This window comes from Chelonoidis abingdonii, chromosome 6 (genome assembly GCF_003597395.2).
Source record: "Chelonoidis abingdonii isolate Lonesome George chromosome 6, CheloAbing_2.0, whole genome shotgun sequence".
NCBI classification, from domain to species: domain Eukaryota; kingdom Metazoa; phylum Chordata; order Testudines; family Testudinidae; genus Chelonoidis; species Chelonoidis abingdonii.
The window spans coordinates 25,288,074-25,360,162 of NC_133774.1; the positions used below are offsets into that span (position 1 = coordinate 25,288,074).

General features: G+C 43.0%; 1 protein-coding gene across 2 annotated transcripts; it reads right to left on the reverse strand.

The window, feature by feature from the left end:
• Positions 1-12,387: 12,387 nt before the first annotated feature.
• Positions 12,388-36,245, reverse strand: C1QTNF3 (C1q and TNF related 3). 2 transcript variants are annotated; one of them, XM_032763210.1, is made up of 6 exons: positions 36,028-36,245; positions 29,742-29,853; positions 23,973-24,127; positions 19,971-20,100; positions 18,081-18,180; positions 12,388-14,888 (listed from the first exon to the last, which is right to left on the reverse strand). In XM_032763210.1, the coding sequence occupies exons 1-6, from the start codon at positions 36,109-36,111 to the stop codon at positions 14,729-14,731; spliced, it is 741 nt and encodes a 246-aa protein (XP_032619101.1). In that variant the 5' UTR covers positions 36,112-36,245; the 3' UTR covers positions 12,388-14,728. The 2 variants fall into 2 exon arrangements, with proteins under 2 accessions (XP_032619101.1, XP_032619100.1); XM_032763209.1 differs by having other exon boundaries at positions 35,818-36,245.
• Positions 36,246-72,089: the final 35,844 nt, after the last annotated feature.

The following is a 72,089-nucleotide window of genomic DNA, read 5'->3' on the forward strand; positions in this document are numbered from 1 at the left end:
TGTAACTTCAGTAACAAGTGATAAAAAAAAAAAGTTTAAGAATGGTAGTTTCTATTCTAATTGCTTGTGTTAAGCCTCATCATATGTCTTGCCATGAACTGGAGCGCCAGGAAGCGAGCAGGGTCAGACGAAGCTGAGTGCTTGTGAATTAGACAGGGCGCGCACTTTCATTTAGTGCAACTTTGGCAGTCGCCAGGGTGGCCAGGCATTATGGGGGGGTGGGGGAGGGCGGCATTTTGCGGGGGGGGCGGCAGGCAGCTCCGTGGAGCTGCTGCAGTTGTGCCTGCGGAGAGCCCGCTGGTCTCGTGGCTTCTGTGGACCTGCTGCAGGCATTTCTGCGGACGGTCCGCTGGTCCTGCAGCTCAAGTGGACCTGCCGCAGGCACGCCTGTGGCAGCTCCACCACAGCCGCAGACCAGTGGACTCCACAGGAATGCCTGCGGCAGCTCCACCAAAGCCGCGAGACCCGCGCGCGGGGCGGCGAAATGGCCCAGCGCCTAGGGCACCAGAAACCCTGGCGCCGGTCCTGGAAATTAGTAAGAGTGCTGTGCATTCTCTCCTAACAAACCCAATACCTGAGTGCTTATTAAACAGAGCATGATTTTTGTCCAGAAATTTCTGGACATCACAAATGATTTTGCAGTGAAGTTCAATTCTGTGTCTGTGGAGCTATAAATTATCACTTTTTTCAGGCAAAAAATTCAATTTTAAACAAAACAAAAACACTGAATGAAAAGAATTTGAAATATAAAAGTTAATTAAATAAGATACTGAAATTCCATCAGTGGGCAGTAACAGACTTGACACTTAAGTGAAACACTTTGTCCTGTTATTAGTAACAGTTATTATTATCTATGAGCTTTAGTCATGAATCAGGGCCCCATTGTGCTAGGCACTGTAAAACAGAACAAAAAGATGGTCCCATTCCCATGGAGTTTATAATCTAAATATAAAACATGAGTCAGACTAATTCAGGCAGACAAGAGACTACAAGATATCAGTGAGACAAGACCAGGATAGTTAGCGGTCTCTGCATGCCAACAGCCTAACCATTGTCACATTTTTGTAGGCATCACAGAAAAGGGAAGTTCTGAGGAGGAATCTGCAGGTGGATAATGAGGTAGCTTTGTGCATGTTTACAGGGAATTCTGCCCAAGCATGAGGGGCAGTATGGGAGAAAGCACAAAAAAGCTTGTTTGAAAATGTAGCAAGTGGGGAGTGGACAGCTGGTGTCTGTGGACCAATCAGAAGTGAGCATCATCTGTGAGGGAAATTTGATAGGGAGGGTGAGGGTTGACTGTGGAGAGCCTTGAAAGTAAATACAAGCGCTTATGTTTGACACAATAGAGAAGTGGAAGCCAATGGAGGGATTCAAAGAGTGGTGTAGTCAAAGTGGCACCGGAGGGATGTGATCTTTGCTGCAGCATTCTGAATTCATACGAGTGGGGCAGGATTGCATTTGCAAGGCCAGAGAGAAGGATGTTGCAGTAATCTAGCTGAGAGATGATGACAGCTTGAGCAACAGTGATAGCTGTGTGGATGGATATCCCATTGGGCCATGTTCATCCCTCCCCAGAACGCCCTGTACTATAGCACTGTCTTGGCAGTGTATGGAATATCTTTGCAGCTTGTTGCATTGTGCGCACTATAGCCGCTGGCCATAACTAATAACCTTCACTATACAAAGGGACTCAGATGAATCACATCTTAACAATGACTAACATTCTTCAAAAAATTAATAGAAGAGATCTGTCAAGAATTCACATCCAATACAGTATAATTTTATGTTCTATATACATGTAAACCCAATCCATTTGGTCTCTACCCTTTATGTGTCTTATTTATTTAGAGTTCCTAGTGGCAGACACTGTCTCTTACTAAGTGTTTATACAGTACCCAGCACAATGGGGCCTCATTCTTGACATACAAAATGCTGTTTAATACAAACAATAATAATACTTTTGTAATACCAAGACTGCCCTGGTTAATGGCCTGCTTTGTGCCTCTGACCATAGCTCCATTTCTTTTATTCCGTACGGCTTTCAGTGCTATCAGCCACTGGACTCCTCTCCAGTATCTTATGCAAGAAGTGGGTTTCCCAAACACGCTGTTCTGAATTGAATTCTAGTTCAGGATTTCTCAACCCGTGGGTCACATGACCCAAAATTGGCTTGCCGGAATGTTTGAAAGGGTCATGTGGCAACTCCTGTGGCTCATCTCCCTGCTCCAGGCACTGCAAACTCTGGGGTCCCAGCACCACTCAGGCTTGGCCCAGCCTCATGATGATGGGAGTCCAGGTATGCCAAATTTGAGTGAGTGGCACTGCAACCTCATGAGCCAGGTGACACAAATTTGGTCTAGTCAGGGGCACGTGGCCAAACCTGAGTGACTCTGAAACCCCAGGGGATGCAACTCCTGGAGCAGAGAGCCAAGCCCAGCCAGACCCACAACACAGGAGCCACCATTGTAGGGTGAATGCTGGGCAGGACCCAACCCCCTTTGAGGAGCAGGACCCGACCAAAATCACCCAAGGGTCTCTACCCCCAGGCTATTTACTGGATCACAACAGGCCATAAACATTTACAAATGAGTCCTCAGCCCAAAAAGGGTTGAGAACCACTGTCCTAGTTTATATCTTTCCAATTGGTCATTTTTTGATTTCATTAAGTTAATCAAACCACAGAGACAGGGCTGCAGATGTGAACCCTGACTTCATGCTATCGATGAAGTATCTAAAATAAAAGCTTGATTTCAATAAACCCTCTTTATTTTTCAAGTAGATGCCTGATTAGCTCAATCGCACGTGCACTAACCGTGTCTATAGCGCTATGTAGCCAATGACAAGGTGTGTGATAGGGAGGACAATATGTGTTTTGTTTTTAAATTCAAATAGAGCTAGCTTGTTTTCCTTATTGTCTCTCTCTCTTAGAGGCTTATTCTGTTTGAGTGTTTGTTTCCATAGTTACCCATCACATTTGAAACATTTGTACTTTTACTCTGTTTCAATGTTTGATTTTCAATTTCATCTACCTCTTCTCACACTAAGACTCTTGAAGTTTGTACCTGATAGAAGCAGGAAAATGATACTGCAGCAATTTTTATTCTACTGCCTCCTAAAATTTCATCCAAGTAGGCTTAGTTTGTTAAATTTCAGGTACTGCCATAATAATAGACTGTTTCTAGATCTTGCTGTAGTCTAATCACAGCAGCCCCCAGCTAATGGTTTCCATCTAGCTTCTAGTAGGCAGGTGACCTCATTAGAAAGCCCATCCAGCATCCCAAGTGGCACTCTTTCTGGTCCAGTGCATAACTAGAGGATTTCAGTTTCCAGAGATGTCAGACTGACACCTTTTATGAACACTGAATCCACTTTGAAAAAAGTGCCATTTGAAAGACAAACACCATGTCTTAAGAAAAGACATTTGAGGCAAAGGAGGAGGAAAGATGGAGGAAAGTCTAAGGTTATGTCTACACAGCAATTAAACACCCACAGCTGGCTCATGTCAACTGACTTGGGCTCACAGGATTCGGGCTGTGGTACCATAAAACTGTGGTGTAGATATTGGGACTTGAGTTGGAGCCTTGGTTCTGGGACCCTCCCCCGTTGCCTGGTGTCAGAGACTGGGCTCCAACATGAACCTGAATGTCTACACTTCAGTTTTATACCCTCGCAGGCCCATGAGCCCAGGTCGCTGACATGGGCCAGACTGAGGATCGTGGTGTGAATCCAGCACACTCTCTGGCAGAAGCAAAAATGTCCAGTAGAAGACTGATTATGAAAACAAGGAACCTGTGACTCGTCTAGTGGCGTATACTTGAAATAAGAACAATGCAATGCTCATAAGTAGATGGAGACTGTCATTTAATGTGCTTTCAACCAATCCCTTCATTAAATATTCTCTTCGTTAAATTTATGGCCTCAAAGGGCATGCTGGTTTAAAGTTCAGTCAGTGCAATCCAATGGCCGTATGTTAACTTGTAGAACATATACACCTTATGGACTCCAATTAGTATCACTCACTGCATTCAAAGAACAGTAAGGCTGCAAAGGGAAGCACTCAAAAGTCAGGAAATTAAGTTAAGATTATAGGTGCAACTGAATTCTGCCCTCTTTTGCATTCACTTTATTCATGGATAGTCTTATTACATAGTCACATGCTGTTCCTGAGTAATGCAATATTATATAGTGCATTTCTTTTAATAAAGCCTTAGATGTAGATTTATAGTATCTTGTAACAATGGACACGAGTGTGGGTGTATGAGATAGACTGGCACACACTATTTCTCAAATTATCCAAGGTATTATTGCACATTTTATTCCAATTAGATACATTCACATATAATAGGGTACTCTTTCTTTATACAAGATGATTAAGATAATTGTACTAGTTCAGTTTATCTTTGTTTTGTTACATTCAGGTATAAGTGAAAACGTGAAAGGAATAGTAAAAACTGCTACTTTCTGTTGGAATATCTTAAAACTTGTACCTGGAATAGTGTTACAAGTCTATGAAAATCTGAGTGATGGTCCTGTCATAGGAGATAGCGTTCGTTAATTCAGATAGAGTTGCATCAACCACCAACAGCAATCAAGAATCTCATGAGGTTTTCAATGGTTCTTTTGCATTCGGTTTCGTGTGTTTATTACAGATTTCACACTTGGATGCTTTACTGTTGATGACAACTTTTATGCCATGTCAGAATAGGGGGTGTTGGGTTCTGTCCTTACCCTTCTTAACACCTAGATTGGCACTGTAGATTTTAGTTAGCATTTCCAGCCTCATGCTGTGCCCTTTGTACAGAGTCCCACTGGCTGAAGCAGTTTGATCTCTGTAATCTCAATATGATTTTAAGATTAGAAGAGGGGCTTAATTTGTGCCAGGGCTTGCCAGAGCTGAGCCCTGGCACCTCTAGGCTTAGCAGTTCATAGCCCTGGCACCTCTGGGCTTTCCGTCTCAGGTATGAAAATAAAAAAAATTGCTTTAGCCCCAGTACTTCTTTCATTACAAATAAAGCACTGCTTGAAGATGTATTCTCGGTGTTTCCCTCTTTCTCTCTCACACACAGGCTCTCACAGATGCATTCACTGTGAATGTATTTCTTTCCCTCTCCCCCACACCACACACACACACACAAAAGTGAGTGATTTTAGCCCTTGTTGTTAATCAAAATGTTTGGAGTTACAGCCCTGGGGACTGAAGTCCACTATTTATCCAGAGGTAGTAGCTGTATAAGCTTCCCCACACAGACCTCTTATGCCTCAAACCTGATCAGAAGGCAGTACAGGTAGAGGTAGGTGAGTTATCCAGTCCATTCAATCCTTGGGGTGAAGTCCTGGAGCACGGAAGTCAATAAGAGTTTTGCTATTTACTTCAATAGTGTCAGGTATGTTGCTGGCTGACCAGGTTCCAGCTCAGGCCAATGTCCCCACGCCCCACTTGAATGCTGACAAGTACATCACTGGAATCAATCTGACTCATCTGTGTTAGTATTGTTAAAACAGGTATTAGAATATGAGAATGTTAAGTGTTAAGACATTATTGAATGCTTGTGAGCTGTAGCTCACCTATATTTGTATTCTGTAGTGTAAGGCAATATTTGAGCATTTGCACTGTAGACCTTTGTAACTGAACCTCATCTGCCGGGAGAGAGACATTAACTAGTGGGACATGCTGATCTCCAATAGAAGACGTTATGTGGTGACTGACAAGGAAGGCCCATCGACACCAGATGGACTAGAGTGGAATATTAAAGAAGACAAAAGACCTTGTTCTTTACTCTCCCCCACGCCCCAGGAAGATGAGTCTCACAAATGAATTCCTCCCACTGGCTGAGTTTACACCTCAAATCAGAATGTGGGGGAAGGGAATAAAAACCCCTAACAAGAAGGAACTTGTGCCTTTCTGCTGCTTGGACTCTGGGGGGTTAGGATTACTAGGCATAAGCAAAAAAGCCCCGTGCTTGGCCTGTGTTAGCCCCAAATGTCATGTAGAGGTTGCTTATTATAGAAGCTTCTGTTACCTTTTGGAACTTAAGTTTGGAACTAATTTGTGTGTATATGTATTTGCCGGCTCTAACTTTGTAAATAACTCTCTTTTCCTTTTTCCTACAGAATAAACCTTTAATTAGTTTATAATAGGATTGGCTACAAGTGTTGTCTTTGGTGTGAGATCTAAAGTGCAATTGACTTGTGGAAAGTGACTAGTCTGTTGGAACGGGAGTAACTAGAATATTGCCGTGACCAGGGGAGCTGGAGCAATTTGTATAGTAGGGGGATGTTGAGAGCCACTGAACCACACTGTAAACCCTGTATATGATGGAAACCACTTCAAGGCAGGGGGTGCTGCAGCACTCCCCAGCACCCCTAGTTCCAGCACATCTGGCAGTGATTCGTGCTATAAGGGACTATCTATCACAAAGACAAGCTCACCTGGGTGGCAAAACAGACCAGAGTACCTAAGAGGACTGTCTGTGACTCCATATTACGGATGTTGTACTGCCTGAGGAGTTTACACTTGATAATTGGTTGGTGAAATGTAAGCGTGGAACTCACAACTAATTATGCCTTACCAGTCTGCTCTGAGGTTAGTACACATGCTTTTGAGCCACTGCAAGACAGTTTGACGCCTAGATTTTACCCCAGGTTATTCTGGTGAGAAGGAAAGAAAAAATATGCAAATTCCTTCTAGCTGTGATGGTGTTTTGTGGTCCCCTAGGAGCTGAACCAAGATTAGTATTATTATTTTTGCTTTTTTTCTGTCCTTGATGAAAGCTTTATTCTGACTCCTTCACATAGGTAAAGGAGACTGCGGAGTTTGTCTCTGAACAGTGACCTCATGTGGCCATTCAGCAGAAGAGTAATATTTTCCTGCTGTTTCTTCTATAATCCCTATTGCTGGTCCTGGAATGCTAGACTATCACCAGAAAGCAGTTCTCACTAGGACTCGTGCTTTGCTACTTAGTCTGAGGTAACTGTTCCACGAGTGCAACTGGACAATATTACTTGCTTCACAACAGATTTCTGTCACAGCAAGTCAGCCATTCACCAGAAACTCAGATGTAGTGGTGGCATATTTAATTCAGAACTAATTCATATTATTGTTGATTCTGCAGATCATTGGTGAATTTCAGAGCAAACACTGCCCTTTCTGAGAAGTGGTGTCTAATCTGAGAAGGAAGAAAATATTGATCTGAACTGGGACATTCGCTGAAAGACTTTATTCAAAACCGTGACATTTCTAGTCTTTAGTGTACAGTACAGTAGCTTGAAAAATGAACAATAAAATCCCCCCAATTTTATTGTTCATCCAGTAGTTAAAACTAAAGATCAATGCTTTTCACATGGCAGAATGGTATAAGCTCTGAATTTTCACCTCCTGGACTGATGACCTAATCCTGCAAAGTGTGGATCATTCTCAGTTCTCCTGGACTTCCATGGAGATTGACCGCGTCCAACACAGTACAGGAGAGGGCCTGGAGTAGATTCCATTCTAAAGTTGAAAAATGAAGTCCTCAGAAGTCTAGAATGTTAAATTCAAGGCTTGGGGGAAGGGATATTTCAGTGGTTTGAGCATTGGCCTGCTAAACTCAGGATTGTGAGCTCAGTCCTTGAGGGGGGCCACTTAGGGATCTGGGGCAAAATCAGTACTTGGTCCTACTAGTGAAGGCAAGGAGCAGGACTCAATGACCTTTCAGGGTCCCTTCCAGTTCTAGGAGATAGGTATATCTCCATATATTAAGGTTGCAATGGGAACCTTAACTCTACTATTTCATTCACAAGCATTACAATACAGACTTTAATTCCATCATAACATATTATTTTTTCTGTCAGACCTCTACCTCCTTCACTGTGCAAGCTGTATGGAGCATATTGAATGAGACCTCTGTTCAATGTTTATTTTCTGTCCTCACTGTCCAGTACATGGTTCCTTAGCTCATTCACTGACAGCCATCAACCCACTGCAACAAGTGAGGCAGGTGTTCTCTGGGAAAAATAGCATGTGGTTATGTACCATAAAGATTGTATTGTCATGCATATTTTCAAGGAGACAGCATTAAAGTAGTGTGGGCAGCTTTAACCATGGCCTTTCCAGACTTCTGAGAACTTCATTTTGTAACCTTAGCATTCTTTTGACATAGCATGTTATATGGCATTTCTTAGTTCTTTTTAATTTATTATTTTGTAATAAAAAGGGAAATGGTAAAGCAATTCCATCTTGTGGAATTACTTGCTAGCCAACAGAAGAAAGCTCTATTCAGCTCAGTATGGTCTGCCTCATTCAATGTGCACTTTAACTGGTCAGCTTTCAGTATCAAAGTTTCCCTGCTTTGTTTCAAATGCAACTTCACAATACTTACCCCAGTCCATTATCACTGTCACAATCTTATTTACTCTGATCCAGCTACTTGGTACCACTCAAATAGTGCCAAGAAGTTGCAATCTACTGTGTCTGGCCACTCAAATCAGGAGTCAACAGGGAGGAGTATTCAGATGGCATAAAGCCAGGTTAGTTATCGCTTGCACTCTTCCCAACTCAGCATACGGGGGATATTGAGTGGATAGATGGTTGGGTCAGGTGTGGAGCATAGCTGTGTTCTGCTGAGTCTCAGCTGCCATGTGGCTCATTTGGGATCCTCCTCATGGAGCGTAAGGTAGCAACCCCATTGATGCTCTAACTCACACTAGAGCCAGGTAGATTGGACCAAAGAATGAGGAACTATAAACTGCTCAGTGCAAGGGAGAATCTGGCCCTACATTATCTGAGCAGAATCCAAGGTTGTTTCAGAGAGCAATGCTAAAGCCAAATAAATAAAAATAAAGTGAATGTGATGCACGCTATGTAGAATTCCTTATGTGATGTAGCTAGTTATTATAGGTTTGTCTGTCTTTCTTGTCTTGGTATCCCAGTATTACAGCCCAGCATGGAGCACTTTGACAGAATGCTATCAGCTGAAACTGAGTTGCAGATTTCCTTCTACAACAAATTTTAAAATCTGACCTGATGCATTGTCTGTTTTTTGTTCCTCTTGGTTTCTGAAGCAGAACTAACTGCACAACCATGTATTGATTCACAACAATAAAAACACAACCTTTTCACACTCATTCAATGACCAACTGCCTCTTCTCCCATCCCGCCCACTCCCCTTCACAAAAAATCTGTCCCTGTATGAACCTCTTGATTCCAGCACAAAACATCATTTTGAAATAAAAGCATTCTCTTTTTAGGAGATTTGGAAAATAAGTGAGTAGAATTGAAAGCTCTCATGTGAAAATTCAAGGAAGATGAACATGGGGAAAAATTACATACACAATACTGCATCAATTTGATTTTAAATCTGTTTTACCTGAAGCTATGTAATAAACTGGAGAAAATTTGTTTTTTTACGAAATCCCACAGCTTTTCAAATATTTCTGTAGGATCTATGAAGTGCTGAATTTAAAAAAATTTCCAATGCAATAACCTCACAATTCTGGTTGATGCATATTAGCTCTTTGGTCCCAATTCAAACTGAACTGATCTTTTTAAACAACACTTAAGATTGTTTCATACTGTTTTCTTGAAAGTGTTACTACAAGGCATAGTTAAGGTTGTTTGGGTGCCTTAACTATGCATTTCCACATCCTAAGTTGTTTGGATATGTTGTAAGTTTAACATTAACTCTGAACTTACTGTGTTTATAAGTGCTTGTTTTGGCAATAATTATTCTATCCTTGTACTTTTTGTGTGTGTAAATCACTGATATGTACTCTCAATCTTAACTCCATTTTCGTATGTATTTTGTCTTAGAATTTCCTTGTGTTTTTTTAATTACAATGTTCATACATGAACAGTAAACAAGAAACCCAAAGAGGAAGTTACTATATGGTATTTCCAATGATCTGAAGACATGTAGCATTCACTGTTTCTTTTTTTTCAATTTTATTTTAACATTTAGGGCCAAATTCACCTGTGTGCCATTCTGGACCTGCACAAAGCAGTAAGAGCATACTGGTCAGTTACACAGAATTTACAGCTGCTTTGTCTTGCCAGCAGGGCCAGCGCTTCCATTTAGGCGGCCTAGGCAATTGCCTAGGGCGCCAGGATTATTGGTGGGCGGCATTTTGCCAGAGGGGGAGGCAGGCGGCTCTGGTGGAGCTGCCGCAGTCGTGCCTGCGGAGGTTCCGCTGGTCCGCGGCTCCGGTGGAGCCGCCGCAGTCTAGCCTGCAGAGGGTTGGCTGCTCCTGCGTCTCCGGTGGACCTCCCGCAGGCACCACTGCGGCAGCTCCACCAGAGCCGCGGACCAGCGGACCCTCCGCAGGCACGACTGCGGCAGCTCCACCAGAGCCGCGGGACCAGGGAATGGGGCGGCGAATTTGCCGTGCGCCTAGGGCGCTAAAACCCCTAGCGCCGGTCCTGCTTGCCAGAGCAGCATAAGGTATGCACAACCCAGTTTTTTCCTCTCACTTGCTTCCCCCTACATTTTCCTGCACACACAATACAATTTGCCTCTCCCACCAGTCCTCTGTATTCCTTTGCACACTCCTCTGATCCAAATTCCCCCTCCTGCCATCTCTGTAGAGTAGATTTGGCACAGTGGTTAAATGTTGAAAAGATACATTTAAGATTAATATCCATTTTTGCAAATTGAAAGTTTCTCCACAAGCAGGAGGGAGTATACATAATCTCCTTCAAGACTCACCAAAAAATTGCCCTTCTTCAAAACAGTCACCTTCACTCAATTGTTCTTATTGAGACTAAGTCTAAAAGCTGCCTCACTTCAAATCTCTCATTGTTCTCTGTGGGAGTGAGGCCACAGGGTGCTCTTAGCAAAGATGGCCACTTTCTATCAATGTGTATCCGCCAATCCCCTCCTCTGTCCCCTCCCCTGCCCCTGCAACCTAGAAGCAAAAAAACTCACTGTGAGGAGTAAATTAATGGAGGTGATGCCCATTTTTTGAAAGGGCAGCCTGAGGGCTAAGTTCCATTGAGGACAATGGAAGCTGGCAGCCATTTTGAAAGAGAGGACAGTTCTTCATGAGTTTCTCAGAAGGACCATATTATTCTTCAGCTTCTGCTGAAGAAGAATTTTAGGTATGAACAATAACGGGAAGAATTACCTTTCATGATATTTAGGTAAAAATCTACCCATTGTACTAGGTTTACTCAAGATTCAACTCTGCCAATTTTTGTGTGGATAGATAATGCCTGAGCTAAGATCATGTTGGAGGAGGGTGGGAATTTTACGCCAATTGCTAAATTTAAGGATCTGATTTAAAATTAATGTATAAATTAACAATTTACTTTTAAATGGTCAAAAAATCCACTCAACAGTGAAGAAATATATGCTGTAATTTTGGCGAGGATACAGCTGAGGAAATTAGTCTTTCATTAATGACTTGGATAATGGAGTGGATAGTATATTTATAAAATTTGCAGATGACACCAAGCTGGAAGGCGATGCAAGCACTGAATATCATTTGGAAAAGCTGACTAGGTGGTAATACTGAGCAAAAGGGCCTGGGGGTTATACTGAATCACACATTGACTATGAGCCAACAATGTGATGCAGTTGTTGAAAAGATTAATATCATTCTGGGAGTATTAACTGAAGTGTCATATGTAAGACATGGGAGGTAACTGTCCTGTTCTACTTGGCACTGATGGGGAATCAGCTGGAGTATTGTATCCAGTTTTGTGCATCACACTTTAAGAAAGGTGTGGGCAAAATAGAGTGAGTCCACAGGAGTGCAACCAAAATGATCAAAGTTTTAGAAAACTTGTCCTATGAGAAATGGTTAAAAAAAATGGATGTTTACTTTAGAGAAAAGAAGACTGACAGAGGCCTGATAACAGATAACACTAATGAGAGCGATCAGTTAAGGTGAGTTAAACTATTTCCCCATATTTAGTCCCCCTTTCCCCCATACTGTTCCTCACACCTTCCTGTCAACTGCTGCAAATGGACCATTTTGATTACCACTACAAAAAGTTTTTCTCTCTCCTGCTGGTAATAGCTCACCTTGTTACAGTGTGTATGGTAATACCCATTGTTTCATGTTCTCTGCATATATAGATATATCTTCCATCTGAATTTTCCACTGCACGCATCCAATGAAGTGGGCTGTAGCCCACAAAAGCTTATGCTCAAATAAATGTATTAGTGTCTAAGGTGCCACAAGTATTCCTGTTCTTTTTGATGTAAATAAGTATCACACCCATAGTTTTAAACCTGTTGTGCATTCACTTTGCACAGGTGTATACAACTGTACAGAATGCAGGGTAATGGAGAATCAGGCATTGGGTATTTAAATTTGTCTTGACCCTTAACACTGCCTTTGTGCAGTCCACAAGTTAAATGAATGCTTAGGAGAATGTACTGAGAATATATGTTATCTCCTAAAGGTTAATGTACTTAGGCTGTTTTCATGTAACATAGTAAATATAGATATAAATAATCTATTATAATTTTGTGACTATTAGTCTTTATTAGGTAAATGTGTGTATAACAAAGTAAGCAAATGTTCTTAACACAACCAGAAATGGAATTTTCAGCAAACACAAAGGATTTTCATCCCTGGAGAGTTAATGGATGTAGCCATATGTCACATGTGCCTAATATGCTTATTTCAAAAGAATAAGATTAATATGGTTTTGTGGTATGATTTTTTTAAATTTTAAGGCATGCCAAAATATTACCAAAATACTATCTTAAAATAATATAGTTTTAGATTCTGAAAACTCTTCTTGGTACAACACTGCACTAAATACACAGACAAAACCTAAAGTTATTAGATGATAATTAATTAAAATCCATATTTTATCACTGATGCACAAAAATAAAAATCATGACGATCTTATTGTTCAAGTATCAAAATATTTTCCCATTTTAAAAAGGCAGTTTATATAGACTAGGAATGAGTACAAGGATATTTAAATATAGAAGTCAGATTTTAAATTCATTAATCTATTGTAGTGGTATTGGCAATCACTATCCTATTCTAAGAAATATTGCTAGGATTCAGAATTTACACTCATGCTAATCCCACCTGCTTGCTATATTTTAGTGGCGCCTTACATCTATTGCAAATCACCAGTTAAGATGCTTACCCTTTCATCAATGTGGGAGAAGAGCTGGAAAATGCAGAAAAACTATGTATTCAGACATCATTATTATGTTAGCCCGTTTGGAACTGCTAGTAAGTTTTAAAATAAAAGTTAAAGGTAACACAGGATTTCAGGTAATGCAAACTTGAAGAACGGAGGACAAATGTTAATGTTTATGAAGACTGTGGAATAACAAAAATGGCCAGAGTCAGGCTTAGTGTGGCCAGGTCTACTAAACCAGCTAAAGTTTCAATTTATCAGCTAAATACTATACTAGTGTAGCTACTTGTTTGCCATACCACAATGTCTTTCCTGAAATACTGGATCCTTGAGGCATAACTTCCAGAAAAGACTGTGAGGAAAATGGTAAGTAAACTTGAGGGTATTAAAATGTACATCCTTTTAAGAGCTCCATGAGATACCTGCTTCTCCAGCTCATGGTGCATTCCAGACATCTCTGGCAATATGCCCCGTCCTGAAATCTAGTACCCTGCTCTACCAGGTTTCACAGATTAGAAGGCCAGAAAGGACCATTATGATCATTTAGGGGTTCTCAGTCTTTTTCTCTCTGAAGGTCTCCCCAGCATGCTACAAAAACTCCACAGCCCACCTGTGCCACAATAGCTGTTTTTCTGCATATAAAAGCCAGGGCTGGCATTAGGGGGTATCAAGCAGGGCACCTGCCCGAGGCCCCACACCACAGCGGACCCCCTGAAGCTAAGTTGCTCAGGCTTTTGCTTCAGCCCTGGATGGTGAGTCTTAGGGCCTTGGGCTTCAGCCCTGCACAGCACAGCTTCAGCTTTCTGTCCTGGGCTCCAATGAGTCTAATGCTGGCCCTGCTTGGCAGATGCCCAGAAACCTGCTCGTGGCCACGCAGGGGGCCCTGACTGGACCCCTGGTTGAGAACTGCTGATCTAGTCTTACCTCCTGCATAACATAGGCCAAAGAACCTCTGCCTTGAGCTGCTCTTAAGCTAAGAAATCCGACCATTGCATTTTTTTCCTGAAGCAGGTAAATTCATACTAGAAAACTATACTAAAGTCACCAAGATCATCTTAAAAAGGTTCAAGAGGGTGGGGCAATCACCTGAATCCCTAAATACCCTTTTTTTTCACATTTTTTCTATTTGTAAAAGTTTTTCTATAGCCTGTTCCTCTAAATCCCCTATCACCTGAAGCTGAGCCAACTCAGTTATTCACAGCCAGTTTCCATGGAGGACTGAATAAATGAATGAATAAAGGACTACGAAGTAAGGATTGTACAGTTCCAGACATACTAACTAAATCTATCTATACACCAAATGTGGGTCAAACTGCCCAAACTACTTTCTAAATCATTTCTGTAAAACCTTTTCTCCCTTTTTTCCACTTTTTTTTTAATTGGGGGAGGGGTTGTTTTTTGGCTCCCCCAACAGAAACATGTAATGGTCCATTAAGTGCAACTCAGGTGACAATGTACCTTCAGAGAAATAGCATCTATGTCATTTACCCAATGCGTTCAGCACCTCTGAGACATGAATACTAACACAATGCATCAGGATAAGCTTTCCTGATCCTACCATGTTGAAATGTTATGCCACAGACCAGGAAAAAAACCAAAACAACTTGAAAAAAAAGCTGCCTAAAAGTGCACTTTTTTTATTTTTTACTTTGTTTCAAAAAGAAGAAACCCAGCAAAGGTGGAGAAACGCTGATGATCTCCATGGAGTGCTCCGTTCCCCATTCGCAGCCAAACTTCATCTCCCTTGGCAAGTTTTAGCACTGCACTGTTTCCTGATGTGTCAGCTTTTCCTTTTGATTCATAGCTAAAAATGAATATTTTACGAAGAGTTAAGCTTTTCTTTTGTCAACAATGGTCAAGTAAGTCACCTAAAAGAAAATGCTAAGCCTAAAAAACACATTGTTTTGCTCAGTGTATTATGTTTTAAACTGTAAATCAAGGCAGGGTTGACAGGCAGGTACTGGAGTCAGACAGAAGACGTTTATTCAATTGTCTCGCAGTTGGCTATGTAAATTAAGCACTGTAGGCCAACACCATGAAAGCCAAATCTACGCACAGAGTAAACAGGGAAAAGGGGAGGTACTGGCATTTGTTTTGGGGGGAAGGGGGAGAAATGAACCTTGAAGAATATAAATAGAATGCAGTGTGACATTTTGGCACCCATTCACTGAGGAAAGTCTGGAAAGAGAAGAGAAGGTTAATGAGTGCTTGGATCCTGGTTTGACTGAAAACCAGCTAGTTCTGCAAAAGACTAATCCAGGGGTAGGCAACCTATGGCACGCGTGCCAAAGGCGGCACACAAACTGATTTTCAGTGGCACTTACACAGCCAGGGTCCTGGCCACCGGTCCGTGGGGCTCTGCATTTTAATTTAATTTTAAATGAAGCCTCTTAAACATTTTAAAAACCTTATTTACTTTACATACAACAATAGTTTAGTTATATATTATAGAAAGAGACTGAAAAACATTCAAATGTATTACTGGCACGTGAAACCTTAAATTAGAGTGAATAAATGAAGACTCGGCACACCACTTCTGAAAGGTTGCCAACCCCTGGACTAATCTTGGAGGAAAATTACTTCATTACATTGGACAGGTAGCTAGTGGTATGTGACGATCCAGGTTTACATTTTACGTTTTTGTTTTGTAGGTAACCATCTCTGTTTGTATTATCTTCACTCACTCTTGCTTAAATCTTAGCCTTTGATAATAAACTTATGACAATAAAGAATTTATTGCTTTCACTATAAGTATGTCTCAGTGCTGTTATGTTATACTGAAGCAGATCCTCAGTTGAATTAAACTGGTGGGTGCACTGTTCCTTTGGGGACAGCTTACCTGGTAATTTCTGTGAGTGTCCTGTGGTTAAAGGGGTGGCTACAAGGGAAAGAGGGCTTAAGGATTGAGGTGCACTTATTGTTAACCTGCAAGATAATGTAAGGGCTGGCAGAGCCCCAAGGAGATTGTTTGGGTGGCTAACAATCTGGCAGTATCTGGGAGCTGACATTCAGTTCAGCACAAGGAAATCTTCTCACTGGAGGTAGAGGGGTAATAAGATGACTCACAACCCTCGGTACCTTTGGGAAGCATCACAAATGGATCCCCAGATTTCTCACATATCCAGCTATCTACAAATTCTGAACCATATGATGAACAAGTGACTGAGCTCAAAGTCTGTTCTTTTGGATTTAGCCAAGGGCTTACGATTCCTGATCGCATGAGTCAAATAAAAACTTCAAAACCTGATTAGCTGAGATAAATTCTCTGCAATGTGTGACAGGACACGATTAACAGCACCTGGTCACTGAGGTTGGTGCAGAGTCAATTAATCAGTTTCAGCTGAGGATTACTGACCCTGGCGTGGCAATAGTTGGGTTAATGAGGCAACTGACTCAGTAATTGGGAGGATATAAGGAGGAGGAAGCTCAGAGGGTGAGGCTGGGCTAAAGAGAAAAAGCTGCATGGAAGTCTCCTTCTGCTATAAATCTGCAGTATGCTCTGTTATACTTTGCAAGGGAAGAACAAATACACAGATACTGAAAGGGTAACAAGCTGATGTGTGTTTGTGGTTAAGAGCCCAAGAAAGAGGCCAGGCAATGTGGCACACCAGTGACCGAGCCACCGTGTGACACAATGACATTATGTACAGCACTTAGCCTTCTTTCTAATCCATAGCACTGCAGCTGAAACTTCATCTGTCTTTAGTATGACTTGCTTTATTGTAACATTCAGTAAGGCTGTCATTTAGATGGCCTGTACTATACATGCATCAGAATCAACTGGGGATGAATATTGTTATTTTAATCTATCACCGTATGTTACCATTAGGTCAAAACCCCAGATCAAAACTGTGACCATTTGGAGAATCTATGTACAATGTATAAATTCTGGCTGTGGAATTCACGATTTGCAGACAGGGACTGTAGCAGTCTCTGCCAGACCAGGGACAACAGTCAGACATTAAATCTTCGGGGTTGCCTATTCTGGTGGAAATGCCTTGAACAAAGGGCTTGGCTGAAGCAGGAAAGTATCCCTCAGCAGAATAAAGAAACCAGGTGTTTGTAGGTGACATATAAACATGAGGACTCAGAGAGAGACATATAGAAAGCTTTGGGCAGGAGAGAGGAGCATGCTTTTGTACCAGGGGTATGCTGTTTAAATAAGAGTCCAGACAAAGTGAGAGAAAACTAACTGACCCATATTGAGGAAAAGGATCCTGAGGAGAATCCGTGAGCTTCTGAAGAAGGATCCTAGTACAGCAAAGGACTCCACTAAGGCCAAAGAACTCTCCACAATTGGTGAGGCCTCCTCTGAGGCAGGGAGATGAGTACAGATGTGCTTGGCTTCCCCCATCCCCCATACTGCTAAGTAAAGAGTATTGGTGTTTAGAATCCTGTGTAAAGTCTGTGTGTGTGTGTTTGCTTTTGCTATCGTGTGCCCCTGAAGAGTTAAACTGTAAACCCAACGCACCCACATGGCTGCCCTTCTGAAAGTGGGTGTGCTACATGAAGCCTGAGGGGTCACCACTGGTCCCAAGAGTTAGGCAGCTGGACTTTGGGGATTCTGCTCTCAGAGGGGGTGCTAAACAGAGGAACTGCACCCCAAGAATTAGGCTAGATTCCCCCAGGAAGGGGCACTGTCTGGACTCTGTTCAGACTCAAGAGGCTTAAAGCACTAGGGGCCCAGTGAGGTAGACCCCAAACAGCAGCCTGGGGAGTTTCCAGCCAAAGAGGAACTCTACCAGGGCTCTGTGTATGTGACAAAATCACTAGCTCCTTCCCCAATGGTGGGGAAATTCTAACCAAGACTGAATTTTAGTCTCAGGCACATCTCTAGTAATGACACACAACTATGAATCTAGGAAGGCAAACGTTCTACAGGCTGTTTTTTTCTGACGTGTTTCATACTATCACATTCCCTCCAAAATGTGTAGTAAGAACCAACATCCATGCAAATCTGTCTAGCATGGTGAAGAGCACACATCTCTCAACTTACCTATATAAACTGAAAACTGTATTTCCATTGTGCATGAGGTACACGTACACTTCCTCCACATCCTCATGTTTCATCATGCTGAAGGTGAAGAAATACACCCCTGAAAAAGATATCATGCGCAACATGCATGTGTGTTTTACATAGGTAGGTGCTAGGGTACATTCCGCAGAAGGGTTTGTTGGTTAAAAACAGGAGGAGATTTTGCCAAACCCAGGCCTCAGTGAAGTCACTGGGAGTTTTCCCTTTGACTTTAGCCAGACCTAGATTTGATTCTGTCACCTGATTCTCCACTGAGCACAGGATCACTGAAGTCAAGTTCCAAATAAATACATTTACTTAAAAATGGCAGAGCCTTCCCTCCCAGACTGAGAAGGAAATGACTAAAACATCCAATCCAATGACCTCCCCCATTCCCTTCTCTTTCCTGCTTCCTTTCTCCTATCAACTCATTGCTTTCCCCTCTTAATACAGTCTCCACAACATACGTTTTAAAAAATGTAGACACACGGCACTAATCACCCTGATCACTTTGTTTGTACACTGCGTCCCTTTCGCTCACCCTTTGTCTTCTTTAGATGTTAGCTCTTCAGGGCCAGGATTGTATCTTTTTCTGTGTTGGAAAGTATCTAGTTATATTGTGGGTGTTATTTTGATATAAATAACAAAACACAATAATAAACGACATGGCCTGGAAAATAAAGTACTGTATGTGGCACTTTAGAGACTATGGTCCCAATCCTGCTGTGAGTTCTGTTTGGGCAGAGCTCTCAGCCTGGGCAGACATTGCTGCAGAATCCTGGGCCTGACATGGAAAAGTTAGCCATGATTTCCATGTATCAGTGTAGGTGGTAAATTCCATGTCTATACTGTCCTGCAGAGTGAATTTTGTTTTCACTCGGTAATCTGAAGGAAGTGGCAAAATGACCCAAAGTAATTTCAAATTCTTCATCATACCTTCATCAGAAATAATTCCTGACTCACTATCATCAGTTAATATTCATTCCCATATTCTTGTGATTTGCACATGTGATCTCCTTCCACTTGCAAGGGAGGCAGATATCTATAGGAACCCACTATGACTGACATCACTGTATGGTTGTAGATAAGAAGTTAAGGATTAAGGATCTGATCCTGTAAACAGTTAAGTTGGTGCATAACTTCACTCACATGATTAGCTCCATTAACCTCTAGGGGACACTGTTATGTGTAAAGTTACACATGTGCATAAGTGTCTGTAGGATCAGAACAAAAACAGGTCCAGAGGGCTTGATTCTCATGTACGCTACAGCCACTTTTTGCAGCTCTGGCTGTGTAAAGGAGTTTACAGTGAGTGGAAATGTGATTTGCGCCCACTTTAAAGTATAGTTAAAGCAGTACAACTTGTGTATGTAGACCAGGCCACAGTGCAAATGAGAACCAGGCACAGAGAGCAAATGATGTACTTATTCTTAAAAATTGTCCCTCTAGAGCAGGGGTGACACACCTTGCCAGGACAGTGTGCTAGAATTTGTACTGCCACCTCCCATGCTCTACTTGTTCTGTAGATAAAAGGACATCACCAGTCTCTACAGCGATAAATTTTCCCCCGTGTATAAACTCCAAAGTTATGTTTTAAAAACTCACCTCAGAGATTTGAACCACAATGAAGACAGATAATAGTTGCTCCTATTTGAAAAATTACTACTTAAAGTTCCCTCAACTTTGTCTTGAACTCCTAACTTCCCCAAACTGAGGCAAAGCCAAGAGTACTTGAAGTTAAATTCTAGTCCCAGTGAAGTCAATAGCTAAACTTCCTTTAATTTTAATGGGACCAGATCTTTCTTTTAATCAACATCTGACTGACACTTTTTCAGACAGAAATTTATACTAGTTTGCTTTATAAATACTCACCTTTCACTGGGGCACCAAATCTACCAGTCATAACATCAAAGAAGTTTCCAATATTGGTTTCAACACTACTGAAGATTATCCCACTGTTCTGATTGCTGAAATGGGTTGCCATAGAAGCCATGAATGCAATCTATAAAAATATACATCTGATTTAACCAGTGGTTAATGGGCAGGAAAAGGATGAATATAAAAACACGATCTACAGGCTTTTTTCTGACATGTGCAGTATATTTATTTTCCTCACAGAGATGTTCTTTTAGGGTCTAATCCAACTGCCGTTAAACCCCAGTAACAAAACTCCTATTGAATCAAATTGCAGGAGGACTAGGCTCCTTAACTTCAATGGAACTATTCATGTGTTCAATGGAACTATTCATATATATTAACTATATAAAGTTAAGCACATCATATGGGTAAATGTTCGCAGGTTAGGGCCTTAGTTTTCGATTTCACTTTTACTTTAAAAGCTTAGAGTGATATGATAGAAAAGTTATAATGTAATGTATGGTATTTTAGCTTAAACATGATAACATTGGCTTGCGTAGGTACCTCAAACCCATTTAATTCAGTTACTGCTTTTAACTCAATGTTAGCTGTAAATAAGGCTCAGTAAACTCCAAATATGTTATTGTGTCTTTCCAGCTACCAATCAGAAATGACTTAAGCAATTCTGAGGCCATGTGATTAGGGCCTCTCAAGCTGCACTGTCCAAGGTTCAACATTCTTCATCCTCTACCACCTGCTCCAGCTTCCTTTGCCATGCTAGCTCAGGCTGCTTGGATGAACATCATGGGATGAAACTAAAAAAAGGGGAAATTTAGATTGAGAAACTTCTTGACAGAGAGATATATTAGGATGTGGAAGAATGTTTTAAGGGAAGTGGTGGATGTCCCCTCATTTGGGACATTTCAAACTACGCTGGACAAGATACTAGAAAATGACTATTTTGCCTAGGCAGGGAAATGGGCCATCTCTTAGTTTCCGTGATCTCAAGGCAGCTTGGGACATGGACAGGGAATAGGACTGAGGTCAGGAGACCTGGGTCCTAGAAGGCCACAAACTTGCTAGGCAAAACACTTAACTTTTATGAAGTGCTTTGAGACATATAGATAAGTGCTAAGTATTTATTATTAGCATTAAGTCTCATAGGAAAGGCTGTTTTCATGAGAACATCTGAATTAGAACCAGAAAAAAGACCCCTTCAGAATCAAAATCACAGAGTAGGTTCAGCTCCAGTGACTGAAATCCTAAGCCCCCACCAGAAATTCAAAGAGGTTCAGTTTGGGCTGATTTCTCTTTTCCCGCACGCATTTGATAGACAGGAAAGCTGGTAAAAGTGAACTCAGTTAAGTTAATGTGTTGATGTGAAGTAGTTACAGAGTGATATTTTATGCAATGGATTAATTTTTGTCCAAATGCCATTTGAAATTCTAATCAGCTCTAATCTGTTCTTCTGGAGCTAACTAGAAAAGTAAAGAATAATGCCTTTCATCCACCTTGTCTCGTTTCAACATAGTAGATCAGAAATAGATTCATTCTCTTTTTAAATAGTCCTGGTTTTAAAAGCTTTATACATGGGAACATTTTCCCTTTCTCTCCCTACCCCTCCAACATTCCAAAGCATAATCTAGTTTTAGAAACTATAGGCTATATTGGGCTGATGCTTTTTAAGCAAAACAATTTGTTACAAGCAATGGGGAAATTCTGCTTAAAAACTGATGGCATGATATTTAGTTATTCAGCAATGTTTTCAATTACCACCAGAACATATACATTGGCAACAGTTCTGATAGCTAACTTCAAAGTTAGAAAATTACCCAGAAGGAAAATAATTGTTAGAAGGATGTTTTTCAAATAATTCTACCATAAAATCCCTCCCAGCTAATGATCTTTATAAGCATTCTCCAGCTATTTTGCTGTATTATAAATGCCAATTAGTTTTGGAAACATTTTCAAGCTGCATTTTATTCAGTATAAGAACTCTATCTTGATGCAACATTATGACTGAGAATTTAATTACAGGAAATTAAAAAGTTATTGCCATCACACTGCACATATGTAGCAATTTGTACTGGTGTATTTGCTGTTCATTTTCATTTCTTTTATGCATATGCAAAAACGTAACTGAGTTATGGTTGTTGTGGAACCATAACTTTGAATTAAAGATGGGCCCAGATTACAAAGTTTGGGTCTGTAAACTCAAACTACTTTTCCCCCCCCCAAAAGTTAAGGAATGTTTGCGTCTAGGTTCTTTTTGTATATTCTACTTAGTCCCTTCAATGGTGCACCAGGCTTGTGCTGGCCATGCTGCAGGAAACAGTGTTGGTGATACTGGATCATATAGATGATGGATGCTCTTAAGGCACTTAGGCCCAGATTTTTAAAGAAATTTTGGCATTGGTCCTCTGAGCACTGCAAGGCTGAGGTGATTTAGACGGCTATGGCCAATTTTCAAAAATGACTTAAGTACTTATGCCCCCAAGGCCCATTGACTTTCAGCAAGACTTAGGGCTTGTTTAGACGGTCAGTTAGTGTGCAGCAAGCTGAGGAGTAAATCTACAGTGACTAGCATGCCATCCACTATGTGTGTGGACTCTGCTACTGCACTCTAAAAGTTTCCTAGTGCACTTTGATCTACTCCAGGAGTCCACACAGTTAGTGCAGGGCATGGTGGTCCGTTGTTTACCCCTCAACTTGTCACGTGCCACTTCTTTATATACACAAGCCCTCAAGCTCCTAACAGGGGTGGCTCTAGACATTTCGTCGCCCCAAGCAGGGCGGCAAACCGCGGGGGGCTCTGCCGGTTGCCGGGAGGGCGGCAGGTGGCTCTGATGGACCTCCCGCAGGCGTGCCTGCGGAGGGTCCGCTGGTCCCGTGGTCCGCTGGTCCCGCAGCTTTGGTGGACCTCCCGCAGGCATGCTGCGGGACCAGTGGACCCTCCACAGGTGTGCCTGCGGGAGGTCCACCGGAGCCGCCTACTGCCCTCCCGGCAACCGGCAGAGCGCCCCCTGCAGTGTGCCGCCCCAAGCATGCGCTTGGCGTGCTGGGGCCTGGAGCCGCCCCTGGCTCCTAAGGCACTTTTGAAAATTAACTTAGCCCTTTAAGGGCATGGCAACACTGGAAACTTCAAAGCACTGTCGTGGGAATGCTCCCTAGGCAGCGCTTTGAAGCGCGAGTGTGGTCCCAACGCTCCTGATAATCCACCTCCACGAGGGGATTAGCTGCGAGTGCTGGGAGTGTGGCTCCCAGCGCTCGGAGCTTATTTACACTAGCGCTTTAAAATGGTCAGACTTGCTGTGCTCAGGGGGTTGATTTTTCACCCCCCTGAGTCAGCAAGTTACAGCGCTTTAAAATGTAAATGTAGACAAGCCCTAAGTCACGTAGGCCAAATTTTAGGACTAGTTAGGTGCCTAAAGATGCCGATAGGTGCTTAGTGGGATTTTCAGAAGCGCCTAGATGCTTTTGATAATCCCATTAGAGTCATAACTGCATCTTTAGGCCTTTAAATATCTGTCCCTTATGCCTTGAAACACTGACTGGATTAGCCACCTAAATAACTGTAAAAGTCTGGACCCTGGTGCCTCTTGTTTTGATTGCTTTTTTTTAATATGAACCAGAAAGTGCACCAATATGTATTTGTTGCATGTTAATAAAAATGTGATTGTGTCATTTACTGTTCTTTTAGCATGTGCACATTACCTGAAAACTGGCAATAAACAGGTATTCCAGTTGGAGGGGTTTATCGTCTGTCCAAAAGGCATATCTCTGTTTACTTTTTACAATAAAGATAGATCACGACCTGGCAACACTTTTTCAGGATGACTCTGGCAATACTTGCAGGACAGGTTTCTTAATAATGAGAAATAGCGTGTATATCACACCATACTTCTTGTTGTTCAGTTACAAGTGGGCTTGATCTATAAATGTACTGTGGTCATTGGGTGCTGTCTTTGAGAGGGGAACGAAAGCTATGCTGTAAAACACATGCTAAAGACTTTGTACCTGAAGCTCCGGTGGAATCCCAGGGTAACCCTTCTCTCCTTTTGGTCCGTGATGGCCACGGTCTCCCCTTGGTCCCAAATCCCCTTTGTCTCCTTTGTCACCTTTGGCTCCTTCATTGCCAGGTGCTCCATTATTTCCATTGTTCCCATGATTTCCTTTAAACAATCAAAGCTTTCTGGTCAGTTCAAATAATCTCTCGGTCTCTCAAATCATATCTGTGACAAGGTGCTTCCCTTCCCACCCCTGCTCTATAACAAAACCTCTTTTCAGCATAATGAGACCCACGTTTAGATACCAAGGAATAAAAAATGGCTATGGGGCTAACCTGCCGGATTTAAGAGATTTTAGGATTTTGGCGGAGGACTTGAAAAAAGGAAGTGCAAATACCTTTAAGGAATAAGGATCATGTGACCTAGGTGCTGGTGTATGAAATGGAGACTTCTCAGGCCATTGCTTGATTTTAGTGTTAGCTCCTAATAGTAGAGGACCTGAGGACTGCTAGGGAACAGAGTGTTGCAGGGCTGTTAAAAGTAAAGGTGGTTTGGTAGCTGAGTCCACTGAACAGTTTGGATTTGTTTGGATTTTCCCTTTGAATAAAGGCTCACTGTTTGAACGACTGTGTTCTTCCTCAAAGTAACCCCGAAAAACAGCTTAATAGCCTTCTAATGCATCTGCACAATCAAAAGTGATTTGGGCAAAGAATTAGACAGTCTTCGGGGAGTTTTTCACAGGCCAGCTAATGCAGCCAATTCTGTCTATGTTTCAGTCTATGGTTGACTAATTAGGTTTGAAAATGCTGCTTACGTTACTTTAGGTAAGTGTAGGAAAAGGCCAAGGATCCAAGATGAAACTCCGCTGATTTAATTTAAAAATGATAACAGTCCCCGTTACATACACAGTAACTGCTATTTGTAATAATATCCTACACTTCCCAATATTTACTTGAGAAATTGCTGGTTTACTGAGCAACCATCTATGGCAACTGACAAGAAAGCAAGACAAAAGCACCGTATCTGTGGATGAACGCTTTCCACAAAGCAATCACTCTATATCTGACCTCGCCATCCTCATCCTAAAAGGAAACCTGCTCTCACAATTGTGACATGGGTAATCTAACCTAATGGTCAGAGCAGGAGTCAGGCCAGATCACACACCAGGAAGTCAGAGTCCAAGACAGGCCAGATAGCAAAACCGACAGTCAGGAGGCAGGCTACCAGGAAGTCAGTGGCAGGCAGTGGGAGCAGGTATTGCTGGGGAAGCAGATGTAGGCAGGGGAAACCTAGGTTCATGGAGAACTTCCTGTTCCTATCATTGGCTTAAATAGAATAGCAACAAAAAGAAAGTCAAGGAAACTGTGGGCTCCTTACTGAATGAGGGAGGCAACCTAGCTTTTTCCACATCCTATGTCACTAATGTACTCAATGCTTTCTTTGCCTCTGTGTTCACGAACTGGTCAGCTCTCAGACTACTGCACTGGGCAACACAACATGGGGAGGAGGTGACCAACCCTCTGTGGAGAAAGAAGTGGTTCAGGACTATTTAGAAAAGCTGGAGGAGCACAAGTCCATGGGGCCAGATGTGCTGCATCCAAGGGTGCTAAGGGAGTTGGTGGATGTGATTGCGGAGCCGTTGACCATTATCTTTGAAACTCATGGTGATCAAGAGAGGTCCCGGATGCCTGGAAAAAGGCTAATGTAGTGCCCATCTTTAAAAAAGGGAAGGAGGAGGAGCCAGGGAACTACAGGCCCATCAGCCTCACCTCAGTCCCTGGAAAAATCATGGAGCAGGTCCTCAAGGAATCAATTCCGAAGCACTTAGAGCAAAGGAAAGTGATCAGGAATAGTCAACATGGATTCATCAAGGGCAAGTCATGCCTGATTAACCTAATTGCCTACTATGACAAGACAACTGGCTCTGTGGATGAGGGAAAAGCAGTGGACATGTTATTACTTGACTTTAGCAAAGCTTTTGATACAGTCTCCCACAGTATTCTTGCCAGCAAGTTAAAGCAGTATGGATTGGATGAAAGGACTATAAGGGGAATAGAAAACTGGCTAGATCATCAGGCTCAACGGGTAGTGATCAATGGCTCCATATCTAGTTGGCAGCTGGTTTCAAGTGGAGTGCCCCAAGGATTGGTTCTGGGGCTGGTTTTGTTCAATATCTTCATTAATGATCTGGAGGATGGCGTGCACTGCATCCTCAGCAAGTTTGCAGATGACACTAAACTGGAGTGGTAGATACGCTGGAGGGTAGGGATAGGATACAGAGGGGCCTAGACAAATTAGAAGATTGGGCCAAAAGAAATGTGATAAGGTACAACAAGGACACGTGCAAAGTTCTGCACTTAGAACAGAAGAATCCTATGCACTGTTACAGATTAGGGACTGAATGGCTAGGCAGCAGTTCTGCAGAAAAGGACCTAGGGGTTATAGCGGACGAGAAGCTGGATATGAATCAGCGTGCCCTTGTTGCCAAGAAGGCTAACAGCATTTTGGGCTATATAAGTAGGAGCACTGCCAGCAGATCGAGGGACATGATCACTCCCCTTCCAACTCTGATAGTCTATGATTCTATGAACCAGTCAAGACCTACATGTGTTCCACTAATCAGATCCCAGGACTGGAGTCCTCTGTCAGAGTTCAGCTTCTATTCCGGCACCTGTTAGCACATCGCTAGCTGGCAGGTTGGAACTTACTAGCTTCTGAGAACCCTGTAGACCAGCATTCATGATCCCCGCACACCACCTTCAAATGATGAGCCTGGGAGCTTAAATTCATAATTGTGCTAGCTACTAAAAATCATGGGCTGAATTTATGGTTTATTACAATAATCTATAACTGATTAAACCACCACCCCTTTTCCCTCTCCTCCTCCTCCCCCCAACCCCCAACTACTTAGGCTAAACAATCTGTTCCACCTTGTATTTAGCTGTGACACTCTGAGTCCCTTTCCCAGACCTGAAGAAGAGCTCTGTGTGCCTCTAGAGCTTGTCTCTCACCAACATAAGTTGGTCCTGTAAAAGATATTACATCACCCACCTTGTCTCCCTTATAGTCTGGGATGAACATGGCTACAACAACACTGCATATAGCATTACCCTTTAACATCAGTAAGATACTTATATGGCCCCACTGCTGTAGTACAAAGGTCCCCAAACAGTGGGATGTACCCCCTTAGGGGGGAATGGAGGAATGTTCGGGGTGTACGGTAGCTCCCACATCAGCTCCCACAAGGGGCGGAGGCACTCCCTCCCCACAGCTCTGCTCTGGTCCCACCCCCAGCCACATCCCTGGCTCCCAGCCTTGCACCTGGCCCTGGCCCCAGCCCCATCCCAGCCTCTAGGCTTGGCCACTGGCTGCAGCTCTGTTCCCAGACAGGGACTGAGGCTGGGGGTGAGGCCAGGAGCGGAGCTGCACAAGGCTATGGGCCTGGCTGCTGGACCCCACCACAGCCCAGCTGCAGCTCTGCTCCCACACTCATCCCCAGCGTCGGCCCTTGGCTATGGCCCCACTCCTGGCCCCAGACCTACCCCCAGCTGCGGTCCCAGCCTCAGTCCCCTTAACCCTGTCTGTGTTTTCCCAGGCTCCCACAAGCTGCTGTCTCACTCTCGGCCCTGGCTGGGAGGTGCAAGACCCTCAAAAGTTTGGACACCACTGCTGTACTATCTGAGTGAATCACAATCTTTAGTATAATTATCCTCATGACACCTCTGTGAGGCAGGGAAATATTAGTATCCCCATTCTACATCTGGAGAACTAAAACACAGAATAGCTAAGTGATGTGCCCAAGGTCACAAAGGAAGCCTGATGGAACAGAGACTGGAACCTAGCTCTCCCAGGTCCCACTATAACACCCGAACAACCGGACTGTTCTTTTCCAATGAATGTAACTAATTTATGCATCTTATAATAAAATCTCTGTGCTTGTAGTTCTGTGATAACAGTGGATAAGGCTGTGTGAAACACCAGCACAGATACAGTGACTCCAGGTAGGATCATATAGGATGTATTGTAAGTCAACACTAAGTCTGACCCTATAGAGCAGGGGTCAGCAACCTTTCAGAAGTGATGTGCCGAGTCTTCATTTATTCACTCTGATTTAAGGTTTCACTTGCCATTAATACATTTTAACATTTTTAGAAGGTCTCTTTCTATAAGTCTATAATTTATAACTAAACTATTGTTGTATGTAAAGTAAATAAGGTTTTTAAAATGTTTAAGAAGCTTCATTTAAAATTAAATTAAAATGCAGAGCCCCACGGACCAGCGGCCAGGACCCGGGCAGTGTGAGTGCCACTGAAAATCAGCTCGCATGCCGCCTTCGGCACGCGTGCCATAGGTTGCCTATACCCTGCTATAGAGTCTTCTTTTAGCTATATAGGTCCAACCCCCACAGGAGCCAAATAGATTCTGTGCTAATATCATGCAAGGACACTGATCTAGCTGGTGTGATTATAAATCAGCACTGAAATTGGCCAAGCTATAGTTTCACATTGGATGAGAGCATAAATAGGTCCATATTGCAAAATACAATCCTACGTATTTGCAGTATACTGACTGACTCTTGGGGTTAGTGGGGCGGGGGAGAGGGGTATAATGCAAAACATTGTACCATCTTCTAAGCTGCCAAATATTTATGACTTTACTTTCCCTAAATACAAAGTTATGTTTTTGTGTGAACAGCCTCACCATGACAGTTCCCCTATGTCTGTAGAGTTATACAGTATTTATGTAGAGTAAAGGTTGATGGATGATTCACATAATAAATCTTATTTAGAACAGGCTAATGCCAACAAATTTCAAAGTAACATGTTATTTTTTACATTTTTGCCAGCCAAAGCTGCTTATTTAAACACTTTATACAACACACACCTCACCGTTACTGGAAACTGCTACCACCAGAATATCAACAGTCTGTTTAAAGAAATATTTAATAGGGATACCCGAACCAGAGTTACTGTCAGCAATGTGTAGAAAGAGAAAGAAAGAATGAAAGTAGTGAATGAGTAAGTAAAAAGAAAGAAGCCAGGCTATTGAGGCAGGCTACCCAGACTGTAACACAATCCTATACGTACCACAATTGTGTTATAAATCATCTTAATGAAGATAATTGCTAAAGCAAACCTAAACCCACTGTCTGATCACCTTTTCCCCTTCCATATATCTCCCTCTCTTTTCATACCCACACACATACAAACACTGGACCAAATTCTGCTCATTCCTAGAGTGCTGTGTTTTTCTATGCCCAAGAGAATTCATACGCTGGCTGTCAAACTGGTTTTTATTTGACATTAAAAAAGACAAGAAAGAAAGAACAAAAGTGAGTTTTCCAGGGGGGAATAGAGTGTAAGTGTGTCTCCTCTGTAAATGTTTGCAGCACATCTGGGGAAGAAATGGCTCCTGTCCTGGAAATTTACAAATCATCATTTGCAAAACAAAGAAAACAAAAGCAATATCCACCATAGGGCACATCCCCTTAATTTCAGTGGAAGTGTCACTCAGATAACAAAGAGCAGAATTTGGCCTAAGAGCAATAAGAAACACATCACTTTCATTAATGATGGATCCACTAATTTTATTAGCAATTGGTTTTGATTAGATTGGAACCTAAAACCTGACTCTAAATCCCCACGCAGTTTATGGGAAAGTTTGGATCTGGATCCAAATCCATATCCAAGCTCAGCTGCTTGCTTGGGCCAATCTCTGGTTTTCACACTCACAGTCTGCAGTCAGACTGATCAGAAATCCATCGGAGTGACACTTTTACCTGGCATCCCAGCAGGCCCTGGAGGTCCCGGTGGCCCTTGATAGCCTCGAAATCCAAACTCTCCACGGCAGCAGCTACTGCAGTCTGGATGTTGAGGTCCACTTGGAGGGGGCTGAGTGCAAAAACATAGGTTTTAAATTAACCATTTATAGAATGTATTTGCTATACATATATCTGCATCCTAGTAGCAGGGTCTCCACTATAGCCCCCTGCTTGTACATGCTCATAAGCTTTCTGAACATTTCTCCTTTGAGACGGAAATCTTCCATGCCTGGTCTCTCTCTAAAGAGGTTGGTTTTGAATTTTTTTCAGTTGTTCTTGAGTTATAACATCATTTTTCTATCAGTTTCCCCACTTGAAAAAATATTCTTAAATAAATAAGATCAAGTAACTAAAAAGTGGTAGAACTTTTAAACTTGGTCTCCAATCATGTATTTTGCTGTATGCAGGCAAACTACAATTTCTGCATGAATGCTCAGACTTACGTGGCTCTTGGTGCAGGCATGCTAGCCTGCATGCAAAGAACTGCAGAATCAGGGCCCTAGCCTTCAGTGGGGAGAACTGACTCTGCTAAATCTGAAGCAATATGAGGCTGGATTTTCAAAACTGTGTGCACATGTGCAAACTCGAATTCCTGCATGAAAAGTGGATGTGCCTGCATAAATAAGGGGTTGCAAGTATGTGAGTCAGGCATTTGCAAGAGTACGCAGGCTCATCTGAAAATCTAAACCTCAAATGGAAAAACACATTTGGGGCATTTTATTATGGTGTGTGTGTGTGTGTGAGATGATGGAAATCTTGCACTCATCATATGAATAACATATTGTGTGATGATGTATCAGTAAAGAAATACTTAGCATGAATTATATGTAGCAACATTTATTATATAAGAAAGTCTGATAACATTGTATATTTTTATAGTGCTTTTCATCCCAAAGGAATTTCAATTTATTTTATGCATACACAAGTGGCTTCACATTCACAGACGTAGATTTCGTAACTGCAAAGGGTTCTCATATAAATATTCATATTGATTCAGTAAAATTACAAGGATTGTGATGAGTTCATTGAAGTTGACCTCCTCCTTTTTCTTTCTGGAAAATAAGCCCTAAACCCACAATCTGCAACTTGAAAGAATAGCAGCCTTGGAAAAAAGAAGCCCATATCCACTAATAATTGGTGGACTTGGCAACCCACTCATGTCAGGTTCTTCAATAAGTGACTTTGAAAATCACATAATTCTCCAACCACCTGCAGAAAAAGCTGGCAATTACCATTGTCATTTGACACTGATGTTCCAAATAGGGCATAACTCATTTGTAATCTCAACACACTAACCTCTCTGCTAGTCTATCAGAATTTTTTTTTAAAAGAAATTCCATCCTGTTACTGAAGTGACAAACAACACAAATTTGGTTCAGTTGACTTACGTCACCAGAATCCTTAGTTTTTCCTATATGGCTGGTTGGTTATTAATTCTCTTCTTGTCAATATTTAGATGGGAGAGCGTAAAGAATTTTTAAAAAGGTACTTTAGGAAGTGATTCTTTGGCAGGTGGAACACTTCTCTCTGACCCAGTTCAGAACCAACCCTTAGCATTGAGCCAGGGGGCAGGCAAGATGCTGTCTGATATATGAATCTGAAGATCTTCTGACACTAGAAATCATTAAGGATTCTATGGCCTTTTTTATAAGACTAGTTGTGTTAGAGCCAGTATCTGAAATTTAAGTTGAATCACTACAGTCTGTTTACCTAAATTCTCTTCAGTTTCAGCTGGAGATGGTATTTTTCACTTCCTGTCAACAACAGTTACGTGTAAGTGTGCAGTGTTGAACTTCTGCTATGGCCATGCAAGAGGTGGTTCCATTTCAATACTGCAAATGGTGGTTTCTCTATAGATAAATAAAACTTCCTGAGCCATTTCGAATTATGGCTGTAAGTTTTCCTGGTTCTAGTCCACAAACCGCTGAGTCATTGGCTAACTCATATCATTTTAATCAATAGGACTGAAATATGGAAAATACCTGAGAAGGACAAGGCAGGGTAGAGAAGAGGATAAAGAGAGCAAGGTTAGAGAAAAAAAGGGGCTGGTGTGACTAACTTCTGTCACATTTTCAGCACTCCATGAGTGCCTCGTGTCTTAGGACAGAAGTAGAGAGAAGAAGCTGAGAGGAAAGGAATAGAGAGAGAGTTGTGGTGTACTGAAAACTGTTAAAATGGCAATCTGTTGCTTTAAATTTGAGCTGGGAGTTAGGGGGGTTCCTGATGCTGCTTGCAGACTCGGGGCTCTGTAGGGAAGTGTGCGATCTGGCCCTAGCTTTAAGAGAGATAGTAGACTGCTGATATCCTCATGCAACATAATTGTCTCTCAGAGAATTGAACAGGACATTACATTTAAAGTGGGCCAAACCCTGCTATGCTGACTTAAAAGTTGTCCTGTTGACTTCAGTGGAGTACTTGGGCAAGTTCTGATCTAAGATTTGTCCTATTAGACTTAAAAATCTTTTGACAAAGGAGTGAAAAATCTGTTAATATTCAATGCTCCCAAAACAAAGAATTTTCAGGTTAGGTTTTCTTAACCAGAGGAAACACAGAGCTCTGTGTAAATGAAAATGTTTTAAAGTAAAAATCTGGGGATATCAGACTTAAATGTGAATGATGAATAAAGCTACTTTCTCTAACCCTAGAAATGGGATCTGAAGATTCATTGAGACCCATTTGTCAAAGTTCTTATAAATTCTATTGCAAAGCAAACCTGTGGAATTTTTTCCTAAAATTAAATTCAGTAGCTTGTGAAAATCACCTGTCACACAGATTTCCAGGGACAGACAAGAGATTAGAATGAAGATATTTGCTAGATCTCTGAACATTATACTCCTGAGTTTTCTTAGATTGACAGCTAGGAAATCTATCAGTTTAGGAGGCCGCTAAATAGTCAATAAAATTCCTCTAATTTGAACTTGTGGACCAATTATAACTGGAGACAGACCTTTTTCCATTTCTTTCTGGCTTTCGTTAAGGTTTTATTTTACTCTATCCAAAACAAGAAGTTAAATAAATACCTGCCACCATGGGTCCTGTTCTGAATAAGAAGGGGGACAAACTGGTGTACATGGGTGGGGCAGGGAGAACTTTCACCTGGCTCCCTCTTGTAGCCAGAGGTGTTTCTGAAGCACCCTCCATCTCTCCACTCTCTTAAGAGTGCTTTGGGAGCCCCATATAGTCTTTTTCAGGATAATCATCAGCTCTGAAAATGGGTCAGCAGCCCAAAGTAATTCAGGATAGTCCTCAGTGTCCAAAACAGAAGATCCATCATAGCAACCCCATAGCTTGTACCCAAATCCAATGCTCCTGCCGATTATGGAGCTTTTATTCTTTCCAGCAGAAGCTTAGCCTCCTGGGTCTGCCTTCCTTCCTCTGTTAGCACACGTCCTGTTCTGAGAGGGAAGGAGGCATATATATGCCTCTCCTTCTGAGAACTCCTCCTGATTGGCCAGGAGGGAGAGGAGCCCTGCCCCACCCTGTGCAGCAGGGCTCCTGATGCCAAGCCCTTAAAGTAAGTGTCTTGGGATCTTTCCAATCCTCTGCTAATTCCCCAGGATCACCTCCTCTCCTCCAATTTTGGCCAGTTCCTGAGCCTGTGCTCACACCCCCATCACTAGAATGGGGTCTTCTGCCCCTTGTTAGGCTTAAAGGGCCAGCACACCCCATTATAAAAGGGCATGGAAGTCCTTCCGGCTCCTTCTAGATTCACCTCATCTGGCAAAATAAACTAAATAAATAAACCACCAAAAACACAAGCAAAAAACCAGTATGTCGAGGTGCACTCCAATTATATCAAGTAGCAACAGAAAGAAGATTGTATCTATATCTGTTCCATACATATTGTCAGCTACAGGGCTTGAGGAAATCATGCTACGCAGCTCATATGTTATCAGCAGTGTGGAAAATTCGGCATAGGGAGGGGCTTGCCTATTCTCTTTGGCCCCTCTTTGTCACCTCACAAGCTCTTTAGACATCTGGGGGATGAATTCTCCTGGCATTGTCATTGAATGAAACAGCTGGACACATAGGGGGCATTCTAGGGGCAAGACATCCGCAAGGCATATGCAGCTACAGAGATTCTCAGCTGTTGCAGGTGGCAAAGCAGCTCAAAGGAAAACAGCTGCTGGCTGTTCTGCTTTCCATTGCGGGTCATACTGATCCTTGGAGCAGCTCAAAATTGGGTGAACCCAAAAGCAGCTTGTGCCTCTCCACCTAAGAATGCATAGTCTCTAGTGATGGGAAAGACATGTTAAATCAGCCATTCCATGCTGAATTTCCCCTATTGCACGTTTGCTAGTCTTTGATCTAGTTTTAAGTGAGCCAACAATTGGGATTGCATCATTGCCCATGGGAGATTATTTTCCAGACACAGGAATGGTGGATGTGAACGACCTGCAGACAAGTCAACTCTGTGCCAACTGGCTGAGTCCCTCTTGCTTAATAATTAGTTCCATTACTGTAAATGTAAAGATCATCTAAATACATGATGCCAAATAATAACCTTGGATATACATGCAGCCCCCAATGACGTCAATGGTATTATATGTCAGAGGGCTGAATTGGATCTTTTTTGTTAAGAATAACAAATTTGTATTAAATTATATGTTACTAAAAATAAATTAAAAGTCAATTCTTAAAGCACAGGTCACTGGCTCTTGAGCTAAAGGAGAATCTTCTTTAATTATTAGCAGCATAGGGTCTGTGGTATACAGTTGCGTAGTATTCCATCAATAGCAAGAAGTGGAACACACAAACACTAGCTGGCTCGTTATAATATACCCCCATTGATTATACTGTTTATGTACGGAAGTTCAATTTAATGTTCTGTAACAAAGGAAGTTTATATGCTGTTCTGTGTAACCGTTTAACTGTAGGAAATGTCATTGCTGTATTTTGAATTTATTGTCATGTTTTGCCATATCTCAATCTCCTTCAGTTCCTTAAGCCCCTCACAATTACCTAAAATCAAAACTCATTTCTACTTGTCATGAAACAATTATTATCCATCCCACTTCTACCTCCTTCTGCTTTTGGAAATTCAGGATCCAGGGTTGAGACTGAAAAAAATTATATAATACTGTCAACTGAAATGTAAAGACTCAATGATTTGCATTCAGTAGGGGAAATAAAACTTTCATTTTGTTACTGACTATAAAACATAGTAGATGACAAAACCTCCAGCTCAGAGCAGATGTAAAACTTTCTATTTTGTTTACTGCTCAATAAAACTTCATCTTGTTCCCTTCAACGTTTTTCCTTTTTTTTAAAAAAAATCTGGATTGCAGTATTTTACATATGACCAGGTGAGGTAACTTTCCCTTTGCTCGGAGGTAATAACTAGAATATATAAAATGCTACGTAAAATGCATAAGAGATTCCTAATAAAAAGCAAACTCTACAGTCAATTTAAGAAGCATTAATTCCAGTTCTTTTTTTCCCACGAAAAAGGGCAGCAAATACACAATAGTATGTTATATCATACCTACTTGTGTCTCAAATGCAGTATTACTGCCAGGATTTAAAAACAAAACAAAGTCCACCTTAGAGGCTATCCATTGCAAATATTCGCTAGTGCTTTAAATGATTTTCTCAAGCTCAAAAGGATAAATTTTTTCTATACATACATTTCAAGTAAACTGGGATTTTTTTCTCCCAGTTGAACAGTATCCTTCAGAATATCATCTGTTAACCAGTTTCATAATTTCTCTTCACATGCAAACAATGTCCTAAATAGATTATAAAATCTTAGTCTACTAGAAAAAAATATTCTGCAATAATCGAGAAACTGTATCTCACCATATCTGATTGCATAGAATCAAAGATTCACCAGAACAGTGGGCTGCTGGCTGTGTTCTCACTGCCCCTACCCCACTGCTTCCTCTACCGGTTCATTAAAAGATTCTGTGAATCAACCTAGTAGCATACAGACCAATAAGCAGCATTACTAAACCTCTTTACTTAAATGTATCATTTCATAATCTTAGAAAAAATCCGATTTCAAAGTTGTTCTTAGAAGATTAATTCAGAGTACCTGGACTCTGTCTGAGGTAGTCTGTGCTACATCATCTACCTCTGGTCTCTGGGCTTTTTGATCTGTAGAAGTGCTATTATCATCATCAATAGTCGACTCTATAAGTTGACTCCGCTGTCTCAAAATTTCCCTGCTGCTGGAACCTTTATGGCCAATCTGGTGGTGACTTTGCAATACTTTGGCCACCGCTTTATTAGATCTTCTGCTCACCTCCATGTATTCATCTTGACACAGGCAAAATGGAATTAAAAACAAAGCCAGCAGATGCCAGGTGATGAAATTCTTCACTCCCATGTTACTCAAAATAACAACTTCTCAAGAGTCCGGAAAATGTCTTTTAGAAGGAGAAGCCCGCTTACTGCATCAGTAGTTATGTGGTCCTTTCCACTATTTCCACTGTTAAGCTTGGCACTTAGACCAGTACCAAGTTTTATACGTTTGTGCGCAATAAATAAAACCATGAAAATGCCAAAGTGACAGGATCCTTCATCCAAAACCAATCATGCCTCCTTAAACAAACCAAGCATTATTCACCACAACGAAAATTGATTTGTATGCTGGAAATGGCCACTACATGTAACGGACTCCTGTGGTTTCTATTTGGGGGCATGTAAAAATGTGACACTTTGGGGGATGGGGATGGACATGTTTTCATTTAAGTGTGAAGAAATGTGATGGAAAAGGAGAACATGTGACTAATAGTTTCTATTGCTTGATTAGACATGGATAGGCTATGAATTCACACTCTGAAATATCTTTCGGACACAGTCATCTTCTTTATTTGCCAGGAAACTCACATACATGACTGTGTCAGCTCAGTCAGAAAAACCATCCAAGAGCAATTAGGAAACCAAAGTACAAGAGAGCCTTTTGCACACGATTTGACTTGATGACTATTTCTGAATATGCTTTTCATTCACTAATAAAAGAAAAAGAGAACGTCCTATGTCAGTTCACCAACAGTGGAAAGCAACTGGGTAAACAAGTCTGCAACACTACATTGAATTCAGGTTCACACTGAGCCCCAATTTTTCAATTTCAACTTCCAACTCAGACAATTTCCCCCCTCCTAGAGTTTCCAGTGTTTTTCTAAATGCAATTGCCAAACCAAATTTTACATTTTCACTGCCAAGTAAATATAAAGTACCACAAAGCTTGTTTCATATTAAGGAAAGAGAACTAAATTATTATATACACATAATAACCTAATTTTCATTTTTGAAACCTTACACTGGTAGCCTCTAGAACTGTAGAAGTGCAGAAGATAGTCCTGCACATGTTTATGCATGAAAAAACTTACACACAGGAGTAATGTCGCTGAGTTCAAGTACATCTCTATCCCGATATAATGCCGTCCTTGGGAGCCAAAAAATCTTACCGCTTTAGAGGTGAAACTGCATTACATCGAACTTGCTTTGATCCGCCAGAGTGCTCAGCCCTGCACGCCCAGAGCACTGCTTTACGGCATTCTATCCAAATTTGTGTTATATCGGGCATTATATCGGGGTAGAGGTGTATAGTTACTAAATTGCACAAATGTTTGCAGCGTTGGGGCCACACAATCTATGTTATGCAGTAAATCAGACTAGATGATCACAGTGGTCCCTTCTGACCTTAAAAATCTAGGAGGCTATCAACCCAATCGTGTTCCCACTGAAGTCAGAGGAAAAACATCTGTTGGCTCCTATGGAAGCAGAACAGGGCTCACAAACAGCAGGGACTATGGAACAGTGGCTAAGGTTGTGATAAGTTAAATCAGGGATTAAGCCCATCAATACTGTTCAAAAACCTTGCTGAAATTGAAAAGGATGAGCAATTTTAATTTACTGAATGGTGATGATATTTGGTTCATATGTAGATGAGGAAATAAACACTGTAAACAAATTATACATTTTTTTCAAATGTAAGGCCAGTTTATTATGCCTTTTTTTCAGGATCCTGGGGCATTTAGTACCTCTGAAGGAGCGGGAAGCAAGCCACCATCATTGGGGGAGGGGCGGGGAGAACAAACACAGCATCTAGATATTTCTTCTAAAATGCTCAGCAGTGAAATGGTTAACAGCGTTGACATCTACATTGTCATCTTAAGGTTTCAGATTTAACACCACACTTTGATGAATGGGCAGCAGTCGCTGGTCATTACAAGCCAATACAGCTAAGCCCCGCAAGTAATGCCACGCCTGCCAGCTACGCTGAAGATACAGTGTAGTGTGGCTGATGTACTGCAAGGTGCAATGCGCCACCTGTTTTCACTGTGGGACCCCTATGGGGATGGCTGGAGCTGCTTCAGCCCCTGAAAACTGCAGTACATCTGCTGCCATTGGGGTCCCCAGCCCTAAATCACATAGACTGCAACAGAGCAGAGGGAGGAGGCAAAGCTTAAGGAATACAGGCTTCTGTGGAACTATTTCACATCAGGACCAAAGAGGGGGAGTATGGGGCTATTTCACAGCAGTGTCCAACCCCTGGAGTCTTTTCAGCACGTATGCTGCAAGTGGCAGAGGGAGGAAATGCACAGGAAGGAATACAGAAGCCCACAGAGGGTGCCACTTTCTTTCCCTGTCCCTCCTTACCTCCCACTAAAATATTTCCTTGTGAAATCCCTGACCCCACTTCTCAGGATCATTGTTCTGCAGACTCAGGAAAAGGGAACTGCATTGATTTTCACTCAGTTAATGAAATTTTTAAGCTATCTTCAAAACCATAAGGACTGGGAAATTCATTTTATTTAAGTGAACTCTTAGATTCTGTAGCACATTTCTGCAGCTAGTTGCAGGTTCATTGATCTCTGAATTACTGAATACATGATGCCCTGATCATATCAGAAGCCTAGGATATGCAACTCATTGCTATCCAACAAAGCATTTGGTAAAGAGAGTGCACTAGCCTGCATTTTATAGCTATTTAAAACATTGTTTTGAAAAACTGCAAATTCAAATACAGGTATTCTGGTTATTTCATTGCAGAGCGATGGAGAAAATAGACTTTATTAGAGGGGAAAGACAGTAAGTCCCAGTCACTCTTCTGGAAATACAGCTCTAGATTTTGGAAACCATTGCCACCTAATTAGTTTCTTTTTCTTGGAGACAGAATTTTCTTGGTAGCAAAGGAGCTTGAAACCCTCAGATTCTATAAACATGGGAATGTCTCACAGAAAAATATTAATCCATCTTGGCACTCAATAATTTGATTCAGCAAGTGCTGGAGCAGCACGGATGTTTTCAGCTGTTGTTGGTGTTTTCAGGGCTTGCAAGACTCTGTTCCAGGAGCTTCCTGTGGCATGAAAGAGAAAAATATTTCCAACATGAGTAATGCCCATTCACAGCCTCCATGTCCCAAAGAGAGGATGAATAAAACTAAGATGATTTAGTCTTCACAGCCTCCATCTATGGCTTCACATAAAAGCTGAAACAAATATGTTCCTTGGCAACACTTTGAAAGAAGAAATATTCCCTTCCCTCTAATAACGTCCACCTACTTCCTGATCATCGTTATTTCAGAGGTTTGGTAGTGCAGACATTTTTTGGACCATATAAATGGTTTAGTCAATGCACTATGATTTGCAATTTTTAAAGAAAAAACTGGGCACATTTAGTCTTGAGAAAAGGGGGAGACCTGATACGAGTCTTCAAAATGAGTTAAGGGCTGTTATAAACAGGCTGGTGATCAATTGTTCTCCATGTCCACCAAAGACAACAAGAAGCACTTGGCTTAATTTGCAGCATTTAGGTTAGATATTCTGAAACACTTTCTAATGATCAGGACAGTTAAGTACTTGTACAGGTTACCTTGGGAGGTAGTGGAAACTGCATCCTGGGAGGGGTTAAGAACAGATTAAACAAATACCTGGCAGGGACGGTTTAGGTATACTTAGTCCTATTTCGGCATGGATGGATGGACTGGATCAGTGTTCTCAAACTGTGAATCAGGACCCCAAAGTGGGTCACAACCCCCTTTGAATGGGGTCCCCAGGGCCGGCTTAGACTTGCTGGGGCCCGGGACTAAAGCCCGAGCCCCACGGCCCATGGCTGAAGCCAAAGCCCGAGGGATTCTGCCCTGGGTGGCAGGACTCAGGTTGCAGGCCTCCTGCCTGGGGCTGAAGCCCTTGAGCTTCAGCTTTGGCCCCCGCAACCCGGGGCAGTGGGGCTTGGGCAGGCTCAGGCTTCGGTCCCCCCATCCTGGGGTCATGAAGTAATTTGTGTTTTCAGAGGGGGATTGTGGTGCAATGAAGTTTGAGAACCCCTGGACTAGATGATACCTCATGGTATCTTCCAGTCCTACATTTCCATGCTCTAAGCAGTAAACAGCCTACACCAGGGTTGGCCAATCTGAGCCTGAGAAGGAGCCAGAATTTACCAGTGTACATTGCCAAAGAGCCACAGTAATACATCAACTGCCCCCCCATCAATTACCCAGCTCCCAGCGCCTCCCACCCACCACAGCCCCGCCGGTCACTCTCCCTCACTCCCTCCCTCCCCGCACCTCCTGATCAGCTGTTTCATGGCATGCAGGAGGCTCTGGGAGAGAGCGGGAGGAGCGAGAGGGCTCAGGGGAGGGGGAAAGAAGGGGTGGAGTGGGGGCAGGGCCTGTGGTAGAGCCAGAGGTTGAGCAGTGAGCAGCCCCCGGCGCATTGGAAAGTTAGCACCTGTAGCTCCAGCCCAAGTCAGTGCCTATACAAGGAGCCGAATGTTAACTTTTGAAGAGCCGCATGTGGCTCTGGAGCCACAGGTTGGCCACCCCTGGCCTACACAGTCTATCTTCCATCTGCAGAATGTTTTGGGCAGGGAACAATGTAGGAACTGATTCTCCAGTCTCACACCCTGAGTAGTGAAATACACCAGTGAAAAGTGGATACCAAGTGAGTGTAAAATGATACCATGTCAGAATGGCAGCTTTTCGAACTCACTTTGTACTGGCATACGTGTCTATAAAAGGCTCTAGGCAGTAAAAAAGCAGACCCTTGCAGTCTAGTGATCAGAGAAGGGAGGACACAAAAGGCCCAGTTCTGCTTTTAGTTACACAGGTGTGATGTTCATTGTGGGAGCTGCACTGCTGGAACAGAGAAGAATTTGGTGCTTTATCTATACCTCTTAGTTATATATTTTTATACCCAGTTTTAAACCTACACTGACTTCTGTCTCTGCTTTTCTGTACATGTCCAAACTGTTGCTGTTTATAACTCTGAAGTATATTTGGGGAGGGTGGGGAAGGGACACATTTGATTCCTGATTTTCTAATTTTTCACAGTATGCCGCTCCTTGCTCTGCTAGCACTGTTTGATTCCCCTGTCACTATCCTTAGAAGTAGTTATTTATATTAGAATTTGTTGACGTATTGTCTAAAATGAGATGGTTGTGCACAAATTCCATGGTAACCTTTCAAAAGGCAACAAAATAAAAGATTAAAGAAAGAAGTGTTCAATCATTGGACATGACATCAGAACAGTCACATTTGAAAATGGCTAGATATTTATATGGATGCTTCACCATGACTTCATTTAAACCCACAGGGACATGTTCCCCATATAGCAGCAGTTCTCAGACTTTGGGATGGCACTGTCCCTTTTTTAAGCCCTATCCTGGCAGTCCCGACTTTTTTGGGAAAAGTGGGCATTAGTCCCATTTTCTCATGCCATCAGTTGACAAAAGCAAATGGGACAAATGCCCCCTTTTGTCAAAAAAGTGGAGTGTGGAGGAAGGTGCGGGGAAAGGGGATGCCGCAATGACAGCCCCATGCAGGAGTCAGGCCAGGCTCGAGCAACGAGCAACAGGCTCTGGCTGTCAGCCCCAGGTGGCAGCAGCAGCCCAGAAGTAAAGGTGGCAATGGGGCACTAAGTCGGCTGTGAAAAGTGATATTGACAAATATTTTGGATTAGGCTGTCGAATAATCGCAGTTAACTCACGTGATTAATTCAAAAAATTAACTGTGATTAAAAAAATTAATCGCATTTTATTGCAGTTTTAATCGCACTGTTAAACAATAGAATGCTAATTAAAATTTATTAAATATTTTGGATGTTTTTCTACATTTTCATATATACTGTATTCTGCATTGTAACTGAAATCAAAGTATAAATTATTTTTTATCACAAATATTTGCACTGTAAAAATGATAAACAAAAGAAATAGTATTTTTCAATTCACCTCATACAAGTACTGTGGTGAAATCTCTTTGTTGTGAAAGTGCAACTTACAAATGTAGATTTTTCTTGGTTACACAACTGCACTAAAAAACAACACAATATAAAACTTCAGAGCCTACAAGTCCATTCACTCAGTCCTACTTCTTATTCAGCCAATCGCTAAGAAAAACAAGTTTGTTTACATTTATGGGAGATAATGCTGCCCACTTCTTAATAACAATGTCACCAGAAAGGGAAAACAGGATTTCCCATGGCACTGTTGTACCTGGCATCGCAAAATATTTACATGCCAGATAAGCAAAGATTCATATGCCTCTTCATGCTTTGGCCATCATTCCAGAGGACATGCTTCCATGCTGATGCACTAGTTAAAAAAATAATCCATTAATTAAATTTGTGACTGAACTCCTTGGGGGAGAATTGTATATCCCGGCTCTGCTTTATCTGCATTTTGCCATAAATTTCATGTTGCGGCAGTCTCTCAAAACTGGGTGACTGGGCAACAAAGTGACAGATGAAATTCAATGTTGATAAATGCAAAGTAATGCGAATTAGAAAACGCAATCCCAATTATACATATAAAATGACGGGGTCTAACTTAGCTGTTACCACTCAAAAAAGAGATCTTGGAGTAATTGTGGATAGTTCTCTGAAAACATCTATTCAACGTGCAGCGGCAGTCAAAAAAGTGAACAGAATGTTGGGAATCATTGAGAAAGGGGTAGATAAGAAGACAGAAAATATCATATTGCCTCTATATAAATCCATGGTACACCCACATCTTGAATGCTGCATGCAGATGTGGTCGCTACATCTCAAAAGAGATATCTTGAAATTGGAAAATTTTCAGAAAAGGGCAACAAAAATGATTAGGGGTATGGAATTGCCATATGAGGATAGATTAATAAAATGGGACTTTTCAGCTTGGAAAAGAGATGACTAAAGGGGGATATAATAAAGGTTTATAAAATCATGACTGGTGTGGAGAAAGTAAACAAGAAAGTGATGATTACCTGTTCTGTTCATTCCATCTGGGGCACCTGGCATTGGACACTGTCAAAAGACAGGATACTGGGCTAGATGGACCTTTGGTCATTCTTATGACCCAGCACATTGTTCATTTTAAGAACACTTTCACTGCAGATTTGACAAAATGCAAATAAGGTACCAATGTGAGATTTCTAAAGATAGCTACAGCACTAGACCCAAGGTTTAAGAATCTGAAGTGCCTTTCAAAATCTGAGCGTGATGAGGTATGGAGCATGCTTTCAGAAGTCTTAAAAGAGCAATACTCCAATGTGGTAACTACAGAACCCAAGCCACCAAAAAAGAAAATCAACCTTCTGCTGGTGGCTTCTGACTCAAATGATGAAAATGAACATGCGTCAGTCCGCACTGCTTTGCATGTCTATCAAGCAGAACCCATCATCAGCATGGACACATGTCCTCTGGAATGGTGGTTGAAGCATGAAGGGACATATGAATCTATAGCGCATCTGGCACGTAAATATCTTGCAGCGCCAGCTATAGCAGTGCCATGAGAACTCCTGTTTTCACTTTCAGGTAACACTGTAAACAAGAAGCAAGCAGCAGCATCTCCTGCAAATGTAAACAAACTTGTTTATCTGAGCGATTGGCTGAATAAGAAGTAGGACTTCCTGGGTTTGTAAAATTTTACATTGTTTTATTTTTTAATGCAGTTGTTTATTTTTACATAATTCTACATTTGTAAATTCAACTTTCCTGATAAGGAGATTGCACTTATAGTACTCATATGAGGTGAATTGAAAAATACTATTTTTATAGTGCAAATATTGTAATCAAAAATAAATATAAAGTGAGCACTGTTCACTTTGTATTCTGTGTGGTAATTGAAATCGATATATTTGAAAACATAGAAAACATCCAAAAATATTTAAATAAATGATATTCTTTTATTAACAGTGCAATTAATTGTGCAATTAATTTTTTTAGTCGCTTGACAGGCCCACTTTTCACATTATCACCCTTACTTCTGTGCTGCTGCTGGCTCAGCCCTACCTTGAGAGCTGGGCACCCAGCCAGCAACCGCTGCTCTCCACTCTTCCTTCCAAGCTGGGTGGTTGTAGATGTACTTGTGCATACACAACTACAGACACAAAAGAAGGGGGGCCCTCTCAAATAAGTCTGAGAACCACTCATCTACACTAACAACTAGCTATGATGGGCAAAGAGATCACCAATATCTGACATTCCCCAAGCAAATTCCTCAACTCCTTCCTGAAGGGACCCAAGCCACAGGTGATGGGAAAAAGCCCAGTTAACACTGACAGCTCAGATTCTGAAATTAGTCTGAATCCCCCAGGAAACCCAGGAACTCTCCGATCTGGTCATTCTAACTCCTTTCTTTGCAAGGTAGTATGCAAATTATCTCATATGTGCAAGATCTAGTCCTAAAAAATCCCCCCCAAAAACAGGTCCCTTCTCTCAACCAGCACTATTTTCAAGGGTCCATGACAATCAGGCTGGGTAAGACAGTCAATAATCCCAAACAGGATCACCAGATGGTTTATCAAAAACACTTTTAGAACTGCAAAAATAGAAATTTCACAGAGGTGTGTGATGGGGCTTACCCCCCACCACTTGCAAGGTAAGGGAAAGGACCCATGTAGTCATGCTCTGCACCTAGCAGGGGAGTAACTAACTGCCTCCTGGATAGATAAGGCAGAGGTACTCTAGATAAGTAGGTTGAGGGAACTGAGTTGTGGAGAGATTGCAGAGGAGATAGGCCTCTCCACCAGAGCGAAGCCCTGGGCTCGGGCTTACCAGGCCAGATACAATAAGGGAACTATAGTGAAGCCTGAGAGGGGTAGAAGGGCTATTAATTTAAAGCTTGTTTGTGCTGCCCTGGAAGGGGCTTAGTATTGATTCAGCTGGAGGATCAAACCACAGAATACCCTGAGGGGGAGTCGCGGGAAGATGCAAATGCAGAAAGGCCATTGCAGGTTCCAGGGAGAACCCAGCTGGGTGTACTAGAGTCCAGGACCCTATGCAATGCTGCGACCAGGTACAAGGGGATGTCCACAAGGTGAGGATATGTTCTTACGAAATGATAGCAATCTCATACTGGAACAAATAATTCAGTGTACTAAGCTTTTCCACATCAGTTATTTACTCTCTGATCTACCTCATCTAATAGAAGAGCCAAAGCACACAGCTTTCCAAGAAGCAAGGATGGAGAAAGAACAGCCTAGTGCCAAGACATGGCATTGATCAACATACTTGAATAAGATATTTTGGTTTGGATTAAACAAGAACCAACCTGAGTGTCTGGCCACAACTTAAGCTACCTTTCCCCAGGTTCTAAAATGTTCTGATTTCTTACTGTAAATTTTGCATGTCTCTGGACTTCTGTGTTCTGGCTGCTACCAGAAGTGTAACTGTCTGAAATACCACAAGAGAGAGTGTCCATGGGTTTTGCTGCCCAACTGGAAATAGTGGCCATTTTGTGAGAAATCAAGGTCTCCTGAGATTTGCAGCCCAATTTGTGCAAACTCAAGAGGATTGGAGAGTTCAGATAAGATATGAATATTTTTAACTATGAGTCCAAACCAAGCTCCAGGCCAATCAATAATCACTACATTTTGCTCTTTTAGCATGTACCGTGAACAAGGTGTAAAGCTCAAATACTCACAAATGGCTTACAGAATCAGGTGCATGCAGATGATGCAGAACAAACTATATAACCTTTGTCTACTGAGACTGGTAGCAGAACTGAAAAATATAATACGGTGACCTGATCTTCGCACAGGGTCCTCATCTACCATAGGGAGAACTAACCTCAATAGCAGCACATGTTCACCTGGCACTGACATGGTTCTTCAGCTCCAGCAAAGGAATCAAGGCATGATGACTAAAAGGAAGTGACATCAAGTCCAAAATCAAGGCCTAGATGATCAAACTCCTCCAAGCATACTCTCCAACATAGCTGGGCATCCATATGTGAAGAGCATGGGGCTGTTAAGTCATAATTTATTAATACAGAACAAGCCCTGGTTTTGGGGATAGTTACATGCGACTATACCGGGTTACTGGAATCTTTATTGTATGCACAGGCTGGTTTAGTTTAATAGCAGGGCTATTAGGAAACTAACTGGGATGCAACACAATAGCTTCAGATAAGAAACTTGATAAACATGTTGGGGGTCATTAACAGACAGGGCTTGAGCTATCAGCTGGGAAGATGCTACCTCCAAGCTTCACCCCAAGTTATTGTTTTGTCAAGACTGGAGGCCAAAAGATCAAAGGGATGCTAAACAGTTAAAAACTCTCTCTCAGGTGTGGGAGGAGCAGAGAGGTAGTTGCCAGGGAATTTTTCAAGGAGAATGGACTGACACAGAAATGAACTCTGCTGGAGGGTCTGAAGAAGCTACACCTATCTGGCCCAATACCACAAGGTAAGATAGACATGTATATAAAGCCATTGCTGTTTTAAAATCTTCTCTCTCTTGTATTGTGCTTTGCTCCTGCTGTTAAGATCAAACGGTACTTTGGTTTGATAAAGCTGTCTGGACACAAGTGTTCACCCTGGTCCCAACTTCCAGACGGGAAGTTTTGCAGGTGCTGAGCCCAGTAGGGTTGATACACAGGGCACTCTATCCCGGGACTCAGTATAATAGTGGGAGAATTGCTGGATTCCACCCCAGGTGAGTTGAAGTCCTGTATGCATAGATTAAAAAGCCAGAAGGAACTATTGTGATAATCTGGCCTGATCTCCTGTACAGCAGAGGCCATAGGCCTAATTCAAGGAAGCCCTAACATCTGAAAGGGTGCACTCAATGAGACCAGAAGAGGGGACGGAAAGTCAGCTAGCTCTGTAACTATGATAGTTTCTATCAGAATAATCCTAAAACTCAGCCCTGTCATGAATATAAGGCCAAATGCACAAAGCCCTATACTCTACACAAGGGTCAAATTAAGACTGTGCATTAAGGACTGGATTTAAAGTGGATACCCACTCTACTCCTCTACATATCAGCCTTGAAATACTGAAAAGCCTGAAGGGATTAGGTCAACATAGGAGAGACATGGGCAAACTATGGCGGCCCCTGAGCCCTTGGCAGCTAGCCCCCGGCCCTTCCACTGCTGTTCCCCCTCTCCCACAGCCTCAGCTCACTGTGTCACAGGCAGAATGCTCTGAGTGGTGGGTCTACGAACTCTTGCTGGGTTACGCAGCTGCAGAGCCGTGGCCTGACCCAGTGCTCTGTGCTGCACGGTGGCATGGCTGATTCCAACCGGGAGGCGAGGCTGCCTGTCCTGGTGCTCTGGGCAGCGCAGCTGTAGCAGCGCCTGCCACCGGTGCTCCAGGTAGTGTGGTAAGAGGGCAGGGGAGTTCGGGGTGGTGGTCAAGGGGTGAGGATGTGGCAAGGGGTCGGGGCAGTCAGAGGGCAGGGAACAGGGGGGTTGAATGGGGGCAGAGGTTCCAGGGGGCAGCCAGGAATGAGAGGAGGGGTTGGACGGGGCGGCGGGGGGCAGTCAGGGGCAGGGGATCCAGGAGCGGTCAGGGGACAGGGAGCGATGGATAGGGCAGGGGTCCCGGGGAGGCCGTCAGGGGGCGAGAAGTGTGTGGGGGGGTCAGATAGGGGTCCAGGCCGAGCCACACCTAACTGTTTGGGGTGGCACAGTCTCTCCTAACCAGCCCTCCTTACAATTTCGGAAACCCGATGTGGCCCTCAGGCCAAAAAGTTTGCCCGCCCCTGACATAGGACATGAATTAACCTGAAGCCAAACTTCCATCTCATTTTCAGTGCTCCAGTATAGGACAAGAGATGATTTGTTTACACTGATAATACAACAATACTCTAATCCACATTCACCCACAGTGAAACAAGGCACCAAGATCCCTGCTTTGGATCTGCGAGCTTTGGAAAGTTCATTCCTGTTATACACACCTCCTAACCTTCTATCAAATTTCCCTAGATCTGAATCTCCTACCAATGCTCTACACGGTAACCACACTAGCCCCCAGGAGCTCAGAGCCCAGTCCTGGAAAGAGGCAAAAGATTTATCAGAATAATGGGAATCATGCCAGATTCCCACACAGGTCATAAACCCACCAATCCTTTAATCTCTTCTGGATGTAATTATTTCTTCCCTTTCCTCCCCCAAAGTAAAAAGTTACCTACTGTTTCCCCAGAGACAGCTGCTTAGCCAACTGAGACAGAAATGGCAGGGGATAGAATTAAGAATGACAGCTGGTGCTGCATGAGATACATTTGCAAGGTACATGTTGGCTTTCATTCACTCTTATTGCTTGCCTGTTCTGAGCTAAAAATGTTTAACATATATCCTGTAATAATAACTGGTAGCAAACTGTCTGTCTGGAGAGGCAGAGTAATGTCTCCTGCCATGCTGGCAGCCTTTCCTGGGTAATAGTCCTGCAAGCTTGAACGGATTATAAAAGACAAGGATTAGCTTCCTGCACGGGAATAATGTGCACGTCTCTTTCTAATTTAGTTTCTGGGTATTCATTTTACAAGGAGAAAGGAAAATGGAGAAAGGAAATCATATTACTGTGGTTTTGCTTTTTATTGGCGGTGATTGTAAAAGATTTCTGGCTTGACAGCCCTGGTGAATTATGTCCCCTATGCAGTCAGAGGACAGCATGGGCAGTAGCAGACAGTGCTTCTCCACAATGTCCTGCCAACTGTACTTCATTTCTCACTTGAAGACCAACTGTAGGGTTAATATACTGTCTACTGCCATTCTCAGTCAGTCCTTGCCCTGTCTAGTGAGACTGCTAATAAAGACTCCAGTCATGAGGGGTCTACTGAGAACAGGACTGAGAACACAGACCACTAGCTATCAAACAGCCGCCCATTTGTAACAGTTCTTAGTCACTACTGACCTGTACTAATTTGGTCTGGCAAAGCAAAGGCTCAATATTCAAGGCTCTGTGTACTTTGTAGCAACACAGACCTAAATTTTGTGGCAGCAATCCAAGATTCTTTAGCTGTGTGGTGAAAATTCCCTAAATTCTGGTGCTGCTGTGTCAGGTAATCATTTTAATTGGGTTTTCATTGTATTAAAGATGAAAGAACAATACAATTGAATAACCCTCATAGTATTTATTTTAAAATTAAATAGAGTTTATTTCACACTGTCTCTGCGTTGAAGTTTTCCATATGTCACAGAATGTCTTCTTAACATGGTAGACAACTACCCATCGAGAAGAATAGGGCAGTTCACACCTCTCAGATGTATTGTTTCAGGCTCCCTGCAGACTCAGGCAGACAGCAGTGCACATTCAGTTACCTTTGTGATGTTATCTTTATAACTACACAGGCTATAAACATATTTTTAATGAAAACAGATTCTAGAGCTCAATTCAGTGGCACAGCACGAATTCTGAAATTAAAACTGTGACTGGCGAAATGCAGAATACACAGTGGCCTGCCTAAACTGTATTGCCAATCCCTTGAGTCACCCATGCTCTCTTTGATATTTTAAAAATTAACTTTATAAAAATGTTTGTTTATTTTAGAGCCAGGAGAATGAGTGTAAAATAACCCGCTGTGAGAATGACAGAGAATGTGTTAAGTGGAGGCAGACATAACCAGCTGGTGGTGAGCTGCATAGATTCAAAGTCTCATGCTACATATACAAGTGCTGCTGTTATTGTTTAACATTGACATTGCGGTAGTGGCTAGAGCAAAACCAAGTTGGGTCCTGTCATGCTAGATGCTGTGAAACACATAATAAATGACATTCTCTGCCCCAATAAGCGATCTGTGCTGTTTCCTGCAGCTCCCATTGGCTGGGAACGGTGAACTGCAGCCACAGGGAGCTGCAGGCAGACATACCTGTGGATGGTCAATGTAAACTGTTCCATGGGCCTCAGGTTGTCCACCACTGGCTTACAGTCTAAGACAAGATATACAGGTGAATAAGACAAACAGGTGAGGGTGGCAGTTGCAGAAGTGCACAATTTTCAGCCAGTCAGGAATAGTAATCACATGTATGAAGTTTTTGAATTGTACATTCAGAGTATATATCCTCAAAGTGCGTTATTCTATCAGGACCAAGACTGACTCCATAGCTGTAAGTTAATTAGTAACAACTAATACCACAGGTAGAGTCAGTCTTTAAGAGTAGCAGGGCTGGCACATCGAATCTGGGTGATGAACTCCACAGGGTTCCCAGTCAGCTGTCACCACCCCGCTCCCATCCAGCAGCTCACTACTAACGGAGCAGAAAAGACCATGAAACCTGAAGTTACATCAGGGAGGGTTTCTTGGGCCTCAGTGGAGGAACCCTGAGCTCTGACTGGTGAGGGCTTCCTATTAAAACCCAAAGAGAGGCACTGGAAGTTGTCTGCACAATCTGTCTGCTACATCAGACCTTTCCTTCCAGACCTTGTTCCTGATTCTTGCCCCTGGTCTCCAAATCTGGCTCCAACGGTTGGCTTGACTCTGACTCCGGCTCCAAACCTTGGCTCTACTCCCAGCTCGAACTCCTATTCCAACCGCCTACATCTCTGCCCCAACAATCTGGAACTTTTTTTGATCAAAATGCAGATCAGTGGAGTGATGCTATCTAATGTATTTATATAATGTCCGTCACACTATTCTGTGTGAACAGGACTTTAAATGAACCACCATGGCTGCATTCTTGCCAACTGTATGCATTCTTCCAATAAAGTACCATGCTTCTATAACTGCACTATCACTTGGGAGTTCACCTCTGTATCTGAAGATAGGTGAAAATATTAGGACTGTCAAGCAATTAAAAAAAAACCAAACAATAACAGAATTCCATTTATTTAAATATTTTTGGATGTTTTCTACATTTTCAAATATATTGATTTCAATTACAACACAGAATACAAAGTGTACAGTGCTCACTTTATTTATTATTACAAATATTTGTGCTGTAAAAAACAAAAGAAATAGTATTTTTCCAATTCCTCTAATACAAGTACTCTGGGGAAGTATGCTAATTAATTTGCTTTTCTGTTTTATCAAGAACCAGAATTTGAGAGGATATGGCTTCAAATAGAATTTTAGACCTCTATGGATCCAGGCATAACTTATTACATTTAAATGGCAGGTTAAGTTTTCTGGATGTGCTCAGAGTAGGCAGCGGGGCCATTCATTACAGCTGAGATCCATCTGACCAACACGTGGTCTCTGAAATAAATTAACAAAGTTACCCTATTACTTTAACACATCTGAAAAAATGTCCCATAAACTTTAGACCACAGTGACTGCTAAGACAGATTTAATGAGTTGATTTTAATATTACACACTTGCAAAAGAGATTAGAAACCTAAAACTTAAATAAAGTGACCATGTAAAATTGCACAATTTTGTTCAACAGACCCATTCCTTTTGTGTATTCAGGTTACATCTGCTTATGTTACCAATCACAATAATTATTTTGTAAAAGTTTTGTTAGTACTGTGGAATCAATATAGCTCTGAAAAGAATGCTGGCTTCTACTCAGGACCACACATCGTCAATAGGATTATTAACTAATTGCTAATTACTGAATCGTTATCACTGCTGATGCATAAAATAGAAAAGCCTTGCCTGACTTCCATATTCCAGGCTAAATTGGTAGGACTGGCATTTAGGAAAATAACATTTATTACATTAGGCCTGGATCCACAAACAAAGGTACTTAGGTGCCTAACCCCCCAAGTTTATGAACCTAAATGCCACTTTTGGTGCTACTGCGGTCCACTAAACTCCCCCTCACCTAACCCTGAAGGCACCTAAATTCACTTGGCACCTACAGTAAAAATTCTCTAGGCACACGTGTCACTACCCCACTCTAGGCATCCAAATGCCTGTCTTCTGTCTAAGCCCCAGGGTGATTCATGAACAGGGTAAAGATGGGTGTTTGGCCACCTTATTCACGTGATTCAGTAGGTGTGCTCAGGTGTGTCTATCTCCACTCAAAACAGCCAAGGGGAAGGGAGACCTCCCTTACAATCTTTAGCCCACTGCTTATGGTAGTCACCCACAATGTGGGAGACCACCAGTTCATGCTCCTCCTCTGTCTAAGGGGAAGTGATTTGAACAGGGATCTGCCACCATTCAGGTGAATGCCCTTGCCACTGGGCTAGAGAATAAGTCTCACTTTCTGGTTCAATATTTAATTAAAGTGGAACAACTTCCATCGGAGAGATTGAGGGAGACCCACACCAGAATATCCCACAGTCCAGTGGTTAGACTTGCACTGTGCAAACACAGAGTAGCAAGTAGTCCCTGCCCTGAAGATCTTGCAATCCAACTAGACCAAACAGACCCAGGATCGGGGGAAGCAGCATAACATTATGAGTGTTCTATACTTTGGGGGTGGAATTATTTGGGAGGGGATAAGCTAAATGGAAAGAAAAGCAAAGGGAACAGGGATATTGAAGGGAAAAGCAGATGTGGGCAGGGTGGGGGACGAAGGAGGAGAGGGGGCAGGTATGGAATGAAGCTGAGATGAAGAGTCTGTAGCAGACGGGAGATTGGCACAAAGAGCAGTTTAGCACATGCAGAGAAAGTCCAGTCAAAACTGCAGAAAATCCTCCAACATCAGTGTCATTAGGTTCTTGCTTAAGCTGTATCTGCAGCTGGAGTCTCTGGTTGACTCCTCTCTGCAGTTTCTTTCCTCTAAGGCCTCATGGTGGTGGGGAGGGGAGATGCCAGGTGGCTCCTAGTGTCCCCAGAGGGGGACTCTCCCCTGTGAAGTTCTGGGTCTGGGAGAAGCTGGGGATGGCCTTGAATCGGAACTATTTAACCCCCTCTCTACCGTTCAGCTGTCCCTGCTTGAGCTGCTTCTGCATCTATATCTGCTCCTACCAGCTTGTTTTTACTTGCAAACTGAGCGAATTTCGTCTGAAAGTCATTGTGAACAAAGATTGAACCTCATGATGCCATTTTTAGGTAGACCCTTTTCAGAGAAGAATTGTTTCCAAGTGCTCTCTGAAAAGTAAATGGGATCATTTTAAGTGACGTAGACGCTCCTGAATGTCATTACCGCACACTGCAATTGCACAGATTTTCCACTGTTGAATCCTTATTCTATTTCCTCTCTTGCCCATACAAACATAACACTACATTAAACAGTTTACTTTTATCGGGCACAAAGGGCAAGCATACAATCTTTTCCTGAAAAACTCTATCACCATCAGCCGAAGAATGCCCAGAAGTTAATCAAATAAGACAAAACCAATCAGCTGAGAGGGGGAAGCATCAATCACATTTGATAGGCATTAGTGGAAACTAAAGGAGGGTCTCTGCAGTAGGTCCTGTAGGAGAGAACCAGCCATGCAGTTTCATTTAGAAATTCAAACTAATGGGCATATGTCCGCAAGATGGCCAAAAAGTGTAAGATGCCGTCTGCGGACAAAGGCCCTGGTAATCTGTAGACCAGAGCTACTGTAAACATCTGCATTACAAATGAAGTCATTCCACTTTATGCCCAATATATGACATTGGCATTTTGTGTGGAAAGACTCCAGCTTTGCCCAGTCTGAGCGGTATGTTTCGGAGCCGTACAACGGTATGGAGAGGATACAGCTCGAATAGATCCGGAACTTGGCTGTTGTGCTGAGATGATGTTGATTCCATATTCTTTGTAAACGACCCACAGCAGACATTGCGAGGCCAATCTGATGGAGACCTTCCATGTGAAATTTGGAGGAACTGGTGAGTATAGAGCCCAAATACCAAAAGCTGCAGACTGCTACAAACAGTTTCATTATTCAAAGGGTTTGCAGTCACGGGTGGACCTGATCCTAGATTTTGCTGCTTTGTCTTTGGCCACGAAACATGGAGGCCAACCTTAGCCATCTCCTCTTCCGTTTGCTGGAATGCCTTGCGAAACCTGTTGGGGCTCTGTACTAGAAGAACAATGTCATCAGCATAGTTTGAGAGTAAGAGATCACCAGTCTTAATGCCGATGGACCTGATGGAATGCGTCCCATGCCATTACCTGACAAAAAAGTGCAGGGACTGAGACACTGCCTGCCTGACACCAGATACTGATTTAAAAGGTGCTGACATCCGACTCCCCAGACATATATGGGCAGTGGTTCCATTATAAAGTTCTCTAATCAAGTCCAGCAGAGTGGTAGGGTTCATTACTAATGTTTTAAATCCAATTGACCATGAATGTTTGTTACCTGTGCCTTGATATACTGTTAACTTATGTCAAAAAAAAATTCACATGCCCTTTGCAGCCCCACCCCCTCCAACACAGTATGTGATAAAAGGTAAAGGGGAATGGATGGATGTCCTTTCTTAGCAATGGGACTGAACCAAAGCCCTCAGTCAGAATAAAATGGACCTATAAATGAGAAACAATGAAAAATCCTTTTGCATGATCGTGCAATAGGAATACTTACCTGGGATATACTTTGGGGAACGGCCAGGTTCCGCCTCTTAGTGGGTAAAGTCTTGGCCCTCAAACTATGCCCTACCCCAGCTGTAGCAGGGTGGTTACCCGCTCCTGCTCTGAGGGGTTTAAAACAGGCCTGGAGGAGGGCTGTGGGAGGAGAAAAGCAGCAAGGCTGTGTCAAGGTTCCTTCCCCACTCTGAACTTTAGAGTACAGATGTAGGGACCTGCATGGACATTTCTTTGCTTAATTACTAGGTTAGATCTGGTATCACTGCCACCATCCAGAATTTTCAGTGTCTGGATCACTCCCTTTCCCCTCAAAACCTTCCCCTCCCTGGGTGGCCTTGAGAGACTCCTTCACCAATTCCCTGGTGAGTCCAGATCCAATCCCTTGGATCTTAAAACAAGGAGAAATTAACCATTCCCCCTCCTTTCACCCACTAATCCCTGGTGAGTCCAGATCCAATCCCCTTGGATCTAAAAACCAATCAAGTATTAAGAAAAAGTCTTCTAATTAAAGAAAAGAAAGGTAAAAGAAAACCCTCTGGGAGAGATTAGCATACCAGCTACTCTCACAGACAACAGATTCAAAACACAGAGGATGTTCCCCTGGGCACAAATTTAGTTAAACAAAAAAAATACCCAATTTGATTCTACCTCTAATTGCATAAGACAGGTTACAAAGAAATAAACATAAACCTATTTATTCCTTTCTAAATCTTTCCACTCTGATAAGAGGCTGGTTCCTTGATCTTTTTCACTCCGGCTGAAACTGAAACTCTAAACAAAGGAAAAACTTCCCTCCTTGCTTTTGAAACATTTTGTTCCCCATTGGTTCCTCTGGTCAGGTGTTAGCTAGGCTAGGTGAACTTTTTAACCTTTTACAGGTAAAAGAGGCATTAACCCTTAACTATCTGTTTATGACAGGCTGATTGGGGGAAACAGCCTCAGCTGGGGGTCATGCCCCAATCAGGGCCCAGCTGGCTCTATAAAGGCCTGAGCCAGGATAAAGACACATAGGCTCTCTCTGGTCTGAGAAGGATTAGGGCCTGGCTGCCTAGCAAAAAGGGTACTAGGAGTGAAGCGGGACTGGGGAAAGCCAGAGGAGCTCCTGGCTGGCAACTCCCCAGGCTGCAAGGCCTGGTTTAAGGCCTAAAAGGGTACTGAGTGGTAGAGGAAGGCAGCAGGTCCAAACCCCCTTGCCTGTGATGCGTGGCTTATACTGCAGTCTGCCCCAGGGAGTGGGGCTAGATGATGACTGGCAATAGCTCGGACTGAGGTGAGATGGGGTTAGTGAGTGGGGGTTCCTCTGGGTGGGGAGACCCAGAACCTGAGAGTGTGGGGTACTTCCAGGGAGGCAGTAACTCAGATAAAGGGGCATGGGAGCCAGTGGTAAGGTGGATCACCAGCCTTCAGAGGGCGCTCCGGAAGCTGGACGAGCTAATGCCCGACAAAGACCAGCAGGAGATGCCGTAGAGGCAAGTCTGACCATGTACACTAACCATGAAGAAACCGGTCAGAAGGTTTGGGGGTTTGTAATCTGCTACCACTGATCTGAACCAATTAAGACAGTAGTGCCAAGAAGGTTCACTGGTCCAAGACCTGCAAAAAGATCTTTCAGAATTTGAAAGACCACTCTTCAAAAGCCTGTCCTGTTCAGTCCCAACTTCCCAAGAGAGTTCATTTTGCAGACCAACACCTCATAAGTGGGGCTAGGAGCAGTGTTGTTCCAGGATGTAAATGGAGAGAGATGTCCTGTTTTCTATCTGAGTCACAAACTGTTCCCTCAGTAGCAGTTATATTCAGTGATAGAAAAGGAAGGACTGGCAGTGAAATGGGCTGTGGACTCTCTTCAATATTACTTCCTGGGAAACCCATTTAAGTTTGTTACCAGTCATGTTCCTGGTGGTGGTTAAACACCACGAAAGACACAAAGCCCTGTCTTATGCACCAATGTCTGTCTCTACAGCCCTATGCCTTCTCAATTCAGCACAGAGCTGGAAAAGCTCATCAGAATAGTGGAGTTTTTTGCGGGGGACAACAATCTGCCTCACATCACCAAGTGCCATTTCAAGGGGGAGGTTGTGTGATGGGGTATACAGACTCCACCCTGGTCAACAAAAGGTTAAGCAGCTGCTCTAGCCACTGGGCTCAGCCAGGCTTGCCCTGCTACACCCAAAAAGCTTGTACAGGCTGCAGGAGGAGTTAAAAAAGGAGCATAGTAGCTCACTTATAGGTAGACCAGGGAAGAGAACAGTCCTGCAGCTCCTGAGGGCTGACTGTAGGTAGAGATTCCTAGACGAATGCTGCCTGAGGGAAGGGAGGGCCAGATACTTATGTACCAGTCCTTGAAAGGGAATCATTTCCCATTTCCCTCTTTCCTATTAACTCTGTTTGTTTTGATTGTTTCCCCTTGTTTTTTGTTCAGACTTCATTGTTCATAGACCCAGCAAGGGGAGAGACTTTAAAGTGAGCTGGCCAGAGGGCCAAGTTGCAGGCCACCGCAGAGGCAGAGTGACTTTTGGCAGGAGTACCCAATGGGAAGAGATCTGTTATGCTACATCCAGCCACAAGGAGGCACTAGCAGCAAGTTAACCCCTTCACAATGCCCAGTCTGGGCCGCTCTGCTAGTTCTTACCATGGGAAGCAGAGGCATGGCCTGCCCATACTCTGCACATCCCTGAGACCTATCGCAAGGGGCACTGGCCTGGCCTACCAGGCACACTGTGCATGTGGGGGGAGGTTTTGTGCTAGCTTCTCCCTTGTGCACCCACACGGACAGAATGTCTGGACTAAAATGTTTTTCTGCATAGTAAAATACAATTAATTAAAAACCATGGAAAAGGATGAACAATTCAGTCTTGATTCTTCCAAATGTTTTAATGTCTATTCTCTTCCCGGGCAGAATAAATGGCACTAGTAATCATGACCTCAATTTTAAATGGCTCCATATGACAATTTAGTGAACACAAGCCACCAGGCATCATCAGGCATGAAATGCCTGCCAACTAACTGATGTAACTAACAATGTTAGAGAGAAAAGACCTATCAGGCCAAATTTTCAAAGTGACCTCAAACCTACTTCTAAAGCTGCATAGCCAAACTCCTCACCCAACTTCTCTCTGTGCAGTTTTCAGCAAATAAGCTTTTGTGTGCCCAGAAGATCAGTATGTACAAAGATATGGTATTTGCTTGTGCAAAATTAAGTAGTTGGGGCATATGAAGACTTGCATGTTCCCCAAACTTGCAAATACAGAGTCTGATGCATGCTGCAGCTGGAGGAAATCATTGGTATGGATCAATGGGGAACACTCGGGAAATAACACAAAGGACGTCCTGAAATCTGGGGATACTTCCAATAATTCTCTCCATTTTGGGGAATGGGAGGGAAAGGTCTGTTTTAGTTGTTAATCAAGAAGATTAATTCCATGAGCATTTTTGGAAAAGTCTATTTGCTTAGGAGAGATTAAACATGCATGAGGTATAAACCATAATTCCATGTTAGACCTGACTGAAATAGACTGTAGTCTAAAGTAAATACATTAATACCCTCTACTCACAAGTAGTACTGAAATTTTGGGCCTCTGGCGCCAATTCAGAAAAGCACTTCAGCTTGTGCTTTAGAACAAAAGAACATGGGTCCTGGTCAGATGGTCGCTAGCATATTCCTACCGCTATACTTTTTATTCAAGCATGGAATTTCTGTCCACAGAGATTCTAGGGTACAGTTTGATTCATTTAAGATTTGGACTCTGCTTTTTTCTTTTTTAACATGTAATGCTACCTCCACATCACTACCACTACCACCACCAGCATGACCTACTCTGTCATTCCTACATCTTTTGTATGCTGGTATTACCATGTCCCATTGACTATCCTCATTCCACAAGTTTCCATGTTGCCTATTATGTCAATACCCTCATTTAATGCCACGCCTCTGTTTTGTGCTGCGTGTGCTCTGTGAGATGTGTGTGTTGTGTAATCGTCGTTTGCTCCTGACGTGATGCCCAATCTTCTTTCTTATCCCTCTTTACGGCTCTAGGTAGTCCCCTTTAATAAATTTCCTCAGGGAGATGGTCCGACCCGAAGTGTGCGCTCCTACCCCCCCTGCGCTTCCTCAGCCTGTAGTTTACAAAATCCTTCACACATTTTAAAATTGTCTGTGCCAGCATGTCTCATTTTGGTTCAGTTGGAGCGCCATACTCTGTATAATGCACTTCTTCCCCAAAATATAATCCTCCCATTACATCCATCTCATGCTCTCTTAGGGTCCATCCCTATTCAAGCAAAGCACTAAGTGCCTTAACTTCAAGCACAGCCTGTAAAAGCTTGACTGACAGGGATGTTTCCTGAACGGAGGTCTGTTTGCAGCATGCAGTTATATTTATATGGCACTGATCCTGCAGTTGCTGAGACCTGCAACTCACACTGGAGGAGTCAAGAGAATTTGTAAGGTGCCAGTCTCTTTAGGAGCAGACCTGTATCTGTAACAGTGACCATTGGTCAGTGGACTGTTCCACCGTAGCCAGTGGTAACCAGAATATTCATCCACAATACAGCGCCAGAGAATAGAGACATTCTTCACAGCTGATCAGAACAAATCTACATATTGTGTGGTGTGTTATCGAGAAATGTTTTTTTTTCCCCCTTTTCCTTTTTTTAAACCCAAACCCACGAAGGATGTGTGTGTGAGCGAACGTTGAGACAGGGATGGGACCCAAGGTGTGGTGTCACAACAGACAGTACAAGATAACTAGTAGTCGGAGACTCGAGTAGGGTCAGAAAGTCCATTGAGTTTGAGTTCCTAGTTCCAGGGGGTGGGCTCAGTAGCCAGAGGTTTCCTGCAGCAGTCTCATTAGTTTCCTTCGGACCTGTCCCAACAGCAACAGACAGCCTCTTAATAGCCCTTTTTTAGTAAGCAAAGAAATGAGTCCCAAATCCCAAACTCATCTGTGCCAGCTGACTTCCTCCAGAGTGCTCCAGGCAGTCAGCAGTCTCTGCGGCAGGGCCTGGGCTGGTCCTTTTCTCAGAAGCAACAGGTATAGGGAAGCGTCGAGAAGGAGGCTCGAATTGCTAACGCCGACACCCTGTTGCATGTGAGGCTCCCAGACTGTACAATTGTGGTTTCTGATCTGGCTCCATTCTAGTGGCGTTAAACATACCCCGTCTTGGCTTTCATGCTATTGCACTTCTGTCATACATCTGTTGGTTGTCTTCTGTGTTGTCCACTGCCTCTGCTATAAATTCCCTGTCTGGTACCTCACAAGAGCCCCGCCATTGCAGCATCGTGGACTCAGACTGAGTTAAGAGCAAGAATTCACCGTGTAAACATTTGCAGATGAGAGCTCTTGTGGTATGCCTTGCTCCTGGCGCGCATAAGAGTATTCTCTGCAAAACCTGCCCAGAGCCCTTGAGTTTATTCTGAGCTTTGGGGATGTGACTCACGATTCTCAGCTTTGGGACCTTTTCCTCCCACAATTCCCCCTCACAAAACAGAGTGGGGTGAGAGCAGCGGGTCCCAGGTGGCAGTGGGTCCATGCAATGAATTTCTTTAACATATTTTTCAGAGACTAATTGAGATGCTGACAACAACTGCCTGTTGGGGGTAGTACATGAGGTCCAAATGGTTTTATTTTTAACATGTTTTACCTTCTCCTGAGCCATGGACAAAGTTGGTTCCCTGATCTGCTAAGATCTCCAGGCAAAAACTTCTAACAGCTCAGTCAATGATGTCGTCTCATTAGTCCGATGCCACAATGGGAATCGCCTCCGGTACCAGATAGCGTAATCTGGATTACCTGTGTATAGAATAGGGCCTGTCTAAATAGATGAGTTAGGTAAAGGTTTAAGTCTTTTACCTGGAAAGGGTAATCCAAACACTGACCAGAGGGACCAATCAGAGAACTGGATGTTTAAAGTAGGGGCGGGAATTGATATACCGGGGTCTTGTTGTTCTCGGCTATGGGTAAACAAGTTTCCTTCTATCTCCCTCCCTATCTCAATATTCTCTAAACTCTGTGAGACCAAGGGAAAGCAATAGTAATTCGGCTATGAGAGCTTTGTGTTGTAATGTACAGTGTTGATTGCTGTTGCTGTTTTGCTTCTCGGCGTGAGGGACACAGCTTCTCTTAACTCCATCTTATCTCAAAGTTTCTCCTAAACATCTTGAGTACAAAGTTTGAGAAGAAAGTATTCGCTATGATGAGCTTTGTGTTGTTTACTGTATTTGATTTGTTGCTGGTTTAACGGGCTATCTTTTAAATCAGACTGTTTATTCATATTTTTATAAGCAAGAGCCTGATTGAGTTCTTAATGACGAAGATTATTGTTCGCATATTTTCTTTCTTTTTTTTTCTTAAAGTTTCTTTTTTACCTTGTGGAAGTTCTCTTTTTCCTAGTGAGAGGCAGAGGGAGAGGGAAAAGCCCAAACTCTGTGTCTCACCTTCCTATTGTCCCAGGGCGGGAAAGGCTGCAGGACAAAGGGAGGGGGAATCTCTTGTGTGAGCTGACTAGGTGAATGCCTAGCCTCGGGGAAGCTAGATTGCCTCTCCGGTTGTATTCAAGGAGTGAAGTATAGCATTGCACCGGCTAACCCAGGAAAGGGGGGGAAGCTGGGAGAGGAGAGAGAGAGAGACCCAGGGGTCTGGGTCTTGGGGGTCCCCCAAAGGAAGGGTTGGGGACACCAGAGAGAGGAAAGGTGGGTCAGGCCCTATAAATTCCTGACCTGATGGCAGCAAAAATATCCAAGCTGGTAGTGAGCTTGGGGGAGTTTCAGGTAAGCACCCAGGTCTTGGACGCTAAAGTCCAGATCTGGGACAGGAGGCTATTACCACAGGGCCCCTTGAGAAAAGTGCAACAGACTAAAGGTTTATCCCATCCTCTCCTTTAGTCCCCCAATGGGACGGGGACTAAAGGAGCCTTTGCCACTGCTTTAGGAGAAATGAGTCTGCACTTGGGACAAGAGGCACAAAAGTCAGCTACTTGTTTGTATATTCCAGGCCATAAAAAGGCTCAAAATTCTAGTGTGGTTTTCTCCTTACCAAGATGGGACCAGGAGTTGTTTTATCATCTTCTCCAGTGTAGTCATTCTTTTCAAGGCCCTAGAGTCCCTCCACTTGGAGATATATAGAACGGTTCTATATAAGACAAAGCCACAAATATCAGGACTGTCCCTATAAAATCAGGACTTCTGGTCACCCTACATACCCCTAACAGTCAGTTTTTGACCACTCATGCAAAGAGTATTTTATTTCAACTTTTGGTGTTAAAAAGCTGATTTTTAAACACACTCTTGGTTTATCTTAATCCTCCCCAGGCTTTGAGCTGTGCCTTGTAGGGATAAAGGAAATCTGAAGTAAAAAGAATTCTGCTCCTGCCCTTCAGTCCAGCAGGACAGTGGCAAATAAAAACAGCAGAACAAAACCCAAGGTGGAACTAACAGAGAACTAGTTGAGAGGGGAAAATGTATTGATGGTAATTCCCCTTTATTTGGGAGTTTCCTCAGATTATTGAGGTTTCAATGGCTAACCAGTTACCAACATGGCTGCATTTTTTCCCTGTTAAGCCTCTTACTTTATGGAAAGAAAGTGGCGTATAGAAAATCCAGTCCCTGGATAACTGATAGTGGAAACTTGCTAAGAGGTTTTTATTTGAAATATTGAGCCAAATTGCTCTATTATGCCCATGCAAATCCAAATTTACTCCATTAATTACTTTGGATTTACACCAAAGTAACTGATCCATTTGTTTCGGTAGATAAATGTTGCTACGACTATTAGTCCTCTGAATGCATTATATAGGACAACATATGGATCTTGTGACATTCTCTGCGGATCCTTAATGAATTTTGCCCTTGTGCACTTTGTACTGTGCTGTTATTACCGATGCTTTGAGATTCATGAGCAACACTGTCAAAAGAATGCAACCCTTGAATTGCTAACTTTTTAGTGGGTGCATATTTTGTTCTGAGAGTACTTAAGCTGTGGAAAATCTACAAAACTCTAACAAAAAAGTGCATTAGAATGAAGAGCGCATGGGATTAACAGAAAGCCACTAATGCCCTGCTGTTGCTGAACAGATTTGCTTCCTCTACTCCCACTCAAACAGAAACAGCACCATCTGTTGCTCTCTGCTGTAGATCCAGGCAGCTTTTTCTCTGCGCAGATGACAGCAGGAAATGAATCATGTCCAGGGGAAATTAAACAGAGACAAATGTTAATGTTATAGATGGGCTAAGACTGGAACAATTTATCCTAATCCATCCAGGATACAGAACTGAACTACCCTTGGTTTTTGGTCTTGCAAAAATAAAGCTCAAATTAGGAGGCTTTGCAAAACTAAATTAAAAGCACCCATCTCTAGCAGTGCAGGAACTATCCTCAGAAGCTGGACTTTAGCTACTAAGGATGGGAATACCCTTTAGGGCTGGTCCATCCCTGTAGTGCAGCTCTGGCTTTTTCCCTATAGTATGCTGTCTTTGTCCAGTTCAGTTAGTATTCATGATAATTATTTGTTCAGCTCAGACAATGTGTTTTTCAGCACTGCTTTCATGACACTTGATCTCAGCAGAATTAGATGACAGAGTGCTGAAAACCACATTGACAGCTGGACCCTGTTGTACAGCAGGGTTCTCATGTTGGTACAGCTAAACTGCTGCTAGCCATGGTGGAAAGTTTTTCTCAGATTTCCTTGGTGGGCCAAAGTACACAGCCACATCTGTGGAGCAGCAGCAGACATGGCTGCATTGTGGCTGGAATTTGAACACAAAGCTGTTTGGCTTCATTTCTGAAAGTGAGGCTACATCTGTGAGTTACAAATGGAAACTTCTCTTTGATGTTTAAAATTCCTCCTCAGCGGTGGATAAACTTGTGCCTCAATTCAATGAAAAATATAGTTCTCCCTCAATAATCCACTACACATTCTCAACCCTTGATGACTCAGGAGCCAAGACAAGCTCAACAGTCTTTACTCAGGCACTCACATATTAGCTTCAGCAATCAAGTTTGATTAATATGGGATCATTTTCTGACTGTATTACGGGATCAGATGTAACAGAAGGATTTTATATTCTGACAGGTATCAATGAAGAATTATGACAATTATAGTCTTAGGTTTTGAATGTTATTTTTCAGAATACGAAATGCACTACTCTAGTTGGAGTAAAAATGGGTAGGATAATGGTACATTAACCTTTATTATCTACACATAATGCAGATGGGCTCTGCACAAGTTCTGCAAAGGACACTGCAGGCAGAGGTTAAGGGGTGGGCCGGGAGAAAAGTGCGGTGTAGCTACTGTGCTTCCTATTACATAGATCCAGTAGCCACAAACCACCATGCTGTCCCTACTGTTGCCCAAGGATTGGAGTAGCAACAATGGAAGGATTGCAGAGTTGCTCTGTTCCATGGCTACAGGTTGGATGTGAATTCCATATCCCACCTTCTATTCCCTACATAATCCCTTGCACAGACCTAATGCAAATATGCATTTTTCATTTACATTTCGAAAACAAGAGTAAGAATAATAAAGTTGTCTGTTTTGGGAGAGATGGAAGTTGAAGGAATCAGAGGAGATTGGCAGCTGTCACTCTCTACCATGTCCAAGCTGCGCTCAGATGTAGTGGAGAATCAGAACCTTCAAGTTTACAATCCAAATCCCTTAATGCTGGAGCTAGTTGAAAAAGTCATTTTTTTTCCCCCAGAAACAATTCTGATATTTTTAAGAAAATAAAATGAAATGAAGATTTTGTTTCAGGGTTTGAAAAGTAGAAAAAAAATTATGGATTGATTTTTCAGATATTTCCCACACACACACACACTTCTTTCCACCTGAAAGTGGGTAGGGGGAGCAGTAAAATAGGGAGAAAAAGTAGTGGAGGTAATGGGGAAACAAAACAGTCTTTTTTCCCCCTCACATTTTGTAATTTTCCTCCCATTTTTTCCCCCGGGGGAAAAAGGGAGCAGGAGGCAAAAAAGGGCTGTGAAGGGGTGAATTAAATCTGAAACCATCATCAGCAAACATTTTTTCCAATTTTTGAAAAGCAAGCTGAAACAAATTATTTGAAACTAAACAAAAACCTTCATTTAATCACAACATCAAAGAATTGTATCAAAATCTGTTTTCAACAAAGCATTTCAGGGTTGATGAAACTTGCACTTTTTGATGGGGGTGGGGGGAAACTTGGTCAAAACATTTAATCCATCCCTGCTTATGGGCCTGGAACTTGCTGTGACTGTCTGAACCTTGCCACATCCTACAAAGTTGTCTGTTCATGCCACTATAGACATACCAGACTTGTCAACAGACATTGTAGAAGATTTAAACATGATATATTTCATGACCACACCAGCTGATCTCAGCTGTTTCCTATTAGGGATTTGTAAGCCCTTTGAGCCCTCCCTTCATATGTTTCCCTCCTTCAACTTCCGAGTCTGCAGTTATAAATTCTACTTTAAAAAGTGCAAACCAAAATTAAGGCAAAGAAATCAGAGCACATCAGACTGATGTGCATACTGCAATCCTTTGGTGCTTTCTTCATCTACATGTGCATTTGTCAACATTCTGACTGTGCAGTGAGCTCTTTTTAAGGTAGCAGGCAGCAACACAATGAAAAAGGAAGGAAAAGGGCAGTTAACTGCAGTTCTTTTGGTGGATGCACTCAGAAAAAGAAGCCAAACATCTTAGAACGTCAAGTCAAGTTCTTGGCATGCAAGAAATCAAATTGTTTCATGAAGGATTATTTTAATATATAAACATAGCTTCTAAAGAGGTAAGTTTGCAAAATCCTTGCCTTTTTGACAATACTGTGTGCCACATATAGCAGTGGCTCATTTTTGCCTATTCTAGACCTTCAAAAGTACTAGCAAGGAGGATGCCTCTGAATGCATATGCTAACAAATCTGTCCACATAACTCTACTGGCCTAAGCTATACAAAAATTGCAAAGTTAACAAGCTCTGCTAGGACCTTACAATGCACATACAGCACAGGTTCCTTTCAGCTTTGCACTATCACTACCATGCCAATATGTATAATGTCTAACTACAAAAAGTTCCAGTATGTGAAAATAATTTTAACAGTCTGACTAAACTTGTTTCAGTCCAGAGGTAGAAACTTCAGCACGTGTAGGATGTTGGTGTCTACCAGCCATCTTTGTCCTGACACAGCTAGAGATTGTTGGCTTTCGCAGCACAGCACAAGATCTACAGCTGTTTCTTCAAGGTTTTCTGGCAGAGGAAGTTTGAGGGAAGCTCAAGTTTTCTGGCTGGTAGTTCTCTGCTATCAGTAGCTGCTTCTCATTTGGTGGATGAATGTGTATGCATGGGAGTTAGTCTTTTGAACAAGCATGTGACAAGTCTGACAGAAAAAAAGGAAAGGCCCATGGGACTGATTAACAAGATGTCCCAGCTGGCCCCCTGAAGAGATAATGGGTTCAGCCCCACCTCTGCCTCAGCTCTTCCCCACAGGTGTGTAGTCACATGACATGTAAATCACGTGGTTAAATCAGTCCCAAACCCAGGGCTAAAAGAGAAGCCTCCAGAACACCAAAGAGGGAAGGGGGGCAGTGTCTGCCTGCATCCACCCCAGAAGGAGGGCCCCCTGTGGACTATGGGCCCCCTGAACCAAAGGGGAAAAGACATCCCCTCAGCCCCAGGAGGAGAGCTGGGAAGACCGGTGAACCTGAAGAAGAATCTACAGGCCAGGGAGACCAGGACTGAAATCACCTCAGCCCCAAGAAGGAGAGATGGGAAGACCAATCAATCCAAAGCTGATTAAACTAAATAAATTCAACCCCAGGAGAAAGAGACTATTGTTGAAAGACTCTGGGGTTCAGAAAAAAACTGCTCAAATCCTAACAAGCTGAGGGTGGGGTGCCTGCAGAACCATGCTTTGCCACAAAAGGGATGGATCTGAGACAGACCCCTCTAACCTAAGGGTTCCTTTCCCAGAGATTTATTTCAATCACCAGTGTATATAGACCAGGGGGAAAAAATGTCTCCACAGTCTTACTGACCCTTGTCAAAGACATCTGCCTCAAAATAGCCATGCAAAGCAAAGCATGACCTATATCTTCCCAAGTCTCTCCCTCTCTACGGTGTAAGGCAAGTCTTTTCTCGTTTTCTTATACCCCAGCATAATTTACTTCAGCACAGGATTATAATATGACTGCCAGAGAAGGGAACTACAACCCTGCTCCCAAGGATCCTAGAGAGAGGCCAGCTGTGAATTATCCTGACTTAACCTTGCCCCTAGTGCTGAGGGGAGAGGGTGTTCCGGACAAACCTAATCTTAATTCAGATATGAGGCTCTGTGAATCAGATTCCCTGAGATCACTTCCTCCCCTGCAGTGACTGTGTTCCCTGTCCCAAAGGTATTTTAAGAGACAAAACTTGTCGTGCTAACCCAGGTGAGCCCTTGTCAAGCATTAAGAACTGGCACACCCCATTACAATGTGCTTAGAAGGTATGGTCAGTACATTCTTATAAAAAAACTACAGATAAGTAAACCTGCAAGAGAAAGTCAATTTAGAATTAAAGAGACAAGGTGGGTGAGGTAGTATCTTTTATTGGACCAATGTCTGCTGGTGAGAGAGATGAGCTTTCGAGCTACACAGAGCTTTTCTCCCAGTGACCCAAAGCAACGTAGCTAGGTCAGCCTAAGCTCTAGGTGTAGATCAGGCCTGGAGGAACACCATTGAAGTGGATGGAGTTGCAGTAGTTTGAGCGGAGAATCAGGCCTGTAGATTTCAGTGAGGTAGGATAGGATATAGCTGAGAGCAGCTTCGGGCTAAAGGGGAGCTAAGAAGACTTTCCAGCCTGGTCTACACTTAAACGTTAGGTTGACATAGCTACTTCAGTCTGGGGTGTGACTGGAGCAGCTAGGCCAACCTGTAACAGACTGGAGCACCCACAAGAAAAAAAGTGTGGGTGCAAAGCACCCATTGGCAGCCCCTGTATTAACACCTCTCCCTCCCCCCAGTGTCTCCTGCCCACTGATCAGCACTTCCCCCTCCCTCCCCATGCCTCCCACAGATCAGCTGTTTCAAGGCATCAGGAGGTACTGGGGGAAGGAGGAAGGAACAAGGACACAGTGTGCTCAGGAGAGGAGGGAGGAGGTGGAAGTGGGTGGGAAGAGGTGGGACAGGCAGGAAGAGGCGTGACAGAAAGAAGCAGGGCAGAAGTGGGGCATTGGGAGAAGGGGTGGCGTGGAGGAGCACCTCCCGGCAGATTAGAAACTTGGCACCTTTGCCTCAGGGCCTCAGCCTGAAAATCCCTGCAGCCCATCAGGATGTGCCTTTATCTCTCTGGGTCTCTGCCTGCAGCACTGCTCTATCCAGAATGCTTGCTGCCTTCAGCCTGCAAGACAGCCAGTCCACCTCCCTCCTCAAGCTCCAGGGAGTAACTGAAGCTGCTTTGCTATGCAGTCTTTCTTATATGAGCCAGCTCAGCCCTGACTGGCTGCTCTTCACAACCCCTCTCTGATTGGCTGCCTCCTGCACAGCCTCCCAAGGGCACTATTAACCCCTTAGGTCCCAGTGTGGGGCTGGCACCCCATCACATAGACTTTCTGAAGTTTTACCAGAGTATTGTATAAATATATTACCTTCAAGCAAGGGCTGAAATGTAGATATACCACTACCCCAACATAATGTGACCCAATATAACATGAATTCAGATGTAAAGCAGTGCTCCGGGGGGCAGGGCTGCACACTCCGGAGGACCAAAGCAAGTTCGATATAACGCGGTTTCACCTATAACACGGTAAGATTTTTTGGTTCCCAAGGACAGTGTTATATCTGGGTAGAGATGTATTGTACTTCATAGATCATTACTGCCAATTTGCTACATTGTGCCAATCTGTAGTTGGAAACCATCAAAAATAAGTGCTGTCTGTACTCCCATTTGGTATTTGAAACGGACTCAAATTTTGAAAATATTGTATAATCAGCTGCTATTCGTTCACTCTTTAAATCATACTTTATAATACCTTTTTTTCAAGGACTCTAGAGCATAAGACATACATCTCTTGTATTAGCAATAATGAATTAGCTTAGTTTGTAAATATTTTCCAGTGGGTCAGTTTGTTCATCACAAAATACAGTGTTCACGGCAAAGGTCATTCTGAAATGATAAGAGTGCAGTGCTAGCTTCATTTCCAATAAAAGTTATAAAACAGTCTTTGTGCACAGAAAGTTTGATATTTTAAACTTTAGTGTCACTATGACTATGAATTAGGAGACCTCTCTATAGATAGAAACAAGCAGCTAAGTGGAAGAGATGGAAACTGAGTTGAATGTTTGAAACAATAACTGAAATAAAAACAGCTAACAAATGCATGTATATGGTGTCTTTCACAGCATGTTACAACAGGATGGCCAGCAACGTATAAGTAAAATGGTCAAGGATACAAAAAATGAAGAGCAGCAACAAATAATTATGTCTTTAGATTAGCGTTTAAAACATAAGTTCCCTAACTGTGGATCACAACTCCAAATGGGGTTATACCATGAGCAGAATGGGTCACAGACCCAATGGGCCAGATTCAGCCCCAAAGATGATGCTGTCTGACCCTGTGCTTGTCCGGATTTGCTCCACAACTGCCATACCAGTAGGTCGTCATTTTGAGCTACAAATTGCACATACAGTGCATGCAAGGCCAAGCTGCGCAGAGGTTGCCATTTTGTAGATCACTATGGCAGTCCCCTAGACCAGCATTTGTGGAGCAGGTCTGGACGTGTTGGCTGTGTGGATGGCAATTTGGCCATTTGCACCATTCAGCTGTGCAAACAACCAGCTGAGGGACTTGAATACAAAAAATTCTTATCTGTGGCAGCAGCCTCATCAACAGAGCATCCTTGTTCCTTGAGCTAGTAGGAACCTGTGCTAGCCTTGTCTAAGATGAGAATCTGCTGTGGCTTGTAAGCTCCTTAAGGCAAAGTCTTCATCTTCTTTTATGTCACCTTCAGTATACTGTTGGCACTCAAGGATAAAGAATCACTGTAAGTCACTGTCTCTGCGCTCCCCTAGTATCACCACACAAGCCTTCCTAAGGCGTGGTCCTCATTTTCTTAAGGGTGAATTCCTCTTTCTGATTTGTGATGAGGCACCATCAACTCATTTTTATGCAGAGTATCTGCCGCATCCTCCAACAGTGAATCTAGTGGTGAAGTAATGCATAAAACACAAGAGTCCAAGAAACATGCTCACAAATATGACAAGGCTTTCTTTGAGTACAGCTTCACCAGTGGTTTGGTCAAGAACAAAAACAGGCCAAAATGCCTGCTATCTCATGCAGTGTTATCTAGCGAAAACATAAAGCCTAAGAATCTTAAACAACACTTGGAAACCCTTCAGAAGAAACACATAAGAATGATTATACTAGGAAATAGTCATCTAGCCCATTATTATGTCTTCCAACAATTGCTAATGTCAGGTGCTTCAGAGGGAATGAACAGAGCAGGCATTCATCAAGTGATGCATCCCCTGTCATCCACTCCCAGCTTCTGGTTTTCTAAGAAAACTAAGGTCATTTTTCCAGAATGAAGAATTTTCACATCAACAAATGCAATTCAAGAGAGCCGTGTCCATCTCTGACTGAGCTCAAAGGGCATCATATGAGGTGTTACCTCATTGTACAGGCCAAGTAGCCTCATACAACTGGAGAGAATTTGATTTTGCCAACTGCAATCAATGGTGTGAAAACAATGTGTTGGGAAACAGAGGAAAACAAGCTTAAAGCTCACACTCTCCAACAACACCTAGAGCGAAGGAGTGAGGCGATAGCAGCAGATCAGGAAAACACACTGGCAGAGTGTCTGAAAAACACGGATGCTTTTTCCTCTTCACGTTGATGTGAGCACCGAGGGTACTTCACATACGGGAGGGTGCAATTCTGAAGACATTCTGTTGTGCCTCCCTCTTCTGTTGTGTGTGGACATCACAAGGAATGCTCGATGTGCTATTTGGCTACATCCAAGACAAATATATCCTATGTGATCACATGGTGGGCTTTTGAACAGCCGGAGGACCATATGCATGCCTTTATAAAGCAAATTGCTCCATCTGCTTTGAGGATTCACTGCATGATTCACAGAGAACAACTGGCATCTAAAGGTCTTAGTTCAGTGCTAGGTGAAGTTTTGCAGCAGGTCTCATCTATTGGGAACAACATCAAGATTCAACCTCTTTGCATGTGTCTGTTTGAAAACAGTGTGAAGAAATGGGGTCCAATCATGGTATTGTTCCAAATGGAAGCTCATTGGCTCTCAAGAGGAAAAGTGCTAAGGCAATTTTTTGAACTGAGAGACAAGCTATGTACTTATACAATGAATTGCAAAATGAGTGAATATGTTGGTTTCCTATGTCATCAGAGGACGATGTGCCTTCTTGCCTATATCATAGACATAACCAGAAAACTGAATGAATTGAATACAGGTCAGTAAGAGAAAAAAAAACAAGTCCTTCAGCTGAGTGTTTGTTCACCCACAGGCTCTGGGAAGCTAGCCCACCGCCCAGCACACCCCTTCCACCTGAGGCCCCGCCCCTTCTTCCCTCTCCCCTACCGAAGCCCAGAGCGCCCCCCTCCCCCAACCCCAGGCCACTGACCCCCTCCAGCCCCAGAGCACCTGGCGGGCAGTACATGCCTCCCCCCAACCCCAGAGCACCAAATGGCATGTGGGCCCCCCAGCCCTAGAGCTCTGGGTGGCACAGGCCCAGCACTGGGGGTCCCCCTAATGCTGGGTGGCCCCAGCCACTCCAAATCCCAGAAACCCTAGCCCCAGCCCCAGCCAGCTTCCCAGAAGAGGAGCGGCGTGCCTGGGCTGGGGCCAACGAGCGGCAAGCAGAAGGGGGGCTTGGGTAGGAGTGTGGGTGGGGCCACACAGGACTGTTTGGGGAGGCACAGCCTTCCCCTGCCTATGCTACCCGCCACCCATGCTAGGCTCCCTACCCCCCATCCATTGCCCCTGGCCCCTGTTGCCTCCCCAGGCTCCCCTCCCCCCACCTCCCCCATCACCCCTGGCTCTCACTGCCTCCCCCAGACTCCCACCCATCACCCCTGGCCCCCACTTCCTCCCTGGGCTCCCCACCCGCAGCTCCCTAGGCCCTGCTGCCTCTCCTGCCATTGCCCCAGCTAACTCCCCAGACACATACTTGGGCAGGTAACTGCTGCTGCTGCCAGTAAGAAAGGGATGGGACTCGGCCCACTTCCCCGCACCCTGTCTGGCAGAGAGCTATGCTGCCAGCACAGTTTCATTTCCCTGCTCCTGGCACCACCTAGTGAGGCTCAGTGGGAGTGCTTGTGACTAGTGCCTTTCCCAGGAATATCCCTTCAGCCATGCTCAGCCCAATTCCCATCCTGGAAGAATTTCCCCCCACCATGCATCACCTTTGTCTCCCAGAGTTCTGCTTCACTGGAAAGAATCAATATCCTACACTCTCAGCACATGCCTTGAAACTGATGGTGCCATTTGCGAGCACGTATGAACTTGGATTCAGCACTTGTCTCCATCAAGTCTCAGTATCAATCTACCATTGGTGTCACATAGGAGATTAGATGTGCAGTTTCTACCAGGCTGACGGACTTCAGGAAGCTGTATCACAACACACAGGCCCTCGTGTCACATTAAATAACATACTTTACAGGTAAATTCCTGTTACTTTGTTGTGGTCTCAGATCACAAGAAACAGTAAGTCTCAAAATAGGGTCACAAAGGCAAAAACTTTAAACTCTGGTTTAAAAAGAGTTTGAAGGGTTCCCCA

Excerpts from the sequence above, each read along its gene's own strand:
- C1QTNF3 (XM_032763209.1), bottom strand. The coding sequence starts at position 36,111 with ATGGGAGTGAAGAATTTCATCACCTGGCATCTGCTGGCTTTGTTTTTA. Across the intron at positions 29,854-35,817 it reads CTACCTCAGACAGAGTCCAG|CCCCCTCCAAGTGGACCTCA; the intron begins GTACTCTGAATT and ends TTTTGCACTCAG. Across the intron at positions 14,889-18,080 it reads ACAGTTTTCAGTTTATATAG|CTATGAATCAAAAGGAAAAG; the intron begins GTAAGTTGAGAG and ends ATTCATTTTTAG.